Below are 71,059 nucleotides of genomic sequence, written 5' to 3'. Positions count from 1 at the left end.
TGGTCTAAGGTTTGGCAATTAAAATTCAATGCGAAGAAATGCAAAGTGATGCACTTATGGAGTAGAAACCCAAGAGAGACTTATGTGTTAGGCGGGGAGAGTCTGATAGGTACTGAGGGGGAGAGGGATCTTGGGGTGATAGTATCTGAGGATCTGAAGGCGACGAAACAGTGTGACAAGGCAGTGGCCGTAGCAAGAAGGTTGCTAGGCTGTATAGAGAGAGGTGTGACCAGCAGAAGAATGGAAGTGTTGATGCCCCTGTATAAGTCATCGGTGAGGCCGCACCTGGAGTATTGTGTTCAGTTTTGGAGGCCATATCTTGCGAAGGATGTTAAAAAAATGGAAGCAGTGCAAAGAAAAGCTACGAGAATGGTACGGGATTTGCGTTCCAAGACGTATGAAGAGAGACTGGCTGACCTGAACATGTATACCCTGGAGGAAAGGAGGAACAGGGGTGATATGATACAGATGTTCAAATATTTGAAAGGTATTAATCTGCAAACAAATCTTTTCCGGAGATGGGAAAGCGGTAGAACGAGAGGACATGAAATGAGGTTGAAGGGGGGCAGACTCAGGAAAGATGTCAGGAAGTATTTTTTCACAGAGAGGGTGGTGGATGCTTGGAATGCCCTCCCGTGGGAGGTGGTGGAAATGAAAACGGTAACGGAATTCAAATATGCATGGATATGCATAAAGGAATCCTGTGCAGAAGGAATGGATCCTCAGAAGCTTAGCCGAAATTGGGTGGCGGAGCAGGTGGGTGAAAGAGGGGTTGGTGGTTGGGAGGCGAGGATAGCGGAGGGCAGACTTATACGGTCTGTCCAGAGCCAGTGATGGGAGGCGGGGCTGGTGGTTGGGAGGCGGGAAGTACTGCTGGGCAGACTTGTACGGTCTGTGCCCTGAATAAGGCAGGTACAAATCAAGGTAAGGTATACACATATGAGTTTGTCTTGTTGGGCAGACTGGATGGACTGTGCAGGTCTTTTTCTGCCGTCACCTACTATGTTACTATGTTACTATGAGCCCTAGTTGAATGTGCCCGAACGTGAAGAGGGGAAGACTTTCCCATCAACAGGTAAGCTGACGCAATTGCCTCCCTAAGCCACCGAGCAACCGTAGCCTTAGATGCCATGTTCCCTTTCTTCTGTCCTGCAAAAAGCACAAACAGATGGTCTGACTTCCAAAAAGAATTAGTCGCCTCCAAATAACAGAGTATCGCTCTCTTAACATCTAGACACCGTAGAGCTTGAAAGTTGTGAGGATAATCTTCTTGCTTGAAAGATGGCAAAACCACTTCTTGGTTAACATGAAAACGCGTGACTAACTTTGGAACAAATGATGCCACCGTCCTCAATGACACACCCGCCTCTGAAAAATGGAGAAATGGATCCCTGCACGAAAGGGCCTGAAGCTCCGACACCCGTCTAGTGGAAGCCATTGCCACCAAAAATACAGTCTTCAACGTAATGTCCTTCAAGGAAGCTTTTTTCAAGGGTTCGAAAGGAGGCCGTTGGAATGCCCTGAGGACAGGGTTCAAATTCCACTCCGGAACCATCTGAACTCGAGGAGGTCTGAAATGTCCTACCACTCGAAGAAATTGTACCACATCCGAATGCAAAGCTAAGGAGTGTCTACCCAAACGACCCCTAAAACACGCCAAGGACGCTACCTGAACGTTTAAAGTGTTTAACAATAGCGCCTTATCCAAACAGAGAGTGGGGTTAAATGGGCAGTATTCACAATGGAGAAGGGTAGTTAGTGGGGTTCCTCTGGGGTCTGTGCTAGGACCGCTGCTTTTTAATATGTTTATAAATGATTTAGAGATGGGAGTAACTAGCGAGGTAATTAAATTTGCTGATGACACAAAGTTATTCAAAGTTGTTAAATCACGACAGGATTGTGAAAAATGACAAGAGGACCTTACGAGACTGGGCGGCTAAATGGCAGATGATGTTTAATGTGAGCAAGTGCAAGGTGATGCATGTGGGAAAAAAGAACCCGAATTATAGCTACGTCATGCAAGGTTCCACGTTAGGAGTTACAGACCAAGAAAGGGATCTGGGTGTCGTCGTTGATAATACACTGAAACCTTCTGCTCAGTGTGCTGCTGCGGCTAGGAAAGCGAATAGAATGTTGGGTATTATTAGGAAAGGTATGGAAAACAGGTGGTCGCGGCCTGCCCCCATCCGCATGGCAGTGAGTGACAATCCTTCGGTCCCTGCGGCGCTGACTTCCACGAGCACTCAATCTGCTCTGTTGCTCTGAGGGCGGCGAGTGTAGCAGTCCAGCTGCTCCAGCTTGCTCCGATCCGCACGACCCAGCTTCTCCCTGCTTGCCTGCCCCGGTCCATCTACCCCAGCTTGCTCCAGCCTGCCTGATCCTGCTTCTCCCTGGCTGCTCCAGTCCAGCCTGCTCCAGCCTGCCAGATCCTGCCTCTCCCTGCCTGCTCCAGTCCACCAGCTACAGCTTGATCCAGTTTACATGATCCAACATCCTCCTGCTTGCCCCGGTCCATCTACCCCAGCTTGCTCCAGCTTGCCTGATCCTGCTTCTCCCTGGCTGCTCCAGTCCAGCTTGCTCCAGCCTGCCAGATCCTGCTTCTCCCTGGCTGCTCCAGTCCATCGGCTCCAGCTTGTCCCATCGGCTCCAGCTTGTTCCAGTTCAACTGATCCAGCCTCTTCCTACTTATTCATCTTCTCCAGCCTGCCTGATCCTGCTTCTCCCTGGCTGCTCCAGTCCATCGGCTCCAGCTTGTTCCATCGGCTCCAGCTTGTTCCAGTTTATCTGATCCAGCTACTTCCTGCCTGTTCATCTACTCCAGCCTGCCCGATCCTGCTTCTCCCTGGCTGCCAGTCCATCGGCTCCAGCTTGTCCCATCGGCTCCAGCTTGTTCCAGTTCAACTGATCCAGCTACTTCCTGCCTGTTCATCTACTCCAGCCTGCCCGATCCTGCTTCTCCCTGACTGCTCCAGTCCATCGGCTCCAGCTTGGCCCATCGGCTACAGCTTGTTCCAGTTCAACTGATCCAGCCTCTTCCTGCCTATTCATCTTCTCCAGCCTGCCTGATCCTGCTTCTCCCTGGCTGCTCCAGTCCTTCGGCTCCAGCTTGCTCCATCGGCTCCAGCTTGTTCCAGTTCATCTGATCCAGCTACTTCTTGCCTGTTCATCTACTCCAGCCTGCCCGATCCTGCTTCTCCCTGGCTGCTCCAGTCCATCGGCTCCAGCTTGTTCCAGTCCGTCTATTCCAGCTTCCCCCAGCCTCTCCCAGTCCGTCTGCTCCAACTTGTTCCAGTCCCCCTGACCCAGCTTCTCCCTGCTCCCTCCAATCCATCTGCTCCAGCCTACTTGTTCCAGTCCATCAGCTCCAGCGTGTTCCAGCCTGCCTGTCCCAGCTGCTCTAGCATGTTCCAGTCCAGCTGCTCCAACGTGTTCCAGTCTGCCAGACCCTGCATCCCCCTGCTCGCTACAGTCCATATGCTCCAGCCTGCTTGTTCCAGTCCATCTGCTCCACCATGTTTCAACTCGCCTGATCCAGCCCCTAGCCAATCAACCTGTCTGCTAGCCAATCACCTGTTCCTGCCTGCCTGCTAGCCTATCAACCTGCCTGCTCAGCCATTGACTTACCTACCTGCCTGCCAGCTTTTCAGCCATAGACTTACCTAATCGCCAACCCAAAACCTTGCTTCAAGCCCTATCTATCTGCTTAATACTTCAGTCATTACATACTCACCCATTAACACCTGTTAACTGTTAACTGCTCAACACCTCAGTCACTATATAGTCACCTGCTACACCTCAGTCACTACCTATGGCCCCTGTCCATGTTCTCTTCCTTGCCCTGTCCCTTCCTAATCTTCTTTCCCCCCCACTCCCACTGTCTATCATTAGAACTACCCGCTGCCCTCCCACCCTGCCCGCAACCACAATACCCTATTCACCTCTATCCCTCACCTCACCATCCCTCTTGTCCCCCTCCTCCTTCCTGGCTCTCAACCTTCGGCACTTCCTTCCTGCCATTAACCCATCCCCTTTCCTCCTAAGTACACCCCGTCTTCGTCGCCTTCGTCGCCCGACCTCCCCCACCCTCCTCCGCACTCTCTTGCTCCTCCTCCTGCTATCCGCAGGAGACATTAACCCTAATCCGGGTCCCCCCCACCTGTCCCCATCCTATCCTTGTGAACGGTCCCGGGATGTTTCCAATCTCGTCTCTATTCCCCTCCTTCCCCCCTCCTCCCTCCCCTTCTCATGCGCCTTGTGGAATGCCCACTCAGTCTGCAACAAACTGCCTCTCACCCACGATCTCTTTATCTCTCGCTCCCTTCAACTGCTCGCCCTCACCGAAACCTGGATCTCCCCGGAAGACACTGCCTCAGTTGCAGCCCTCTGCCATGGAGGCTATCTCTTCTCCCACACGCCCCGCCCAATCGGCCGTGGCGGAGGCGTTGGGCTACTACTACTACTACTACTACTACTTAACATTTCTAGAGCGCTACTAGGGTTACGCAGCGCTGTACAATTTAACAAAGAGAGACAGTCCCTGCTCAAAGAGCTTACAATCTAATAGACAAGTGAACGGTCGGTCCGATCGGGGCAGTCAAATTGGGGCAGTCTGGATTCACTGAACGGTAAGGGTTAGGTGCCGAACGCAGCATTGAAGAGGTGGGCTTTAAGCAAAGACTTGAAGATGGGCACCCTCCTGTAGTTTCCAACCCCTCCACCTACCGCAATCTCACTGCTTCCCATCCTTCGAAGTCCATTCCATCCAGCTATTCTACCCGCTACCACTCAGAGTGGCAGTCATTTACCGCCCCCCAGATAAATCCTTCCCTTCCTTCCTTACCGACTTTGATGCTTGGCTCTCTGTCTTTCTTGACCCCTCATCTCCGTCCCTCATTCTCGGAGACTTTAACGTACATGCTGATGACCTATCCGACCCCCATACTTCTAAGTTCCTCACCCTAACATCCTCCTTCAACCTCCAGCTGTGCTCCACCACCCCTACTCACCGTGACGGACATTGTCTTGACCTCGTCCTCTCCTCCTCCGGCTCACCCTCCAATTTCCACGTCTCAGCTCTTCCTCTCTCCGACCATCACCTGATCACATTCACACTTCTTCACTCCCCCCCCCCTCCACCCCGTCCAACTTTAACCACCACCTCCAGGAACCTCCAGGCTATTGACCCCTCCACCCTATCATCTACTATCTCTAATCTCCTCCCCTCCATCACGTCCCTCGTAACTGTCGACACAGCGGTCTCCGCTTACAATACCGCTCTCTCCTCTGCTTTGGACACCCTCGCGCCATCCATCTCCCGTCCCACAAAGCGCACCAATCCCCAGCCCTGGCTGACTCCTTGCATCCGTTACCTTCGCTCCTGCACCCGATCCGCTGAGCGCCTCTGGAGGAAATCTCGTACCCTTTCAGACTTCCTCCACTACAAATTCATGCTATCCTCCCTCCACTCCTCCCTATTCCGTGCAAAACAGGACTACTACACCCAATTGACCAATTCTCTCAGCTCCAACCCTCGTCGTCTCTTCACCACCCTTAACTCCCTCCTAAAAGTGCCCCCCGCTCCTACTCCCCCTTCTCTCTCTCCTCAATCACTGGCCAACTACTTCCGCGACAAAGTGCAAAAGATCAACCTTGAGTTCACGACCAAACCTCCACCTCCCCTTCACCCTTTAACCCTCTCCCTCAACCAACCTACCCAGGTCTCCTTCTCCTCCTTTCCTGAGATCACCGAGGATGAAACTTCCTGCCTTCTTTCCTCCTCGAAATGCACCACCTGTTCCTCTGATCCCATCCCCACCAACCTACTCAACACTATCTCCCATACTGTCACCCCCGCCATCTGTCGCATCCTCAACCTCTCTCTCTCCACGGCAACTGTCCCTGACACCTTCAAACACGCTGTTGTCACACCTCTCCTAAAAAAAACCTTCACTTGACCCTACCTGCCCCTCTAACTACCGCCCCATCTCTCTTTTACCCTTCCTTTCCAAATTACTTGAGCGCGCCGTTCACAGCCGCTGCCTTGACTTTCTCTCCTCTCATGACATCCTCGATCCACTTCAATCCGGTTTTCGCCCTCTGCACTCAACAGAAACAGCACTCTCTAAAGTTTGCAATGACCTGCTCCTGGCCAAATCCAGAGGTCATTACTCCATCCTCATCCTCCTCGATCTTTCCGCCGCGTTTGACACTGTCAACCATGATTTACTTCTTGCCACGCTATCCTCTTTTGGATTCCAAGGCCCTGTCCTCTCCTGGTTCTCCTCTTATCTCTCCCACCGCACCTTCAGGGTACACTCCCATGGATCTTCCTCTACTCCCATCCCACTATCTGTTGGAGTTCCCCAGGGATCTGTCCTTGGACCCCTTCTCTTCTCAATCTACACCTCTTCCCTGGGCTCGCTGATCTCGTCTCATGGTTTCCAGTATCATCTTTATGCTGATGACACTCAGCTATACCTCTCCACACCTGACATCACCGCGGTGACCCAGGCCAAGGTATCGGCCTGTTTATCCGACATCGCGGCATGGATGTCCAACCGCCACCTGAAGCTGAACATGTCCAAGACCGAGCTCCTCGTCTTTCCTCCCAAACCCACTTCTCCTCTTCCTCCACTCTCTATCTCTGTTGATAACACCCTCATCCTCCCCGTCCCATCTGCCCGCAACCTCGGAGTCATCTTCGACTCCTCCCTCTCCTTCTCTGCGCATATCCAACAGACTGCCAAGACCTGTCGCTTCTTCCTCTTCAACATCAGCAAAATTCGCCCTTTCCTCTCTGAGCACACCACCAGAACTCTCGTCCACGCTCTCATTACCTCTCGCCTTGATTACTGCAACTTACTCCTCACCGGCCTCCCACTCAGCCATCTATTCCCCCTTCAATCAGTTCAGTACGCTGCTGCACGTCTTATATTCCGCCAAAACCGATATACTCATATCACCCCTCTCCTCAAATCACTTCATTGGCTTCCAATCAGATATCGCATACAATTAAAGCTCCTCCTCCTCACCTACAAGTGCACTCAGTCTGCGGCTCCTCACTACCTCTCCACCCTCATCTCCCCCTATGTTCCCGCCCGTAACCTCCGCTCACAGGACAAAGCCCTTTTCTCAGTACCCTTCTCCACCACTGCCAACTCCAGGCTCCGCTCATTCTGCCTTGCTTCACCCTATGCCTGGAACAATCTTCCTTTACCCATACGCCATGCCCCCTCCCTACCCATCTTCAAATCTCTGCTTAAAACTCACCTCTTCTATGCTGCCTTCGGCGCCTAACCGCTCTAGATAGACAGAATGCCCCAATCTATCCCCTCTATTAGATTAACTGCTCACTCGTCCTCTAGATTGTTCACTTGTCTTTAGATTGTTCTCTTGTCTTTTAGATTGTAAGCTCTTTGAGCAGGGACCGTCCTTCTATGTTTAAATTGTACAGCGCTGCGTAACCCTAGTAGCGCTTTAGAAATGCTAGTTAGTAGTAGTAGTAGTAGATGTTATAATGCCGTTGTATTGCTCCATGGTGCGGCTGCACCTTGAGTATTGTGTTCAATTCTGGTCGCCGCATCTCAAGAAAGATATAGTAGAATTGGAAAAGGTGCAGAGAAGGACGACTAAAATGATAGCGGGGATGGGATGACTTCCCTATGAAGAAAGATTAAGGAGGCTAGGGCTATTCAGCTTGGAGAAGAGACGGCTGAGGGGAGACATGATAAAGGTGTATAAAATAATGAGGGGAGTGGAACAGGTGGATGTGAAGCATCTGTTCACGCTTTCCAAAAATACTAGGACTAGGGGGCATGCAATGAAACTACAGTGTAGTAAATTTAAAACAAATCGGAGAAAATTTTTCTTCACCCAACGTATAATTAAACTCTGGAATTCGTTGCTGGAGAAACTGGTGAGGGCAGTTAGCTTAGCAGAGTTTAAAAAGGGGTTGGACGGTTTCCTAAAGGACAAGTCCATAAACCGCTACTAAATGGACTTGGGAAAAATCCACAATTCCAGGAATAACATGTATAGAATGTTTGTACTTTTGGGAAGCTTGCCAGGTGCCCTTGGCCTGGATTGGCCGCTGTCGTGGACAGGATGCTGGGCTCGATGGACCCTTGGTCTTTTCCCAGTATGGCATTACTTATGTACTTATGTGGCAGAGCTGGTGGTTGGGAGGTGGGGCTAGTGCTGGGCAGACTTATACAGTCTGTGCCGGGGCTGGTGGTTGGGCGGCGGGGATAGTGCTGGGCAGACTTATACGGTCTGTGCCAGAGCTGGTGGAGGGAGGCGGGACTGGTAGTTGGGAGGCGGGGATAGTGCTGGGCAGACTTATAGGGTCTGTGCCAGAGCTGGTGGTTGGGAGGCGGGGATAGGGCTGGCCAGACTTATACGGTCTGTGCACTGAAGAGGACAGTACAAATAAAAAAGTAGCACATATGAATTTATCTTCTTGGGCAGACTGGATGGACCGTGCAGGTCTTTTTCTGCCGTCATCTACTATGTATGTTTACTATGTACTTATTCCCTCCTGCAAGAATGCCAGAATGGATCCGAGAGGAGCTGATTGTGGAGTAATGCCTGCCAAAGAACACCAAGCAACAAACTTCCTCCAAAATCTAGCATACGCCGCCGAAGTAGACCGTTTGCGTGCCTGCAACATTGTCCAAATAACTGCCCCTGGATAACCGTTATGCCTCAGCCACGACCTTTCAATAGCCAGGCCATAAGCCCAAAGGGGGCGTGATCTTTCATGACTACCGGACCCTGATGAAGAAGATCCGTCAATGGAGACAGATGAAACGGCTCGTCGATTAGGAGGCGAATCAAGTCCGCATACCAAGGACGCCTGGGCCAATCCGGCGCAACTAGTATCACCGGACCCGGATGCCGAGAGATTCTGCTTACTATTCGACCAACCATCGGCCACAGAGGGAAGACATACAGAAGTTCTACCGGCCATGGCTGAAGAAGAGCATCTATGCCTTTGGACCTGAACTCCCTGCCTCTGCTGAAGAAGCGAGGCACCTTGGCATTGGAGAAGCGAGCCATCAGATCCAACACCGGAACGCCTGCTGAGAGAGTTCCCACTCCCCGGCATCCAAGATATTCCGACTGAGGAAGTCGGCCTGAACATTTAGCACCCCTGCTATGTGAGCGGCTGACAAGAGGACCAGATGCGTCTCTGCCCAACGACAAAGAACGGACGCCTCTTCCGCCAGTGGAGCACTGCGAGTTCCCCCCTGTCGATTGACATACACCACCGCCGTTGCATTGTCGGAGAGAGCCTACAAATAGGTGGGAAAATGTGGGATACAAATGTAATAAATAAATAAAAAACTCGAACTGGCTGATCTCTCAATAGAGCTTCGAATGCTAGGAGAGCCAACCGGATCGCAGGAAGCTCCAGAAGATTGATCTGCAACTTGGACTCCGCAGGAGTTCAACTGCCCTGAGCTGAGTGCCCGAGACAATGAGCTCCTCAACCCGACAGACTTGCATCCGTCGTTACTACGCGCCAATCTGGCGTAGCCAGAGGCATGCCTCGCATCAAATTCTCCAACCTGAACCACCAACGGAGAGCAAAACGAGCTCGAGATGTCCAGGGAATTTGAATCGTATAATCCTCAGAAAGCGGAGACCACTGGCTGAGCAGATGCCATTGCAGAGGACGCATGTGACTCCGGGCCCAAGGTACGACCTCGATTGTCACCGCCATTGACCCCAGCACCTGAACATAATCCCACATTGATAGAGCCGGCGTCTGCATGATGGAAGAAATTTGCTTCAGCAGCTTCAACCGTCGCTGATCTGGCAGAAAAACTCGACCCAGACGGGTATCTAATCGCACCCCCAGGTACTCCAGAGTTTGAGTTGGAACGAGATGACTCTTTTGAACATTTATCACCCAACCCAGAGACTGTAAAAGATCCATCACCGCCTGAGTCGCCTGTACGCCTTGAGCATGAGACTGAGCGCGAATCAGCCAATCGTCGAGATAAAGATGAACTTGCCATCCTCTGGCCTGGAGAAAGGCCGTCACCACTACCATCACCTTGGAAAAGGTGTGTGGCGCCATGGCCAGACCAAAGGGCATGGCCTTGAATTGGAAATGGTGCCCTAACACTGCAAAACGCAGGAATTTTTGGTGTGGGGGCCAGATGGGAATGTGCAAGTAGGTTTCCTTTAGATCAAGTGACGCCAAGAATTCTCCTGGCTGAACAGCCACCAGCACTGACCGAAGCGTTTCCATCTGGAAGTGTCGCACTTTCAAGGCCTTGTTGACCACCTTGAGATTTAACACTGGTCGAAAGGTCCCTTCTTTCTTTTCCACTACAAAGTAAATAGAGTAGTGACCTCGACCTATGTCGTCCGCAGGCACGGGAACCACTGCCTCCAGACGCAGCAATTCTGCCAAGGTGTCTCTTTATCACAGACTTGCAAGGAGACTCGAGAAAACTGTCTCCTAAAGGACGAGCAAATTCCAGTTTGTAGCCATCTCGAATAATGTCCAGCACCCATTCGTCCGTAGTGACCCTGGCCCATTCCTCCCCGAACTGAGACAGCCGTCCCCCTATCGGCGGAGAGGACTGGACCAGGGCCCCATCATTGTGCACCTCTGGCTCCTTCCTGATTTTGGGAAGCTGGGGGGGGGGGGGAGTCTGCGCTCCGGATGAAAGGACTGCTGTGGCTTCTGAGTAAAGCGTGCCTTTTGAAAACCTCCGACCCTCCCGGGTCTATATCGCTTTGCATCTCTAAAGCGCGGACGAAATGATTTTGCCTGGGATTTAGACTTGTCCTCCGGCAAGTGACCTTTAGAGTCTCCAAGATCTTTAACAATCTGAGCCAACTCCTGACCAAACAAGAGTTTCCCCTTAAAGGGCAACCGGGCCAATCTTGACTTAGAAGGCAGATTAGCAGCCCAATGCTTTAACCAGATCCAGCTTCGAGCTGAAACCGCTAACGAAACTCCTTTAGCGGAAGAATATCGTATAACAGATCCGCCAAATAAGCCAACCCGGACTCCAAGAGCGGAAGAACATCAATCAACTCATCATCCAAAGCCGCCTTCTGCACCCAAGACAGAGTGGAGGAGTGGCCTAGTGGTTAGGGTGGTGGACTTTGGTCCTGGGGAACTGAGTTCAATTCCCACTTCAGGCACAGGCAGCTCCTTGTGACTCTGTCAAAGACAGTGAAGGGATCTCTGGTTTCTCCTCTGCATCCCAAATATCAACTAATTGAAAGTCAGGGGGTTCCATCCGGACCAGGTCAAATGGGTAGTCTCAGTCTTTTTTTTTTTTTCTGGGAATGGACCCTTATCACCTCTGACTAGTGGGACTTGGATGTGGTTCACAAAAAAGCCTTGGAATTTGCTGTCTCGATTTCATGTGTCTTTATGGTCTCCTCCTGTAGTTCTCCTCTCAAGAATCACAGAATACCTTGCCTTGCCTAATCTAGTTGGATGCCATGGAGGAGGTTCTACCAGCACAGTGGGGCCAGGGCCGCTGTGGTGTCCAAGAAAAGGGGGGTATATTAGGTCCATTTTGGACTTCAAAGGTGTGCTTTGTGAGCTGGTCACCCTTCCAGGCTCTGGCCAGGGCTGACGCTGCTTAGGTTCCTTTACACACAGTCATGGTTGGGCTCTACACTTCTCAGTAATTCACCAGGACTCTGCCTCAAACACAGGGGAGTTCTCTGCCTCCTCTTCACCTTCCACCACTCAGGCAGGTATAAGGTGGTTAATTAGCTTCTCCACCCCTTTAGGCTCTTCCCCCTAATTCCAGGCAGGACCCAGCCCATAACCACCTACACCTGTTTCCAGCCCAGGACTCTCCTTGGTCCTAGCAACCTCCACCTGGACATTCCCCTACTGGCTCCCTCTAGTGGCTCATCCTGGACATTTTCCCCCATTTCTATGGGAACAGTGCCGTCTAGTGGCCTACCCAGGATAGGACAGCCTCTTATCCTTCACATACCCCCACCCTTAAGCTAATTGCTGCTCTACCTCAGCAACCCTTTAAGTCTTTTCCACTGAGGAGCAGCAATTCTTCAAAGAGGGCATACTCTTTTCCATGCTCATCACTGGGCTTCACCACCCCATCTAGGCTCCTCATCCCCCTCTTAGCACTTCACATGGCTCGGGCCTTCCCCTTTCACTAGGCCCTGAGGGGCTCTCACTGCAGCAGACCCTATCTGACCCTCATCCCCTGCAGCCCCCTCCTACCTCCTGGGTGCCCACCTTTACCATGATCCCTCCGAGGGAGGGGTCACCTAGCTCGCCTAGGTCCCTTATCTTCCTCATAGCACCTCACATGGCTTGGCCCTTCACCCCGTTCCCGGGGACCTGAGGTGCCTAACTGCAGCAGGTCCTATCTGACCCTCATCCCCTGCAGACACCTCCTACCTCCTGGGGCATCCGACCTCACCTCCGAGAAAGGGGTCACCTGACGACTCCTTCGGGCGCTCTGCAGCAGGTCCTATCTGATCCTCATCCCCTGCAAGTCCCCAAAACCTGGTTCTCAATGTCCATCTTTGTTAGATCTTTTCCATCGGCAATCGACTCAGGCAAGTGCTCCCGAAGCCCTGGCCTGCTCCTCTCCGGCTTGAACTGTTTCCAGCCCAGGACTCTCCTTGGTCCTAGCAACCTCCACCTGGGCATTCCCCTACTGGTGCCTCGTTTACTAAACAGGAACTGGGTTTGTGAGCCCTTGGGCCACTGCCGAGGAGCGGCAGTGGCAGGCAAAACCACCCCACACCAGAAGCAAGGCAGAACAGATGTACCGGCAAATCCAGGCTAGGTCTCTAGGCAGTCAGCCAGCAAGCAGAAGACAGGTCCAGGCAAAGGTTCAAAAGGCAGGCAGCAAGCAAAGCAAAGTCCAGGTCCAGGTCCAGGCAAAGGGTCAAAAGGCAGGCGGCAAGCAAAGCAAAGTCCAGGTCCAGGCAAAGGGTCAAAAAGCAGGCGGCAAGCAAAGCAAAGTCCATGATCAGGCAAGGTTCAAAAGGCAGGAAACCAGCAAAAGCAGAATCAGGTCCAGACAAAGTCTCTCAGGCAGAAGTGCACAAGCACCCACATACCAGGGCCTAAGGCAGTGATGGCGAACCTATGGCACGCGTGCCAGAGAGGGCACGCAGAGCCCTCTCCCTTGGCACGCGCGCCATCGCCATCGCTGGTCCGCCCACTCTCCCTCCCTTTGGCCTCCCTCCTGCCCTCCCTCCAACCCAACAAGCATCAGGCCGCCCGCCCGTCCTCCCTCCCTCCCTCCCAGCACCAGGAACCCCCTCCTCCTAAAATTTAAAAAGCGTACCGTCCTGTTTCCACCGTTAAATAAAATTTATTATATACCATCTACAATGAAAAAAACGGACTTAGAGAAGTCAATAGACCTGCAAAACATCACAGATATTTTGGAACAATCAATTGAAGATGTAACAGAAAGAGGGACATTAATTGTTTCATTCGTATTTCAGCAGGACTTAAATGCAATAATGCGTTTATATTTTAAATCTACTGACCGTTTGTTTGCTGGTCAAAAAATTTGGCTTTATCCGGACGTGACTAAGTCTACTCAAGAAAGACGAAAAATATTTCTTTCTATGAGACCAAAAGTTTTGGAATTGGGGGCTTCATTCCTCCTGGCTTACCCTTGTAAATGTATTATTAGACTAAATCAGATAAAATATGTCTATTATTTGCCTAACCAACTTCAGACCTTCCTAGACAGCAAGAAATCTGTAGAGTAATAAAGAAGAAAGGAATACGGAACCATAATTAAAATTATAATGATTTATGTATATATTATGTCTAAACTTCACTATATTCCTACCCCCCCTTTTCTTTCATATTGAGGTCTAAGGAAGTCATGTTATATAAAAAGAATATTTTCTTGATTTTCTGATTTAAAAGCTTATTGTTTAATGGCTGTATTATACTTTGCAGTATTGATAATACCTGTATAAGTATTAAAAACTTAATAAAATTATATATACATAAAAAGCGTACCGTCCTCGGAGTCGGGGTTAAGGCTGCATGCGTTGGCAGCGAAGCGCGTGTTCTTTGCTCGGCGCGCCTTCAGCCTTCCCTGTCTCTCAAGCTCTGGTCCCATGGGCGGGACCAGAGCTTGAGAGACAGGGAAGGCCGAAGGCGCGTCGAGCGAAGAACACGCGCTTCACTGCCGCTGCCGACGCACGCCACCCTAACCCCGACTCTGAGGACGGTACGCTTTTTAAATTTTAGGAGGAGGGGGCTCCTGGTGCTGGGAGGGAGGGAGGGAGGACGGGCGGGCGGCCTGATGCTTGTTGGGTTGGAGGGAGGGCGAGAGGCCGGCCTGGTGCTGTCTATGTGCTGCTGGGTGGGAGGGAGGCCTGCTGCTGCGTGCTGGGAGGGAGGGAGACCTGATGGTGGGTGCTGGGTGGGAGGGAGGCCTGGTGTTGGGTGCTGGGTGGGAGGGAAGCCTGATGGTGGGTGCTGGGTGGGAGGGAAGCCTGATGGTGGGTGCTGGGTGGGAGGGAGGCCTGATGTTGGGTGCTGGGTGGGAAGGAGGCCTGGTGTTGGGTGCTGGGTGGGAGGGAGGGCAGGGGGGAGAGGAGGGTGGCTAGACATTTGTGGCTGGAGGGGACAGGAGGGTTGCTGGACATGGATGGAGGGCAAGAAAGGAAGAAGAAAGGAGGAAAGTAAAGAAATAAATGGAAAGGAAGCCGTGGAAACGGAGTTAAGAGAACAGATAGAGAGCAGCAGAATCAGCGACTAGAACCAATATGGATAGAAAAACAAAATCACCAGACAACAAAGGTAGGAAAAATCATTTTATTTTCATTTTAGTGTTTGGAATATATCAAATTTGAGAATTTACATCTCCTGTCTTATTTTGCACTGGGTATACTGGAGCTGTAACAGGTTACAGAAATGATTTATAATGGAAGAAAATCATATTATTTTTTTCTCCTATACTAGTATAATATTTTCAATGATGTCTGTTTATATGTGCCATGGCTGGTGTAAGGGGTGTGGCTATCATAGGGGTGGAGTCATATGTGGTGACCCCGCCCATAATGAGTACCGGCACTTTGCGATAAATAATTCGATTTTGGGTTGCTGTTTGGGCACTCGGTCTCTGAAAGGTTCGCCATCACTGGCCTAAGGCGATGCAAAGGCAAGGGCTGAGAGTAACAAAATGGCTAATAAGCCCAGCAGCACCTGGAACTCAGCTGCTGCAATCACCAGGCAGCTATGGGTGCTGTGCAGGCTCAAACAACACAAGCAAACCTGGCAGCCTGGAAGATCCAGACCAGACTCAGCAGAAATCTGGAACGGGTGATGGTCCACAGCAGCCACCCGTTCTTGCCACCAGAGGGCGAGAAAAGCACAGACGTAACAACTGGCTCCCTGTAGTGGCTCATCCTGGACATTTTCCCCCATTTCTATGGGAACAGCGCCATCTAGTGGCCTACCCAGGATAGGACAGCCCCTTATTCTTCACAGCATGCGGTGTAGATAATAAACAGAGTTATGCATCCTGGAGTAGAGTCAAAGGGCAAAGGCCGTAAATCGTGAGGCCCAGGAACTTATGACCTGATATGATATCCTTATGGTCAAACAGGCCTGGGAAAGGAGGAAGCATAAACAAACATGAGAATGTGGTTTAGCAGGTGAGGGAAACCAGATAGTTTTGAAAAAGACCAGATGATCCTGAGTAAGATAACTGGCTCAAGCCTTGTAAATCATTGTTAAATACAAGTGTATAAAAATAGCTGTTTCAGTTCAGTATGTTGCAGGGGCGTATCTGGACTCCGGCGGTAGGGGGGGCCAGAGCCAGAGAGAGGGGGCACATTTTAGCGCCCCCCCCCCCCCCCGCCGCCGCCGCCGCCGCCGCCGCCGCCACCGCCACCGCCGAGCCCCCACCGCCACCAATGACTTAGTCTCTCCACCCCCCTCCCGCCGCCAACCCTCCCCCGCTGCCGTTCTTACTTTTGCTGGCGGGGGACCCCAACCCCCGCCAGCCGAGGTCTGCTTCCATCTGTCGCTGCCTTCAAAACTTCTTCTTCAGCCGGCGGGGGACCCCAAACCCCCGCCAGCCGCCCCGCGCTGTTTAAAATTCATCTTCGGCCTCCGTGGCCGTGCTGCTGGGATAGGCGGCGCTGTTGAAATCCACTTCGGAGTCTGACGTCGTTGTACGTGCTGCGACGTCAGACTCCGAAGTGGATTTCAACAGCGCCGCCTATCCCAGCAGCACGGCCACGGAGGCCGAAGATGAATTTTAAACAGCGCGGGGCGGCTGGCGGGGGTTTGGGGTCCCCCGCCGGCTGAAGAAGAAGTTTTGAAGGCAGCGGCAGGTGGAAGCAGACCTCGGCTGGCGGGGGTTGGGGTCCCCCGCCAGCAAAAGTAAGAACGGCAGCGGGGGAGGGTTGATGGCGGTAGGGGGGTCCAGGGCAAAATCTGCGGGGGCCCAGGCCCCTGAGGCCCCACGCAGATACGCCCCTGGTATGTTGGAGAGCATATGTATGCAGTAGTTCTATCCTCCCATGAGAAAATATTAAATTGTATCAATACTTGGTAAGTAAATAAATTGCTTTTCTCATAAACGGCAGTCTTAGTCTTTTATCTCTACAAATTATGGGTAACTGGTATATATAGATTTGGAGAGGTGGTAAAAAGACCTAAACATTTACACTGAGATTAATTCAGCGGCCTTGCAGGTGCTTCGGTTTTCTATGGAGACCCTCCAATCACTTCTGGCCTACTTTGGCCCTAAACTCATTTTGTGTTCAGGTTGTTTTTGGGGGCCCTCCTGCTTGGCTTCTAAGGCTGATGTCATTTGGTTTTTGTGGAGGGTGAAACAGCTTTGACTTCCACGTTGTCCAGTTTTTACCAAGTGGGAGTGGTACCTTGCCTCGGTGTTGCAAGCATTGGCAGGGGCACCTTTGGAGCCTCTCCGAGTGGATTCCTTGAAAGTTCTATTGCTTAAGACAGTCTTTCTCATTTCCATATCTGAACTGCAGGCTCACTCTTGTTAAGATCTTTATTTGCCCTTCTCGGATGATTCTGTCTGTTTGCGTGTGGTTCCTTCCTTCCTTCTGAAGGTGGTCTCTCAATTTTATTTGAATCAGGTGGTATCGTTGCTGCCTTTTCATTGGGATTCCATGCTGGGGGTGGATTGTTCACTCCATAAATTTATTTTGTTTCATGGGCTGTGCAAGCGGGAAGTGGCATCTAAGGCCTTCATTGTTTGGTTGATCAAGGCAACCACTGAAGCCACTGACATTCTGATGAATAATGTAGCCCAGCAGGTCTGCGGGCCCAGGATACCTTCTAGGCAGAGGCTTGCATGATCTCTTCAGAGGATGTTTTCTGGGTGACAATTTGGTCCTCCCTACACTTTTGTGACGCACTACCAACTGTACAAATGGGTCAAAAGCAACAGTGCCTTTGGCAGGATGGTGGTTCAAGGAGTGTTGTCATCTATCCGCATGTATAAGCTTTGGTCCATCCCACTGGTGCAGTCTGGTCTAGCTAGATGAAAGGAAGGTGAAATTTATTGACACCCACTTGATCAGTCCACTTCCTGGAGGACTGGGGGGGGGGGGGGGGAGGGTACCCTGTGGACTCGGTGGTCCTGGTCGTGTGTCCTTGTGAAGTATAAAGATAATGTATTTTCTATTACATTAATTTGTTTTGTGAGTTTAGGCTTGGTTACAGATATACTGACTATCTCCCGGTTATACCTACTTATACTAATGATGTCACTAGAACTTGTCTGTTCTTTGTCTACCTCCATCTGCTGGTCGAGGGATGAATTGTCCATAAAATGCCAGGCAATCGCCAACATCTTTCTTCATCTCTCCACCTGGGTGTTATGGAAAGGGACTTAATATACTGCCTGTGTTTTTTTTTTGCAACTACATTCAAAGCGGTTTACATAGTATATACAGGTACTTATTTGTACCTGGGGCAATGGAGGGTTAAGTGTCACAAGGAGCTGCAGTGGGAATAGAAACCCAGGATCCCCCGCTGCACTAACCACTAGGCTATTCCTCCACTAGCAACATTCCATGTAGAATCTCAAATAGGAAATGGGACTTGACATACCACCTTTCTGTGGTTTACATAGTATATACAGGTACTTATTTGTACCTGGGGCAATGGAGGGTTAAGTGACTTGCCCAGAGTCACAAGGAGCTGCCATGGGAATTGAACCCAATTCCCCAGGATCAAAGTCCGCTGCACTAACCACTAGGCTACTCCTCCACTAGCAACATTCCGTGTAGAATCTCAAATAGGAAATGGGACTTGACATACCGCCTTTCTGTGTTTTTTGCAACTGCATTCAGGTTTACATAGTGCATACAGGTACTTATTTGTACCTGGGGCAGTGGAGGGTTAAGTGACTTGCTCAGAGTCACGAGCTGCCATGGGAATTGAACCCAGTTCCCCAGGATCAAGGTCTCCTTCACCGCCAAGAACTTGTAAAGTGTAATATCTGTGAAGCTTTAATATCCTAGAACCTCGGCACATCAGCACACACCCGAAGTCTCTTTATTTTCTGAAATTTCCTTTATTGAATAAATATAGATAGATTAGTCATAGTCAGACGTTCAGAAGTATTGCCCCAAGGTAAGAGACTAGTAATTCTGACAGTTGTATCACTGGTTGGCGATAGAAATCTGAAGAGAAAAGTAGCTTTATGGCAGAAGTGGGAGAATAGTTAAGCAGATACAAGCAGTTCAGAGCTGGGTGGCTGGAATGTGCAATATCTTATGAGAAAGGCAGAGCCTTAAAAGGTGGAGGATAAAGGATTTTTTTTCATTTATATCCCATATTATCCCAAGCAAACTAGGGTCCAATGGGGCTTACATTTGAAAATACAGCGAGACAGAATAATAGAATTTAGTTATAGCATGGGAGCAAATAGATGGATATGTCTGAAGCATTTAACAAAGAAGAGATTATCATATATACTCAGCCGGGCATTTAAAGTCTGTTCTTTATACTGATTTCTGAACACACGGCACCATTAGACAGTTATTCAAATAGCACATGCATACACCAGAACAGGCATTGCAAAAGTAAACAACTTCTACAGTGTACATCCAAAAGGTAATACTTATTTTCTCATTTCCAAAATTCCTGACAGTACAGATCAGCAGGACCCAAAGAAGTTCAAAACAAGTAAAGTGAGAAGCAATCCAGTTTAAATCTAATTGTTCAACCACCCTTAGGATTTACCTTTGGGTTTAAAAATCAAAATTATGTGCATGTAAGAAATAAATGAATTAAAACAAAGTTTACAGGAAAATGCCCTTAATATGTTGGTATCAATAATGAAAACAGTGATAGAATATTCACGTAGCAAGCAGCCTGAGTCAACAGCTTTATTTCCCATTGAACATAATTAACTTTGTATGAACTTGGCTGCTACTACTGTGCTGAACTGGACAATGGCACAGTTAGACTGACTCTGGACAGCATGTCTGTACGTATCTGTGAACTAGTAGTAATAATAATTTAACAAAGCAAGTGCATTCCACAAAACAAAAAGGAGCAAGTTCCCCACATGCCATCTTTTTCTTTTGATGTAGGCACAGGAAAAGAGGATGTTAAATGCTCCCAGTTTCAACCTAATTAATGTTTTTCTAAATTGGAATACCTGATTCTCATAACATGGAGGTGAAAACATCTCTGCACGAATCTAGCTCCTCCCTGACACAATGATTTAAAATGTAGAACAAATTAGACTCTAACCGATGAAACCAACACTTCCTCTGTGTGCATCCGTATGCAGCACGAGCTGGCATGTTTGAAGATATAAGTTAAGATTAGATTAAAATGCTACCAACAGTAACGGATGACAACGGAGACGCAGCAGCTCATAGGTTTGTTTGCTTTGTTTTGAGTGTACTAGATGACGGCGGCACGGGGAAGAGGAAACAGAGCTCGACCCAAGCGGCTTCAACTTTTTGACCTCATCGGTGGGCAGGGCTCAGGTGATTCTGGCGGCGCGTGACTTGTGACGTAAGGGGCGGGGGGCGGGTCTCGCTGCGTTTACCCTGTAACGGAAAGTGGTTGCTGGCTGAGGCTGCTGAGGTCTGGCCAAGGCGGTTGGTGGTTCCGGCTCTGGTCTGCGGTCCCGGAAGTGGCGGCAGAGGGACCGGAAGTAGGGCCGGTATGGCTGAGCGGGACCTGAACCCGTTCGTGGAGCCTGAGGGCATGGACAACCCGTTCCAGGTAAGAGAGAGAGCACTTCGCCTCCTCGAGTCCGGAGTAAAACACCAATACACCCCCCCAAATCAGAACCCTAGTACCCCCCCCCCTAATCAGGTCCAGCTCACCTTCTCCTGCAAATCAGGATCACAGTCCTATTATTCCTTCTTCTCCTCTCCCCCCCCCCCCCCCCAGACATCCCCAAATCTGGATCATAAACCTATTACTCCCCCTCCAGAATCAAGGTTATATCTCCACTACACCCTATCTCTGCCAAATCAGGGTTATAATTCTGTTTTTCCCCCTCCCCCAAATAGAATCAGGACCATAAGATTTACCACCCACCCCCCTTTTTGGATCCAGGGTTATTTATTGATTTCAAATTTATATATTGTGTATCATAATAGTCTAGATAGTTACAATAAAAGCTTATAACAGATATATATAAATACACACAAATTGACAAAAACATTAAGAATCTTCAAACTCTTCCTAAAGGTTTGTCATTCTCCAGTCATAAATAAATGTAAAATTCCACATACATGATCTGAAAATTGAAAATGCCTGACTGCTAAGGAACAAATTTTTTTTTTTTGTTACATTTGTACCCCGCGCTTTCCCACTCATGGCAGGCTCAATGCGGCTTACATGGGGCAATGGAGGGTTAAGTGACTTGCCCAGAGTCCCACTAGCAACATTCCATGTAGAAGTCGGCCCTTGCAGATCACCAATGTGGCCGCGCAGGCTTCTGCTTCTGTGAGTCTGACGTCCTGCAGGATGTCAGACTCACAGAAACAGAAGCCTGCGCAGCCTTCTACATGGAATGTTGCTAGTGGAATAGCAACATTCCGTGTAGAATCTTCAATAGTAGCAACATTCCATGTAGAATCTCCAATAGTAGCAACATTCCATGTAGAATCTCCAATAGTATCTATTTTATTTTTGTTACATTTGTACCCTGCACTTCCCACTCATGGCAGGCGCAATGCGGCTTACATGGGGCAATGGAGGGTTAAGTGACTTGCCCAGAGTCAGAAGGAGCTGCCTGTGCCTGAAGTGGGAATCAAACTCAGTTCCTCAGTTCCCCAGGTCCAAAGTCCACCACCCTAACCACTAGGCCACTCCTCCACTCCATGCTGTATGCAATGAAAGGACTGTCAGCATTTCCTCAGACTGAGATTGTGAATTTATTTTGATAAGGGTATTACTAAAGATAGCATCATCTCCAATTAAATCCATTTATACAGCATCTCTAGTGCCTAAAAGTACATGGGCTGCTTTTGATAGAGATACCAATACTGGCTTAATGTGTTCTTTCATCACAAATTAACTGTGCAGCCAGTATCAGTTACTCTCTTGTTTCGCTATTCACTACCCTTCTCTCCCTTAGTGTTAATTCCCTTTGATATTTACAATGGGAACCTGGGCTTCCTGTTCTGTTTATTCTCCCCTTCATTTATTATAAACCACTTATTCTTTGATCTGCAATATTGTCATATAAATGTCATATACATATCTTGAAGAAGAATAGTCTCTGGCAGACTTAAAAGACCATATGAGTTGCCCTGCTGGGTCATACCAAAGGGTCCATCTAGCCCTGTATCCTTTTTCCAGCAGTAGCTAGTCTAGGTTACAAATACCTGGTTAATTATTTTGTTAGTTATTTATAATTGTTATTTAGGAAATGCATGTAATTAACGCTATATGGTTTGACACAGTATACAAAATTAGTTATGTTAAAATGACACTTACAAAACCAGAACATAGTAAGAATCTTGAAAGGTAACTTTAAAACAATACAGGAATGTAAGACCTTTGAAGTCAGAATGATAAAATATTTTGACACCCACCAGACAGGACTTAACAAATATCTGGGTTTTCTAGCCCGTTATAAACCATAAAAATGTACTGCTTTGTTTTGTCACCCTCCTGTCTCCATGCATATCTCCCCTCTCCCATATCCACCCCCATCCTGTTAGACTGTCACTGAAATGCTTTGATGTTTCACTTATATATACTGTCATCTACCAACATTTGCTTATTTCCGATCTGACGAAGAAGGGCAACCTTCGAAAGCTAATCAAGAAATGTATTAAGTTATGTCCAATAAAAAAGGTATCATCTTATTTTCTTTTCCATGTTTTATTTCTATTGATTACCTTTAAAAGTGGACTAACATGGCTACCACACCTCTCTACTCAAAATATAATTAAAATATAACCCATTACTGTAGGCCAAACTAGGCATAATTAGCTGGTCTAAAAATCTAACAAATGTTGCCCAGATTTTGAATGTCTTAGAAGTCTTAAATGCATAAAATACTTTTTTTTTTCTATTTTTAAACTACAGATTTTACTTGTAGCTTTAAAGTTAAGTTGGCATACAGTATTAAACCTTAAATGTTGCCCCCAAAGTCATTAATCACATCTACCTGAAATTATTAAGCCCTGCCGTTCTGAAATCTGAGAAGCACTCGGCTGTCATTGCTGCAGTAGCTGAAAAGTCATATTTACAAGGTAAAGAAGCATAAAATTGTTCACCTAGCATAAATCCTAAAATCCAGCCTCACTCTTTCCAGCTCAACTCACAGAGCTTGCAAACATAAACATAAAACAATGTTACAGAATTCCATGCGAAATATTTATACCGGTGCCCATTTGGTACCCTAAACTATTGCAAAACAAATCCTTTTAAACTATGTGCAGGTAACTGGTGTAAACAAACATTGTGTAGCACCTTGTCAAAGGCGGCTGATCTATCAAAAAAAAGAAAACCAAAAAAGTTCTACAGTGACGTAAGATTCTAAGCTCACAATCCAGTCATAATCATTATGACATTCAGCCCAAATCTGTTTTACTGGGGATACAATATTTCCTTCTGAGCCAAGTCATCTTTCAGTTGCTGATGGATGACAACTTCAATTGCTTTTATCACAAAAGTTGAACAGGAAATTGGGCAATGAGATACCACCTCTGTTGCACCCTTCCCCCACCCTCCAATGTCTTGAATGGGGTGGGTAACAAATCCTACACTGGACTGGTTGCATTAGATAATTGATTTAACATTCATTTTAGTAGAGACCTACTAATGGGCGTAAAAGCCGAGAAGGCTCGCTGAAATAGTCCTTATACTTTGGTATTGAATCTAAAGGAAATGCACATTCCTGACAAGATATATATGCAGTTTTAATAAACAAAATAATTGCAACAACATGAAACGCAGCTCTGGGTCAATTTACGGATGCTTCAGCTTTTGGTTTCTCTCTCCAGCTGCTGCCTATGAACTTCACTCACCACCTGTGATTTAAGATTTTGCAGTCGCCTTTGTGAGTGTTTCACCACAATCAGTTCTGGAGCCACAGTACCTTATTCCATCCCGCAGTCACCTGATTTGAATCCGAGCTTACTTCCAACACATATGTACCCTCTGACCACAGTGACCTAAATTTATCAGAATCTACATGAAGAAGATTTCCCCTCCTTAACCTCTTTTCTAAACTGATCAGTAGCCACCTTATTTTCAACAGTTTGCACCTGGAAAGAAATCATAGGGTGGCTACCAAGTCTGAGCATTTCCTCACACCTTTTCCCCTAGGTCAGGGCTTGAACCATTAAGAACATAAGCATTGCCATACTGGGACAGACCAAAGGTCCATCAAGCCCAGTATCCTGTTTCCACAGTGGCCAGTCCAGGTCATAAGTACCGGCAAGATCCCAAAACAGTAAAACAGATTTTATGCTGCTTATCCTAGAAATAAGCTGGATTTTCCCAAGCCCAGCTTAATATTAGTGTCAAAGAGCTGTATGCAGGGATCCTTGTATCTCTGGAGCTGGACTCAGTCATTAAAGGCACAAGAAAAGAAAAACAGTAAGAGAATAAATATGGCTATTTTAGCAGAACTGCAGTGGTCGGACACTGAGCTGCCCTATCTCACCCTTAGCACCTGTCCAGGTAAGTGATATTCTTAAAGACCAACCTGTTCGAAAAGGCATATCCCACTGACCCAACTTAAGTACTTGAACCCAGCAACATAAAGATACCTAAACTTGTAATGAAAACTATGAACTTCACATAACTTCCCTCTCTATGATTCCCTAATGTGTTTGTACATACCTATTTCATTGAAAATTAACCTCACTCTGTATTTGTTTCTTCACTGTAGGTAGCTTTAACCTTACGGTATTATGTAAGCCAAATTGAGGCTGCAAATAGGTGGGATAATGTGGGGTACAAATGTAACAAATAAATATTGGTTTATGGACTTTTAGGAAATTATCCAAACCTTTTTTTAAACCATGCTAAACTAATTGCTTTTACCACATTCTCTGGCAACAAATTCCAGAGTTTAATTACATGTTGAGTGAAGAAATATCTTCTCCAGTGTGTTTTAAATTTACTACTTACTAACTGTACCGGGACTGGTGTTATTTAACGTATTTATAATTGATCTGGAAAACAGAACGACTAGTGAAGGTGATTATATTTGCCATGACACAAAACTTTTCAAAGTTGTCAATACATGCGGATTGTGAATGATTGCAGGAAGATCTTAGGAAACTGGAAGACTGGGCAACCAAATGACAGATGAAATTTAATGTAGACAAATTGGAAGTCATGCACTTTGGGAAGAATAATCTGAATCGTCTGATGCTAGGGTCCACTTTAGGAGTCAACACTCAAGAAAAAAATCTAGGTATCATTGTAGACGTTATGCTGAAATGTTCTGTCCAGTGTGCGGTGACAGCCAAAAAGCAAGCAAACTGTCCCCTCAGCCGTCTCTTCTTCAAGCTGAAGAACTTTAGCTTTTCCTCATAGGGAAGTCGTACCGTCCCCTTTATCGTTTTCGTCGCACTTCTCTGTACCTTTTCTTATTCCACTGTATCTTTTTTTGAGATGCGGTAACCAGAATTGCACACAGTATTCGAGATCTGGTCACACCATGGAGCGATACAAAGGCATTATAACATCCTCATTTTTGTTTTCCATTCCTTTCCTAATAATACCTAACATTCTATTTGCTTTCTTAGCCGCAGCAGCACACTGAGCAGAAGGTTTCAAAGTATCATCAACAACGACACCTAGATCCCTTTCCTCGTCGATGACTCTGAACTTGGAACCTTGTATCACGTAGCTATAGTTCAGGTTCCTCTTTCCCACATGCGTCACTTTGTACTTGCTCACATTAAACGTCTGCCATTTGGATGCCCAGTCTCTTAAGGTCCTCTTGCAATTACCTCCTCCCCCCCCCCAACTCTGACAGTCAGAATCCTAACCTTATTGCCCCTACTTAGAAATTACTTTCAGCCCTGTTCTCGTCCCTACTGGTTCAAGACTTCTCTATTTCTGGGGTAATATTTTATAGTTCTTCGAGCTTGATTTCCAACTTTGCATACATAAAGAACATTGCCTGGTACTAGAAATTCATGGGGTTGGGGAGGGGGGGGGTAGAAGGCAGTTCTTATAATGCATGCTCCCTTTAGAGGTGGAATAGAGCCAGGTCCCATTCCCACTGGGCAATTGACATGTTGGGGTCATGTTAATCCTTCTTTCTCCCGTAGGATCCTTCAGTGATGGAACATAAGCAGAGTTCGCAGTACGCCACACTGGATGTTTACAATCCTTTTGATAGTCAAGGGGTAAGGAGAGAAATGCAGGTGACTTAGCTGTTTGGCAGGTCTGTGTGGTGGTACATTTGTGCCTAAATAGCACGTGGTGTTCATTCTCTCCATAGCGACCTCCACCTCCTTACCAACCACCAGCTAACGTGCCCCAACCACCTACTGAAACTGTGCACCCCCCCAAGAAACCCAGTGCCAACGAACCCAAGAACTACGGCTCCTATGGAAGTCAGGTACCCGCCGGAGCGCCACTTGATTCACACACTGCATACATTTTGGATGAGATGAGCGAGGTTGGCGGTACTACGAGATGCCTTTCTGTCTCAACGCATGCTGTTTTAGAGGGCAGCTGTAGCTGGGAAGGAGGTCGTCGGAGAGATTTCAGGAGACATGAGAAATGTATATGGGAGGGGATGTGAGGAAGAGCTGCAAGATTGTTTCACAGATTGGGAAGATCCAGCTGAGAGGTGCAGGCACAGAGGATGTTGTGGGAAGAGACAAGTTCTGCCCCTTCTCTGCTGAACAAAGGTGGGGGGGGGGGATGTTATCTCCTCTGCCAGGTCCTCTGCTAAACCACCCGGCCATGCCCTGGGATACCTTGCTGGGAATTTGCAGAGGGTGCAGTAGTAGTAGTTGGGGGGGGGGGGGGGGCAGGGGCTGTTAGCCAGATGAATTTTATCGGAAAAGCAGCCCTTCCAGAGCTGCTGTTGAATACCTCTCATTTAGCTAATGCAGGGGAGGAGGGTTGATAAAACCGCAAAAGGCATGTACTGAGTGCTGTTTTTTGCTCCGCTTGTGTTGAGATAGGAGGCTACGGCTGCCGCCACGGCAGATTTATTACGGAAGCAGGAAGAGCTCAACAGGAAAGCAGCGGAGCTGGACCGAAGGGAGCGAGAGCTCCAGAGCGCTACACTGGGAAACGCTGCAGGTATGACCTGTGCCTAAAATAGGATCATGTGACTAGGTTATCAGAAATGAGCGTGGATTCTTGTAGGTGAGAAGGAGCCAGCAGTGTGCTCATACTCTGAAGTTGCTGGTGAGTGAGGGTAGCAGGAAGGGCACAAGAATAGTGATAAATGGGGTCTGGTGTCTGGGTACAATCTAGGCATCAGTGCCTGGGCGTTGGGGGAAAAATTGGGGCCTGTGGTTACTTCTACGCGTGTCCTGTCTGGACCCTGCTTTATAAATGCTGTACTTATAAAGGGGAAGGCAAAAGCCACATCTAGCGGCTGATTTTGCTGTTGAGCATAGAGGTGGAAGTGCTGGAGGCTGCCACCGAGCTGCAGTGGGGTGGACATCCCCGATGGTGTAGGTAACATTGAGGAAGGACTAGCAAAGCTAGAGGAATGATCTAGATTTAATGTTGAAAACTGCAGGGTCCTGCATTTGGGCTGCCAAAATCCGAGGGGACGGTACAGTTTAGGGGGTGAAGAACTTTTGTGCATGAAAGAGGAGCAGGACTTGGGTGTTATCCTATGTGACGATCTGAAGGTGGCCAAACAGATAGAAAAGGCGATGGCGAATGCAAGAAAGATGCTTAGGTGCCTAGGGAGAGGAATGGGCAGTAGGAAAAAGGAGGTAATGATGCCCCTGTACAAGACTCTGGTGAGACCTTATTTAGAATATTGTGTACAATTCTGGAGACACCTTCAAAAAGAGGTAAACAGGATGGAGTCAGTCCAGAGGGCAGCTACTAAAATGGTCAGTGGTCTGTGTCACAAAGCATATGAGAATCCAAAATCAAAAAACAGGGAATACACGAAATATATGAAAAAGAAAGTATCCTAAAGAATGTATCATGACAGTGTAAAGGATGCAACAAATAACACAAAATCATATAGCTGTGCGAAAGAAATGGTGACTCTCCGTTATTTAAGCCATGATGCCCATGCATCTAAAGCAACGAGAACTCTGAGGCCTCTATTTGAGGCTCTTACATTTAGTGCTCAGATACATCCTTGAGTCCACCATTAATGTATATGTGAAAGTGTAATTCAATATAAGCAAAACATCCCATGCTCAAAAAGAAATGTCCCCAAAGTACAAAAAATCACAATGATCCAATAAAATTTCAGTCACTCTAAAATAGTACGTGGGATGGTTTACTTATATTGAATTACACTGTCATGATACATTCTTTGGGATACTTCCTTTTTCACAAAGCATATGAGGACAGTCTTAAAGATCTCAATATGTATACTTTGGAAGAGGGGAGCTATGACATAGACATTTAAATATCTATGCGGCATAAATGCATAGAAGGCGAGTCTCTCGAAGAGGGGACATACGATGAAGGTGAAAGGGGACAGAAGTATCCTGAGGAAATACTTGTTCACAGAAAGGGTGGTGAATTCATGGAATGACCTCCCAGTGGAACTGATGGAGATGAAACCAGTCTCTGAATTCAAGTACATAGGATCTCTAAGGGAGCGATAGTGAGGGTTAACAGCATGGATAGGCCATATGCTCTATATCTGCCTACATTTTTCTGTGTTTTAGATCACACAGCTAGGATGTGGTGTGTGTTTGGGGGGGGGGGGGGGGGTACCACCTATGTTTTTCTAGGAGAAACCCTGGGATCATGGTTGCAGATTTCTTTTGTAACCCCCTCCCCCTCCTTTGTACCCTTGCAGTGCGGCAGAATAACTGGCCTCCGTTGCCGTCCTTCTGTCCTGTTCAGCCCTGCTTTTACCAGGACATTTCGGTGGAGATCCCACAAGAATTCCAGAAAACGGTTTTCACAATGTACTATCTGTGGACATGTGAGTGCGGGGGCTGTGGGCAGAGGGGTTGGGGTGGAAGGGTGTCTGCTTTCTTTGTATGGTGACAGCCTTGATCCCTTTGCATAGGCGATACAAAATCTGCAGTAAAGGCATTATACAAGAGCGGTCAGGGCTTTGGAAATGTGTATTTGATTACTAAAACTTGAGTACAAAGCTCATCAAACTTCCATGTAACATCCTGCATCTGGGTGCAAAAATCCGTTGGCACATATCAGTCAGAAGTTCCGAGATACTACTACTACTCATCATTTCCATAGCGCTACTAGACGTATGCAGCACTGTACACTTGAACATGAAGAGACAGTCCCTGCTTGACAGAGCTTACAATCTAATTAGGACAGACAAACAGGACAAATAAGGGAATTAATAACGTGGGAAAGATAAAACATACAAGGGTAACTTGTACAAGTGACTAGGAGTTAGGAGTTAAAAGCAGCATTATCAAAAGGGTGGGCTTTTGGCCTAGATTTGACGGTGGCCGGAGATGGAGCTTGACGTACCAGCTGAGGAAGTCTATTCCAGGCATATGGTGCGGCAAGATAAAAGGAATGGAGTCTGGAGTTAGCGGTGGAGGAGAAGGGTGCAGATAAGAGAGATTTACCCAGTGAATGGAGTTCCCTGGGAGGAATGTAGGGAGAGATGAGAGTGGAGATGTACTGAGGAGCTGCAGAGTGAATGCACTTATAGGTCAATTAGAGGAGTTTGAACTGTATGCGGAAATGGATAGGAAGCCAGTGAAGTGACCTGAGGAGAGAGCTAATATGAGCATAACGACCCTGGCGGAATATTAGTCGTTAGCAGAATTTTGAACAGATTGAAGAGGAGAGAGATGGCTAAGTGGGAAACCTGTGAGAAGCAAGTTGCAATAGTCTAAGCGAGAGGTGATAAGATGGTGATTCCTGGGTCTGTGTTGTTGGCCCATCGTGGAGGACATGGAATGAGCAAGTTAGTTTAACAAAGCCGTGAGGAAAGCTCGTACCATCCTTATACTCGTCTCCAGAGAGAGCTGTTCATGGGCTTTACGGAGTACAGGAGGAAGTATGTCTTTACTGAGAGAGTGATGATGCTTGAAATAACCACCAGGGGAGGGGCATTGGAATGTGCTTAGAACAGCCGCACTGACCAGTAATGGGAGCACATTGAAGGCAGGATCCCTCTCTCCTCCAAACCCACGCACGCTTCACTCCCTCGGAAACGGAGGGGGAAAAAATAAAGTATGTAAGAGATCAGAGTAAAGGGGCTGTTACCAAAACCAACTAGGTCCGTGCCAGGAGAATGGTGGTGGTCTGATAGTGTCCTGGAAGGTTAAGAAAGCCTAAGTGGAGAGGGGGGCAAGCTGGGGGGTGAGATGTATGCTCAACTAACGAGAGAGACCTGGATGAGGGGAGAAAGCCTGCCTTGGATCTGGTTTCCAGCATTGATGTGGATAATGGGATTGGGGGGACAGCCTACTGGGGTCTGGTTTCCAGCGCTGAGGGGGTGGGGGGCACAGCCTGTATCTGTGTGATCAAGAATGCCTGGTTGGACTGGTTGCATTAAGATGTGCTAAGCAGTCCCTGGTTCTTCTCTTTCAGTCAGTGCAGCCACCCTCTTCCTGAACTTCCTGGCGTCTCTGGCCTTGTTCTGTGTGGACAGTACAATGGGCTCTGGCTTCGGCCTCTCCATCCTCTGGGCACTCCTCTTCACCCCTTGCTCCTTTGTCTGTTGGTACAGGCCACTGTACAAAGCTGTTAGGTAGGTACCATACTAGACGGGAAAGGGGGGTGGGGGGAGGAGAGAAATCCGTTACATGCTCCTGTGCCTTTAAATTGCCTCCCCTGCTCCCCTCTTTGGGGCTGCTCAGTTGAGTGATGTCACCACCCCAGTGGGCCTCCTTCCAGGACTAATTGCCCACAGACTCTCAGGGGTCCTGCAATATTGATTAGAGCAGTGAAAAAGGAACCTTCTTCTGAGCATTTAACACTGCAACTCCTCCATGCTCCAGCCAGGAAAACTGCAGTGGCATGACATCCGCCCTGGGGGTGGGGATGGGGGAGCTGCTCCCATGGTTCCGAAGCAATCTCGCTGTGACTGTGCTGGATAAAGTCTCAGAGCCCTGTGCAAGGCTGGACCCTTGATGGGGGATTGATTGTATTGATAACTTGTTTCACAGTATTCCCCCCCCCCTCCCCCTGTTAAATCTGAGACATCTGCCTCTTACGTGACTCCCCACATTCATCTGTCTTTTTTTTCTCTCTCTGTTTCTCTCTCTTTAACACAGGAGTGACAGTTCCTTCAATTTCTTTGTATTCTTTTTTATCTTCTTCGTTCAGGACATAGTTTTTGTGCTTCAGGCCATTGGGATCCCAGGCTGGGGCTTCAGGTGAGTTGCCTGTGGGTCGTTACACTCGCTGACCTCTGTTCTCATCCCCTTCTTGTGCACGTGCCTGAAGGCTGTCTCTCTGCAGAGAACCAGCGTGATGTCACCTTGCTCATGTTCCCTGCTGTTGTCAGAGGGGTGCGAGGGGCCACAGTTGCTCATTTCTCACCCCTTCCTGTGTTACTGATTTGAGAGGGTCACGCCCCCTACCCCGAGACCCCAGACGGGGAGGGAACAGGTGATGCTTGGACACAGGATTCCCTTTAAACTGAATAAATATTCTATTTTCTCTTCCAGCGGCTGGATAATAAGCCTCAGCGCCCTCAAGCACAACTTGGCTGTAGCTATTATAATGATGATTGTGGCTCTGTTTTTCACAGCCACTGCAGTCCTAGGGGTTGTCATGCTGAAGAGAGTGAGTATTTCTCAGCAGTGGGGGTGACACCTCACTCATTCAGGCTGGAAACCCAGGTCTAGGGGACTGAAGCTAATGACATGCAAGTCACTGCCAGCCCTGTCCAGTAGCAGGATATTCTCTGTGCGTGCATGTGTATGAGCGAAGTTTGCCCTACCATGTCTTCTGTCCCTCGTGTGTGTGTGCGCATGTCAGTCCTCGTGGCCCTCTTGTGGCTCTGAACCATGTCTTCTGTCCCTCGTGTGTGTCCGCGCATGTCGGTCCTCGTGGCCCTCTTGTGGCTCTGAACCATGTCTTCTGTCCCTCGTGTGTGTCCGCGCATGTCGGTCCTCGTGGCCCTCTTGTGGCTCTGAACCATGTCTTCTGTCCCTTGTGTGTGTCTGCGCATGTCAGTCCACGTGGCCCTCTTGTGGCTCTGAACCATGTCTTCTGTCCCTCGTGTGTGTGTGTGTGCGCGTTGATCCTCGTGGCCCTCTTGTGGCTCTGAACCATGTCTTCTGTCCCTCGTGTGCGTGCGTGTCGGTCCTCGTGGCCCTCTTGTGGCTCTGAATCATGTCTTCTGTCCCTCATGCGTGTGCGTGCGTGTCAGTCCTCGTGGCCCTCTTGTGGCTCTGAACCATATCTTCTGTCCCTCATGTGTGCGTGCCTGCGTGTTGATCCTCGTGGCCCTCTTGTGGCTCTGAACCAAGTCTTCTGTCCGTGTGTGTATGTGTGTGCGTGCATGTGTGTTGATCTTCATGGCTCTGAACCATGTCTTCTGTCCCTTGTGTGTGTTGATCCTCGTGGCTGTCTTGTGGCTCTGAACCATGTCTTCTGTCCCTCGTGTGCGTGCGTGTCGGTCCTCGTGGCCCTCTTGTGGCTCTGAACCATGTCTTCTGTCCCTCGTGTGTGTCCACGCGTGTCGGTCCTCGTGGCCCTCTTGTGGCTCTGAACCATGTCTTCTGTCCCTCGTGTGCGTGTTGATCCTCGTGGCCCTCTTGTGACTCTGAACCATGTCTTCTGTCCGTGTGTGTGTGCGCATGTGTATTGATCCTCGTGGCTCTGAACCATGTCTTCTGTCCCTCGTGTGTGTCCGCGCATGTCGATCCTCGTGGCCCTCTTGTGGCTCTGAATCATGTCTTCTGTCCCTCATGCGTGTGCGTGCATGTCAGTCCTCGTGGCCCTCTTGTGGCTCTGAACCAAGTCTTCTGTCCGTGTGTGTGTCTGCGCGCGCATGTGTGTTGATCCTCGTGGCTCTGAACCATGTCTTCTGTCCCTCGTGTGTGTTGATCCTCGGGGCTCTCTTGTGGCTCTGAACCATGTCTTCTGTCCCTCGTGTGTGTGTGTCGGTCCTCATGGCCCTGTTGTGGCTCTGAACCATGTCTTCTGTCCCGTGTGTGCATGTGTGTCGGTCCTCGTGGCCCTCTTGTGGCTCTGAATCATGTCTTCTGTCCCTCATGCGTGTGTGTGCGTGTCAGTCCTTGTGGCCCTCTTGTGGCTCTGAACCATATCTTCTGTCCCTCGTGTGTGCGTGCCTGCTTGTGGGTCCTCGTGGCTGTGAACCAGGAGCCTGTCTGATGCTTCTTTTGCCTTCCTCTGCTTTCAGATCCATTCTATGTACCGCCGGACTGGTGCCAGCTTCCAGAAAGCGCAGGAGGAGTTTACCACAGGAGTGTTCTCCAGTCAGGCCGTGCGGAACGCGGCAGCGGGAGCCGCCCGCAGTACGCTGCAACCATAGCGAGGAAGTGACTGTGGGGCATGTTTCATATTTATATGCATAATGAATAATGATCTTACGATTGCCTTCATGCAAGCTGTCTCCTCATCTCTCCCCCCCCCCCCCCCCCCCCCCACCCCTTGTGTTTATTTTCTTTCTTCTCTGGAGAGAGAAAATGGTGCGCTCAGATGAAATAATGCTGTATTAACCAAAGGGAGATCAGCTTCCAGCTTCACTAACTGTGTATCCGAGCGGGAGGGCGCAGGAGCTCTGATAGCGCTGCCAGCTGAAGGACCCTATGGATGACCTGTATCGGTGCAGATTTGATATACAGTTGCTCCGTGTGTTTTTTTTGGGGGGAGAAACAGTTGCTGAATCAAAGAGAAGAAATTGAACTTATGCAGAGCTTGAGTTAGGGGGAGCTTCATCTGCTGTTGATTCAGAAGTGGACTGGAAGGAGGGAGAGGGGCGGGTGTATTGTACTCATCACTGTGTGATATGACCACAATGCTCCTGAGAACTGGACTCATTCGTACCAGAAGGATCTGCTGCTTGGTTCCCCCTAGGGGTTGTGGGCAGGAGCCACATTGTGGCTTCCGTTATGGGCTACTTGGGCCTCAGGGGGGGGTGGCCTGCTCGATGTTAAGGTCAGGACCGTCCTTGCTGTTTGTCTGGTGGTTTATACCAGAGTTCCTGCTTTGTCCTGTCTTCACGTTCTCTCTGGGCCATGGATTGTGCTGTGCCCTCCAGCAGGGAAAAGTGATCCCTTGTCCACATTTTGTGTCTCTGCATAGTCTGTGGTGGGAGAGAGGGTGCTTCCTCTGCCTCTCCTGTCCTAGTTAACAACGACCAGCTTTTCACCTCCAGTGGGGCAAGGCCTCTGCTATGCCCAGACCTTGAATCCTTTGGGGTTATCACTCTTTTTATCTGTATATCCGTCACCCGACAGCATCTGCCTCGTCACATGAGTAAATAAATTCAGTTTGTTAACTGGAGAAGTCAAAATTAGACCAATTCCTTACTTTCCCGGTGCCTGTCAAAGAGGTTTGTCTGAGATTGGCAGGGGGAAGTCAGGGTCTTGTATTCGAACAGGCTCTGCTAACCTGTAGCTCACCTTCCTTGCCCTCTGTCCCTGTGGGAGTGTACTGGATTAGTTGAACCAAGTCCTTGGGCCCATTTTTACTATTTTCTGGAATGGAGTAACATGCGTCAGCTTCCTTTGAAAGCTAAGTTATCCACTAACCTAGTAAACTCACAGAGGCAAAAAGAAACCACAGAGGTGGCAAGATCGAAGACCTCAGCTGTGCAGACCTGGCTTCCAGACAGTATGGTAGCAAAGAATGTATTAAATCCACTTCACAGCCAGTGTGGCCATGTTTCATTTGCTGCTGTTGTTGGAATTAGAGATCTCAAACGAGCTAACGATCCATTTGTGTGCCTGTTCCACTGAACGGTTGGAGTGCAGGCAGTAGCTGATACGAGGCCACATTGGGTTTTATGTCGATAGCTCTGTCTGCATCCAGTTTGGAACTCCAGGTTTCCCCTAACCCCTTTCTTTCAGCGTTACATCTGCCCTGGACAGTAACCCTGTAGGTTCCTTAGTTACATTTAATCCACAGTGTGGCTCTGCCAGTGTCCTTTGGTGCCTCCGGCACTCCTCTGCCAGTTTGACATCCTATATCCACTAACAGCAGCGTGTGGCATGGACAGACACCTCTCTGGGCTCCCACCCACCCCCTTTTCTTTTTAAATTCAAGGCAAAATGTGAATTCACAAAGTGACTACCAAACTTGTCTTTATTATTTTTTTTCCCCCTTGTCTAAGCTTAGAGTTGCTGTCTGGTATCAGGATTTGGGGACTGATAAAATTCCTTTGAAATCGTGGGAACTAGGAGCCTGTACACCCTTGTTGGGGGGGGGGGGGTGTTAGACGTGCAGCTGGAGTGAGTCCCTACAGCTCCAGGGGTGGCAAGGAGTGGATAATCCAGCACAGTGGTGTTTGGGGTGGGGGGGGGGGATAATACTTGCTGTTCCTGGTAGTTATTGAGAGAGAAAATGTTTTTAATCAGTCAGCAATGTACCGCTACACCCCCCCACCCCACCCCACCCGATACATCTAATATGGAAATGTGAGCTTTGGATTTTTTCTCACTGCTACCACTCCAATCCCTGTAATTAACTGCTAACTGGATATGGCTTTTCAGGGGGCTTGTTTTATTATCATCATTTTTGCTTTGAAGAATAAAGGTGGTTTGACTTGGTGTCTTTTGTTTAGCTCTGAGTTGCAGTCACTCCTGCCTAGCTGAAGCTTTGTGGGTTCTTGTGCTATTTTCTGTCCCTTGCAGCTTTTTAATGACGAGAGTTGCTTCCATGCGACTTGGTTCCCTGGTGGTGGGTTTCGCTGCTGCTTGTGGGATCCAGTTCCTTCTTATTGGCAACTTTGAAATGCCAAGAGCAGGAAGCCATTGGCCAGTTTCTGATCACTACAGGGTCAAAACATCAGCTCTGGCTGCCTTGTACAGCTGGGTGGCATTTTATGACACCCTGTTAATGAAAAAATACAATAACAACTCTTATTTGATAATTGCATTACAAAGTTAAAAGATGAATGAAGGAGGTAATAACTTCCCAGCAACTTGCTCTGCCATTTGTAAGCTAAAACAAACTAGATTCCCAGAAAACTAGTGCTAATCCCGGGGTGGAGTAACATGCCCCTGTCATCCCAACCCCCAACCCCCCTTCCAGGGCTGTGACTGCTGCAGGCAAAACGCTGAGGAGAGTGATTGCTGCTTGTAAGCGCCTGAAGCATCCTTACCTTCGATGGGATTAAAAATAGTTCAGGGCTTTTTTTTTTTTTTTTGGGTGATGTTATTGTGCTGACTGAAATGAGCCTGTGGTTGAATGCTCCTTCCAGTATCTTGAAACAGAAAGCTTCCATTAAGGCAGTTAAGAACCAGCGCAATGCCCTGGGGTCCTCAATGAGAGACAAGTTGAGGGTAGAGGAGGCAGTGGCTGGGAATACTGAGGGGAAGGAATTAGAATCTGCAAACGCTCCCATCCTACCTTACTTTAATCATAAGGGAGGAGGGAGAGCAAAAAGATATCCTGAAAAAAAAAAAGGTTAAAATATACTAAATTACTCCGTTTCTGATACTATGCAGAAGATTTCTAAGGCAAGCTTGGCAGGCCAAGCAAAATAACTAAGCAAGAAGCATCTCATGCTTGGAGCTGTGAAACTCTGAGCTGAACAGCAAAAGGTTCATGCATTGGTTAAAGAGTGGTCGATTTGGGCTGAAGGAGCAAATCGTTCGATGAGAACATGCCATTAATATCTGCTTTTAAGGGGGGAAGCTGGAAGAGGTCTTCTCCCTTGCCTTTCTGTAAGCACTCCTTGTAAGCCACCTGCTCAGACTCCAAGTCCCATGGTGCAGTATGGTGTGATGTCATGGAGGAGGTGTGCTGGGGATGGGCCTCAGTGCTGCTGCTGTGCTGCCTCAGCACCATCCTGGAGCTGCAGGGAGGGGAGGGCAGGTGCCAGAAGAGCTAGGGAAGCACATCTTGCAACATTTGGCAACGGTCCTGCGCTCTGCATTCCAGGGCTGGGCTTGCAAAAGTCAAGCAAGTTGCTGGTTTTCAGCTCCCTCCAATTTCTAGTCCTCTTCCTATGCATGGCAGCTGGAGCCCTGCAGGCAGTTAAAATCCAGGGGCAAAACCTTCCAAAAATGGATCAGCCCTGGACCTCTGAGTCACTTCCAGCTGTGGGACCCTGGGTGGCAGAGAGTTGCAGGATGGAGTTGGAGATCAGAAGATAAGGACAAGAGGACATTTCTCCCCTTCGCCTCCATTTAGCCCCAGTCTCTTCTGCATGCATGGAGTGCGGTGTAAGATGAGCCCTGGGCGTCTGCTAGTCTCCATCTCTTTGTTTTGCCTAGTACGTTTTGCCACCATCCCAGGGACCGAACCTGATGAAATGCTTTTGAGGTACTATATATAGAAGAACGAATCTCCCCTCCTCCCACATGCCTCAGTGGATCAAGTGACCGAGGAATCACTGTGGATCGATGCAGCCACTGTGCACTTGGCTGGATTTGGTGATTTTTTTTTTTGTTTGTTTGTTTGAAATCTGGCTCTATGGTATGAAAAGTGTCAGGGCTCCAAAAGGACTGTGGGCAGAGATTCTGACTCGATGTGGTCCAGGTACATCCGCAGAAGTCTTCCACCCGCGTTCTGGTCTTTCTTAAAGGCTTGTCCTCAGAGCTGTAGCTCTGCTGCTTTTTTCTTGTTTACCCGAGGATTGAGAAACCCATCTTCAGGTTGCATCTCTTGTAAATCTGGTACTAATAGATTGGGCAGGGGGGTCCCCTTTGAAAAAGAGAGGTTTATCAAAGGTGCCTTTTGTAAGATTCAATGCTGTGTTATTGAGGAGTCAAGCTTCCTAGACTTCTCTGCATCTAAATGTACTGTTTGCTTTCAATTAAATAACAGTTTCTGATTTTTAGTCCTCTATGAATTCAGCTCAGAGTAGAGGCCCCTCAACTCTCCTCACACTTTAGCCTTCATTGCAGGGCCTTGAGTTACAGCAAGGACCCTGCAAGCACAGGAATTGCACCCAGGTCCCACCTGAAAGACTCTGCTTCCACACCCACAATGCTGCTAATAACTGGCAGAGAAGTTCTCTGTGGCTTGAGACTGGTTGTCTACTTCTCATGAGGGTGATTGCTGGCACCTATCTTTGGACCTTCCTTTGCTCTTGCTGGGAAGCCATGCCTTCACCATCGGATTCCAGTCTTTCCCTAACTGCCAGGGCATCCCGCAGCCTCTCCCATCTCAGGATACAGAGAGCCTGGTCGCAGATCCTTCTGGCGTTGGGCTTTGTCCAGGTCACCCTGGGAATCCTGATTGTCACTTTCAGCCTGGTGGCAGCAACCATCACGCCATCCCTTAAGATCAAGCATTCGTGTCCCTCTTGGGCTGGCTTTTCGGTAAGTGATTTATGTATTATGATTTATTTGCTGTCTTTCTGAAGAAATTCACTCAAAGTGGTGTACAGTAAGAATAAATCAAACATGAGCAATAGGCAATTACAGCAGTAAAAATATTCAAATAACAATATGAAGTCTGTCATAGTTACTACTTGCAATGTCAACACAATATGTAATAGAACATTTTACTAGACAGCCCAGGCTATAAACAAAGATGGAACATAGAGATAGGTAAGAGAATAAGAGGAGTTAGAAAGTAAGGTAACTAAAGAAAGGTGCATATGAGGTCAGAGAGAGGGTTAAATATTACCTGACTGATTGATGAAATGGGATTGGACCGTTTAAATACCCTATACACTAAGTAGATATTCCCATTTTTCACTCTGATGAAGGTTGTGTTAATTGCTTAGACCTTATGCTACTAATTTATGGCATTAATTCTGGATTATGCTCATTACAAACTTGTGAGAATAGAGGTTCTCTCTTCTGATCAGCAACGTAATGATCTGGTTCAAAACATAAATGGATTTTTTTTCCTTGACTATAAGACTCTTTCCAGACCCATAATTGAACATACATCTGCCCAAAAGAACATTGAAACGTAATAACACTAAAAACTAAAGCCATGGAGCTGTAAATGCCAATTTCCTTTCACTCTTGCTCAGCCTAGCTGCCATATTTATACACAGGGTGAAGAAATCCAGTCCTATATACAGCTGCATTCAAGTCTCCTTTTTTGCAGTCTGTCCCAGAGGCTGTGGTTGCCCCTGGTAGGTATTGAGCGAGACCTCAGATCAAACATGCAAGAAACATAGGAAAATACAAAGGTTTATTTGAGCTGCTTGAATGGGATAGTCCCCTTCCCCTTCCATATCCCTAGGATTCCCGGGAGTTCTGTATTGCTTCAAAGGCACTCTGGCTTAAAGAGTGGCAATCAGTGCTGCAGATTGTTTTTCCCCAGCACCTTGCTGCAGAAGATGTATGAGAAGGACCTCCTACCTTTTCACTAGTACTACTACTACTACTTAACGTTTCTAGAGCGCTACAAGGGTTACGCAGCGCTGTACAGTTTAACAAAGAAGGACAGTCCCTGCTCGAAGGAGCTTACAATCTAAAGGACGAAATGTCAAGTTGGGGCAACCAAATGGCAGATGGATTTTAATGTGACCATGTGCAAAGTGATGCATGTGGGAAAGAGGAACCTGAAATAGCTTTGTAATGCAAGGTTCCACATTAGGAATTGCCGACCAGGAAAGGGATCAAGGTGGCTTTATTGATGATACGTTGAAACCCTCTGTTCAGTGTGCAGTGGTGGATAAGAAAACAAATAGAATGTTAGATATTATTAAAAATGGAATGGAAAACAAAAATGAGGACGCTATAATGCCTTTGTATCGCTTCATGGTGCAACCACCTCGAATATTGTGTTCAATTCTGGTCACCACATCTCAAAAAAGATATAGTGGAATTAGAAAAGGTACAGAGAAGGGTGACGGAAATGATAAAGGGGGTGGGACAACTTCTCTATGAGGAAAGGCTAAAGCAGCTAGGACTCTTCAACTTGGAGAAAAGACGGCTGAGGGAATTTCATTTGGTTTATTTACAAAATTTTATATACCGCCTGGCCTTAGTGGATCACAGCAGTTTACAATAAAATATAAACATGTTTACTAAATATAAATAGAAAAGTACTCCATAATTCATAAAGGAAAGACAACCATTCACACCAAGAATACATTCTTTCTTTCTTCCTAAAACAAAAAGAATTACAATTACTTACAATCAATCCATCCATATCTTTAACATTATCACAGACTCATCTGTATATTTTTCTTTCATCTCCCTGGGAGATCTCAAACACTGTAGTAAAAAAAATTGAGTTTTCTATAAAATCTTAAATTTCTTTAAAATTCTTCTCTTGATGAATCAGATTATTCCACAACAACAAAAAAAAAAAACCACCCACCAGACTGAGTTGACTCGCAACACCATTGTAAAATCTTGCAAGGACCTTAATGTCTGTGCTGGAGTATTTGGCATAGCTTGTTGGCCTACACAAATAAGGCGAATGCTCATAATAAGCTTAAGGTCAAGATCTTAAAAGAAATGTGATAAACTGGTAATCAATGATACTTAATAAACAAAGGAGTTACATGGCTATATTTTCTAAATTCTCAAAGCTGTATTCTACATCACTTGTAAATGTTTAACAGTAGCATTAGAAATTCCAGTGTAAACCATATTACCATAATCCAGTCGTGAAATAAGTAAAGTATGAATCAATATAAGCATGGCTGCTTCATCAAAATAATGTCTGTCAGCACATAATTTGGCTCAATACAAAGAAGCCCTTTTTGACTAACGATGAAACTTGTTCCTGAAACGATAAGTTGTAATCCAAAATAATCCTCAAATTGCGAAAACTATCTACAACAATATTGGAGACAAATTAGGGTATTCTACCTGACCAGAAATCCAACAGACCACCATCTTATATAAGGCAAGAAACTATCTCAGACTACACCTCCCAAATTGCAAAAAAGTGATCTACAAAACCGTCCACTCTGCAGACTTCACTTACCTAGGAACCAAATGGTGGAGCTCCTTACCATCCAAAATAAGAAATATCCAGGAATATACTAGATTCCGCAAAATCCTCAAATCGTTCCTATTCAAACAAACCCTCACAAAGAACCACCATATCTCAAACAACTAATTATTACCTGAATTGATTATTACTTTATTTACCATTAACTTTCTCTTTGCTTCACATTCAATTTCTCATTCATAATAGATTTTCTAAATGTTAAACATCCATAGCTATCCCAGTACGTTTATGATACTGTATTGTAAAATTGGATTCTTACAACAAATTATTTTCTTACTCACTCTTTCTTTATGTATCCTATACTGTTTATTATAAGCCACAATGAACTCGAAGGGATAATGTGGGATATAAATGGTCACAAATAAATAAGATGGTCCTTAAGCCAACCAGAGAGAGCATCTAAGCAACCTTGTAAAGATGTTAAATTTGGTGAATGAGCAGAAACTTTTGATACCAAAAGAATATTGCCATAACAGTAAATACTAATACCAAAACTATGAATAAGTGTAAAAGGGAGGACTCGGAAAAATATTGAAGATTAGGGGCGATAAAGATGAACCTTGAGAAACACTACATTATGTTTCGAAATGATCTGATGACCTGTCTTACAAAAAGGACATGAACCAATTCAAACAGAGGGGTCCTTTTACTAAGGTGCCCTGAAAAATGGCCTGCTATAGTGTAGGCATGTGTTTTGGGCACACGCAGATCCATTTTTCAGCACACCTGCAAAAATTGCCTTTTTAAAATTCTTGCCAAAAATGGACGTGCGGCAAAATCAAAATTGACGCACGTCCATTTTGGGTCTGAGACCTTACTGCCAGCCATTGACCTAGCGGTAAAGACTCACACGGTAACCGGGCGGTAATGACCTACACGTGTCAAATGCCACTTGGCGCATGTCCGATAATAGATGCACGCCAAAAATGAAATTACCGCAAGAGCCACGTGGTAGCTGGGCAGTAACTCCATTTTGGTGTGGGGCACACGTAGACGCTTAAGCGGGTTAGTAAAAGGGTCCCGCAGTCCCTAAGACTAATACTACGTAAACAGTCACAAAGTAACTTATGACCCACTGAATCAAATGCTGATGCTAGGTCTAAAGAGACAGCCAAAGCTACATAACCTTCATGCACAAAAAACTGCAATTGACTCAAAGGAGCTGTCATAATAACTTCTGTGCTGCGTCCTGGTGAGGATGCAAAACATTTTCCCCTTCAGTAGATCTATGATAAGATAGAGGTCTATGAAATACTGAGTGGAGTGGAACGGGTAGAGGTAAAATCACTTGCTTACTCTTTCCAAAAATAGTAGGACTAGGTAGCACATAATGAAGCTACTAAGTAGTACATTTAAAACAAATTGGAGAAAATATTTCTTCACAACGCATAATTAAACTTTGGAATTCATTGCCAGAGAATATGTTAAAAGCAGTTAGCTTAGCAGGGTTTAAAAAAATGATTTGGATAATGTATAAAAGAAAAGTCCATAGTCCATTATTAAGATGGACTTGGAGGAAAATGCACTGCTTATTTCTAGGATTAGCAGCATAAAATCTGTTTTACTCTTTTGAGATCTTGCCAGGAACTTGTGACCTAGATTGGTCACTATTGGAAACAAGATACTGGGCTTGATGAGCCTTTGGTCTGGCCCAGTATGGCAACACTTATGTTCTTATGTCTCTCAGGTGGCCCCTGTACCCGTGCAATGCACTCTCAGACTCCCAGCTCAAAGCCACTTAATCGCTTCTTTGCTTTCCTGCCAGCTGCTGCCTTTTCTTCTTTGGCAAGAGGCAGGTCCATTAGCAGAAGGGCTGTGTTCAAATGTCTCTAGGGTGGACCCCCTCCTTGTTACAGTGTGCTGCATTCTGGATCAGTAAAGCAGGCCATAGGGTGCAGGGTCTGTGTGAGAGGAGGCAAGGGACAAGGTGTTTAAACGTGGAGAGCTATTGAGGGGTGGGGGTAGAGAATCTGAACTACAGTCATACAAAGTCTTTCCGTGGGTATAAATCTTGTCCTTTGCAGCGAGTATTGTCAGAATGAAACTACCCTGATACTCTCTTCCCTTCTGGGGTTGCATTTGTTTTTTTGCTGGGTCTCCTCTGGACCAGGCAATGCAGATCTGTAGAGGAACATGTACACTGAAATATCAGACGGTTAAGTGCATATCTGCTTATCGGATAAACAGAGCAGAGAGTCTAGGCCAGTCCTGGGTTTTTGATAACCCCAGCCTGGTGCATTATGGGGTCTGCAGTTCTGATTTCAGTCAGGGACTACACATCCCACAGCTGGCCTTATGGAATTTAAAGGGGGTTTGGACAGATTCCGGAGGGAAAAGTCCATTGAACATTATTAATTTTTTTTTTGGGAGGGGGGAGGTTGCCGGGTTCTTGAAGCCTGGATTGGCCGCTGTTGGAGACAGGATGCTGGGCTTGCTTGATGGACCCTTGGTCTTTTCCCAGTATGGCTGTGCTTATGTACTTATGTACTTAAGTTCAAGAGTAGGACTGGCCAAAAAGTCTGGAGCCAGGTAACTTGGCAGCCCTAGATAGAGCAGGGGAAGAGAAGCAGCTCTGTCTATGAGCCCCAACTTCTTGAGATATGTTCATTTATGGGAAGGCAACATGTCCCGTTTAAACACTGGACCTTCAGATTCCACCCAGAGATGCTCCCCATTCCAGGCAGAGGACCCAAAAAGCTGGCAGAACTCTGGAGTTTTGAAGCATATGATGGAAGAAACAGTGGTGCAGGTGCGAAGTATTTCGATTTGTTGGCAACTGGGCAAAATGATCGATTTTATACTAAAACATATAGATCAGAGGTTTTCAACTCAGTCCTCGGGGCACACCCAGCCAGTCATGGTTTTCAGAATATCAATGGGGATATCCTGAAAACCATGACTGGCTGGGTGTGTCCTGAGGACTGGGTTGAAAACCTCTGATCTAGAAGTGATGGTTCATGGGAATGAGTCAGCATGGATTCAGCAAAGACGAGTCTTAACATAAGGGTATTTATATACCGATTCAGCCACTAGTTTAGAACGGTTTACAGATCTCAAAAAGAGGAAAAATACAGAAATTACATTAAAACGTATGCTAAAAATCAAATAAAAAAATTAGATGTTCAAGAATTTCTTTAAAAGACGGGACTTTAGTAACTTCCAGAAGCATAAATAATTTGTTCCAGTCCGAGAATTCCATAGAGCTGTATAGCAGCAAAACTCAAGAGTTTCTTGCATGAGGATTTTAATCTCAAGGATTTAGATGCCAGAAACTATATTTGATTTACTTGAGATGTTTGACTGGAACTGCAAGCTGTTTTCAGATGCAATAAAGTAGCCATGTATAGCGTACTCTGACCTTATAAAGTTTTAAGTACCAGGCATAAAGCTTTTGATTAAATTCTAGCAGCCACAGGCAGCCAGTGTAAAGACCTCAGAGCACCATGTTTTGTAAAAGCTGTATTTTAAATAAGTAGAATGAATTACAAGAGTCTATGCGAAAGACTAGCAAAAGCATGGACCAGTTTCTGCAAATCATCCAAGGAAAAATACAAATGAATCTGGTGTTAAAGTCGCAGTTGCAAAAATAGTGACGGTAAACTTTTTGACCTGTCGGTCATCCTTCAAAGTTGAATCCAGCCAGACACTTGGGACCCCATTTACTAATCCACGTGCACCTTAGTAAAGACCCTCCGACTGCGAATTGAAGACAGGAGGTGAATGTTATAAAAGTCAGCTATGTTGGAAGTATAAAGGCAGGTGTCCTACCCACCCATAGTAGGGTGGTCTTTAAGAAGATGTAACGACATCCAGTTTGAGATTATTTGAAAGCACAGACCCATGCATGTGGTTAGATCATCCAATGTACCCGTTAGAGGGAAGATACCATACTGGTATTATGTATGTTATACTTTACCCTACATTTTGCATATCCGATATGTATTATTTTCTTCTAATTTTCTTGATAGCTTATGTACCTTAATTATAACAATACTCTGTTCCGTTAATGGCAATTGTCATTGTGGCATAATGTAAGCCACATTGAGCCTGCAAAGAGGTGGGAAAATGTGGGATACAAATGCACCAAAATAAATAAGATTATTTGCACATCATCCATGTAAACAAAATAAGAGCCTTAAAGATTTGAGTTCTCGCCCAAGAAAGCTGAAAACTATAAACAGGGTAGGGGAAAGAGGGAAGCACTAGGGCACCCTACAGCCAGGTGACCACGAGGATGATATTTTCCCATTTTTCAAAAAGGCTGAAAACCACTCAAATAACACTAAAATTCCAAATTGAATCCAACTCCCCCAATAATACATTGTGATTGACTAAATCAAACACTGATTTAAGATCTAACTGCATTAAGATAGCTACTTGACCTTTGTCAATTACAGTTCTTAATTCAGATATCAAGGACAACAGGCTTGTTTCTGTGCTATACTCTTTCCGAAATCCGGATTGCCTAATGCCTAGTAACTGATGCTTTTCTAGATATTCTGGAACAGAGGTTACAATGTCCTCTTGTCAAGAATGGAATACTCGCTGTAGGGTGGTAGGTGCCTTACCAACTTCTAACATTTTTTGAACGTGTGAACAAACAAGTGAGCTTGTTCACGTAGTGTATTTACATTTGAGGAAAACATTTGATAAAGTCCTTCTTGAGAGACTCCATAGGAGATTAAAGAGTCATGCAACAGGTGGCCCATGTCCTCTTTGGGACTGAAAACTGGCTAAAAAACAGACAACAGAGAGTAGGACTTCAATGCTCAACTGTCCACATGGAAAAGGGTCTGTACTGGGACCTGCATTGTTTAACACATTAATAAATGGAAGTGGTGAGGGAGGATTGTGAAGATTTGCAGAGTGATGCACACAGGGAAACATTATCCCAGCTACAGTATAGAGGGCTGGGTTCTGAGTTAGGAGTCATCACCCAGGAAAAGGCTCTTGGACTCATTGTGGATAATGTGTAGAAATATTCAGTCTGCCGCAGGTGGTGTTAGGGATTAAGAACATAAGAGTAGCCATACTGGGTTAGACCAGTGGTCCATCTAGCCCAGTATCCTGCTTCCAGCACTGGTCAATCCAGGTCACAGTAGACTATGGACTTTTCCTCCAGAAACTTGTCCAAACCTGTTTTAAACCTAGATACACTAAAGATCACGTGACGCCATGACCAGGAGCGGTTGTTGAAATCGCCGCTCCGGCCAGCTTACCCACTCAACCCTCAAAATCTAGGGCAACGGACCAGTTGCGAACTGACAAACACCTTATTCCGCAAGGGGAAGAGAAAGTAATTAAATCGACGCTACTCACGGAAAAATCCATGGCGGCGAAAAGCGTCCGCCGAGACAAAGATAAGACACGGGCCGGCGAGGACAAAATGGCGGCGCCGGCGAGTCCGGCTGCGACGGCCTTGAGCTCCGTGTGGGTAGCGGAGGTGGCGGCGGAGGTGACGGCCGCCATGGAGCCTTTGCTGGATCGACGTTTGGGGCCAATTGACAGTAAAATAACGTTGGTCCAGGAGAACTTGGGACAGCTAACTAAAGAACTAGCGGAGTACCAGCAACGTCATGGGGCTCTCGAAGACAGAGTGCACAAAATGGAGGAGGAAAATACAAAGCTTAAAACCATGGTGGAAAGCTATGAGGGAAAGCTTGAAGACCTCGAGAATAGATCAAGGAGGAATAACTTAAGATTGGTGGGCCTGCCTGAGGCACTGGAGACTGTAAACCTGCGGGGATTTTTGGAAAAATGGTTGCCAGAACAACTACAACTCCCAGAAGCCTTGGGAATTCTCCAGGTAGAGAGAGCGCATCGAGTGGGACCCAAGCCTGTGGAAACCGCGCGCCCGAGGGTGGTGATCTGCCGCATATTAAACTTTGCGCACAAAGAGGCAATACTGCAAGCATTAAGGAAGGATCAGGAGCTGCAATATGAGAATAAAAAGATTTTATGCTTTCAGGATTATTCGGCTGCGGTGGCGATGCAGAGAAGGAAGTTCTCACCTATTTGCACAAAACTTTTTGAAAAGAAAATTCGATTTGCACTGCAGTATCCAGCTAAATTAAGAGTTACTTATCAAGCGGTTACACAGGTTTATACAACGACTGAACAAGCACAAGCTTTTTTGAATTCTGTGGAACACCGCTGACTGAGAGGTCAAATGGAAGATTGACAGATATCTCATGTTGGATTACAAAAGTTAATTGGAGTTGGAAGATGTTAAGACCTAATTTGTTGGGGAGAGTTGATGGTGTGTCGGGTTTGCGGACACAGGAGGCAGCCCAGGAGAATTTACTAGACAACCAGAAATCCTGGGGTATGTGCTGCAGAATGGACTGGGCGGAAGCCTGGGCTTAAAGAAAGAATACTACAGAAAATCGAGACATAATCATTACATGGAAGAATTGAGGCGAGGTCTGTCAAAGTGGCTTGGATTAATATCAGAGTGATGTTATAAAAGACCATCCTGAGGATATTCTTGCAGAGGCTGCGGGGGATTCTCCTTCCAGGCCAGAGGGACAGCCTGAGAACTCTGGAGCAAGGTTTTGAGTTGTTTGTTAAATGCTGTTTTTCTTTGGACTAACTGGAAAGGTTACACAACCTTAACTTAGAATCATACTGAGGAGAGGAAGACCTAGAGGGAAGCATTGTGTTAATTGGCTTACGAGAGGGAGGGGGGTAGGGGGTGTTATACGTGATGGTCTCTTTTGGAGGCAGGGGATTAGAAGAGGGGAAGTTGGGGGTTACGGGGATAGTTGGGGCTTATAAAGGGGAGGAGGGGGGGCTTGGGGGAAGGGGGGGGAATGAGACCTGGAAGAGACGGCGACTGGGGTTTGAAAAGGAACTAAGATGGCTAAAGATAGCACATGAGGAGGGGTGGAGGCTGGGACATCCCTCTTCTATGAACAAATGGTATATATCTTGTGATCAGATTTCTTATGTGACCCAGGTCCTTTAAAAATAGTTACATGGAATGTGGGAGGGATTTCGTCCCCAATTAAACGCTCAAAAATTTTGCAACATTTACAAAGACATAAAGTTGATATAGCCTTTCTTCAAGAAACTCACCTATCGGATGGGGAACATGCTAAATTGCGAACTTGGTGGGTGGGGGAGTGTGTATCTGTAGCGGCACAAGGGAAAAAAGGGGGGGTTGCCATCCTGTTTCGAAAAGGAATAGTGGATAAGGTGGAAGTGAAATTTAAAGACCCAGGGGGTAGATTTCTGCTGTGCGAGACTCAGGTGCAACGCCAAATTATGATGTTTGGTAATATATATGCCCCGAACCAATATGATAGGAAGTTCTATAAGATGATTATTTCACGTCTATTACTGAGCAAATCTTTGCCCATGATAATAGGGGGAGATTTTAATATGGTGATGGATCCCTTGAGCGATAGTACTGGGGCTAGGAGGAATGAGTTTAGACAGGAGTCTAGAGGGCTGCCTAATTTTTGCCGACAGGTGGGGCTAGTGGACGTCTGGAGGGTTCTCAATCCACAGGGGAGAGATTACACACACCTCTCAAGGGCGCACGGCACACAAGCTCGAATCGATTATCTGTTGATTTCAGAACGGATGTTTAATTCAGTGACAACATCTGAAATAGGAGCAGATGTGATATCGGATCATGCCTGGGTGGAAATGAGCTGGGCACCTCGGGAGGAGAGGGGAGGGGTACAGAGATGGGTGTTTCCTACAGAGCTATATCGAGATAAGGGTTTCAAGGCCTCTATACATCAGAGTTGGCAGGACTATAAAGTACATAATGCAATGCACGTTGAAGACCCGGTTTTATACTGGGAGGCGGCTAAGGCAGTATTTCGAGGAGAAATCATTAGTTATGTGGCTCACAAACGTAAAGCCAGGGATAGAGAGATATTGAGGTTGAGTCAATTAATATGCCAAGCTCGGAGAAGATACGGGCAACAGGCCTCCAATGAGAATAGACAACACTTGTTGCTCTTGCAGACTAAATTAAATGAAATGCTTCATTACAAAGCAGTCCAATCGCAAATTTATTACAAATACCAATTATACAAGCATGGGAATAAGTGTGGTCGTTTGATGGCGCGCCTGATTGCAGCTAAACAGGGTAAGGCTAGGATTTTGACTATGAGGAAGAGGCAAGGGGAACGAGTCCACACAGATAAGGAAATTAGTGAGAGCTTCTATCAATATTACAAAAAATTATATGAGGCCCCGCCGGATGATGGTCTGTCGGGAGACTCATATTTAGATCAGATGGGATTACCAACATTATCACCTCAGGAGGCAAAGCAACTTAATGCTTTTATCACTCCAGATGAGGTGTTTCTGGCGATTAATCAAAGCGCACTGTTTAAGGCGCCGGGCGCAGATGGTTACCGAGCGGAATTTTACAAGATCATGGGAGAAGAAATCACTGAGCCTTTAGCTGCAATGTTTAACAAATTAATCGAGCAGGAAAGGATGCCTCCGGATTTAAATACAGCCTGTATTATAGTACTTCCCAAGAAAGGGAGGGATCCAGAACTAGTTGAATCATATAGGCCCATTTCACTGCTAAATTATGAAGTGAAACTGATGGCTAAGATACTAGCGAACAGATTAGCAAGAATCTTGCCGAATCTCATACACGAATCTCAGGTGGGGTTTGTAGGGGGACGGAAAATCACCAAGAATGTTTGCAAGGTGCTGGCCTCATTAGAAGCTAGATGTCGGGGGAAGGAAAACTCTTTATTAATAAGCTTTGATGCTGAAAAAGCTTTTGATAAAGTAAAATGGAATTTCCTATATGCTGTTCTTCAGAGATATGGCTTCACGGATAGATTTCTATCAGGGATTAAAGCACTGTACTCCGCGCCAAAGGCGAGAATATCGGTGAATGGGATTGAGACACAAGAATTCGAAATAGGCCGGGGAACACGTCAGGGCTGTCCTCTGTCCCCGTTATTATTTGTGCTATCACTAGATCCACTGCTGCGTGAAATTGAGGAGCAGGAAGCGGTGGCAGGGGTAAGGATAGGAAGGGAGGTCTTTAAGGTAGCGGCCTTCGCAGATGACATCTTGGTTCATTTAACTGACCCCCAAGAATCCCTGAATGCTCTATTAGAGATCTTCTCCGAGTATGGAGATTATGCGGGACTCAGTTTGAATCTAGAAAAATCGGAGGCCTTGGCTTCCTCGGAGGACGTGTGGAGGCGGTGGAGAGGCGAGTTTCCTCTGAGGAAAGCGCAAACCTCTTTTCGGTATCTCGGAATCCTGATGCCCATGGATATTTCGCGGTTATATGATCTGAATATTACTCGGTTGCTGGAGGAGACACAGCAGGTGCTACAAGGATGGATGGATTTGCCGTTGTCAGTGTTAGGGAGAATAAACATGATTAAAATGGTGTTGTTTCCCAAATGGCTTTATGTGATGCAGACCATCCCAATTTGGCTCCGACGGAAAGACATAAAGAGTTTTTACAAATTAGCATCAAAGTTCTGCTGGAGAGGCAAGAAGCCAAGGGTTCGCTTCTCACGGTTAGTGGGGAGTTGGAGCCGAGGAGGAATGGGTATGCCCAATTTGGAATTATACAATAAAGCATGTCATTTGCGATACCTGGGAGATTGGTGTTTAGATACGCAACATTATACTCCTACGACGCTGGAGGCAGCGCTCTGGAAACCTTATCATCTATTTTCGCTTTTACACCACAAAACGCGAGACTTACCGCAGGGATTCAATAAAAGTGTGCTGCTGCGCTCACTTCGAGAGGTGTGGGGAATGATTATACGCCAACTAGGAGGGGACCCCACAATAACAGATTTAATAACCATACGTGGGAACAATGCATTTTTGCCAGGATTGTCAAGCCAATATTTTGTTGAATGGGCTAGACGGGGAATTTCCAAATTGGAACATCTGGTGGGTGAAGATGGGCAGCCTCTTACAGACGAGGAGTTAGCTGGAAGGGTAGGCGACTCATGGGGGAATAAATTTGCTATACGCCAAGTACGGCATTATATCATTTCTTTACCAGCAGACCCTCTGAGAACTCGGCTGGGGGTGAGGATACGGGAGTTTTTTCACTCTTTTGGTGAGGGAGGAATCACGATATCCTCACTTCATAAAACAATATCAGGATGGCTGCCCCCTAGGGACTATAGACAGTTGAAGAGTGCTTGGGAAAAGGAATTGGGGGTTGTGGTGACATCATGGGACATTACTAAATCAATAGCACGAATACCCCTGTTAATATCAGATGCTCGATTGAGAGAATGTGCCTATCGTTGTATCCATAGGGGATATGTAACTACAGCTCAGTTAGCACATATGGGAGGGAACCGTAGCCCGGAATGTCTTAAATGTGGAAGACATCCTGGCACGATGCTGCATATGTTTTGGAGCTGCCCAATTTTGAAAAGGTTCTGGGCCCGAGTTCGAGGATTTTGGGAGGAGCGGTTAGGGTTGAGGATCTTAGGGACAGTTCAGCAGTTGATTTTAGATATTCCAGGGTCCTTTAGAGGGCGAAATCGCTTTGAAACATTAATGCTCCGCAAGATGAGCTTATTGGCAAGGAAATGCATTTTACAGAATTGGACGGTCAAAGACCCTCCGGCATACTGGCACTGGAGAAATCAGCTACATCAATTGGTGTCATGGGAGGCGGGAGAATCTCGGTTCTCGCAGAAAAAGAGAGTCACATTTTTGGCTATATGGGGCCCTTATTTGCACAGTCTAAGCCATAAAGGCCGCAGTTTACTCCTAAATACAGGGTGAACTCAAAAGGCTGATACTGAATGATTATCCAGGTCTGGGGTAAAAAGGGGGGGGGGGGGGGGGGAAGGGAGGGAAAGGGAGAGGGTGGGGGGAGGATTGGTACAATTGATGAGGTAAAAAGTTGACAAAATGTACAAATGCTGTATGTTAGTTAATAATTGTTATACAGTTAGATTGAAGCACAGCTTGTATGACAATGTTGGTGTTGATTAATGTCAATAAAAAACGTTTGAACATAAAACCTAGATACACTAACCACCATTACCACATTCTCCAGCAGCGAGTTCCAGAGCTTAACTATTCTTTGAGTGAAAAAATATTTCCTCCTATTTGTTTTAAAAGTATTTCCATGTAATTTCATTGAGTGTCCCTTGGTCTTTGTACTTTTTGAAAGAGTGAAAAATCAATTCACTTCTACCTCTTCTATACCACTCAGGATTTTATAGACATCAGTCGTATCACACCTTAGTCGTCTCTTTTCCAAGTGGAAGAGCCCTAACCTCTTTAGCCTTTCCTCATACGGGAAGAGTTCCTTCCCCTTTATCATGTTGGTCGCTCTTCTTTGAACCTTCTCTAATTCCTCTATATCTATATGGCGACCAGAACTGAACGCAATACTCAAGGTGAGGTTACACCATGGAATGATACACAGTATCCAAAAAGGATGGAGAACAATCCTGACAACTTATCAGTACCTTTGGTTAGGTCCCTGATGTGTCAAGAATCATATAATCATGTTTCTTTTCCTCTCTGTTTCCAGTTAGCTCTCTCGGGTCTAGTTGGGATTGTGTCCTGGAGACGGCCGTTTACCCTGGTGGTAAGTGTCACAGAATTCCAGGGAGGTTGGCAGACATAACTAGGGGCCACTGTCTTGTCTATTGACCTTCTGCCCCTCTGTCTTTTAGATCACCTTCTTCACCCTTCTCTCTGCGCTCTCCGTTATGCTCAGCTTGGCCGGCTCCATCCTGTCCTGTCAGAACGCTCAGCTGGTGAAATCTTTTGAGGCTTGCCAAAGAGTACAGAGCTATTCCCAGTCCAAGCGATTGTATACAAATAGTTACCTGCAGGTCTGTCACCCTGATGGACATTTACCATGCTGACCTAATCTGTGTGTGTATATATAGTTCATTTATACAGAGGAAGAACACTGCACACGCACACTGGCGGGTTCATAACAGAGCTCCAGGGTAGTACAGAGAGGCTGAGCCACTTTTGGGCTTCCTCCCATTGCCTTCTGGGACATGTAGTTCCTGATTCTTAAGAAATTGGATCTACAAGTCTCAGCAATTGCATGGCCTGGCTTCCATCTCGATGATCCTTACAAGAGAGAGAAGTGGCTTCGTCAAGGTCACACACTGAGGAGAATGGATCTGTGGTTTGCTGGTTCACAGCTCGGTAAAAATGCACTGGGGCACCAGCGGGCCCCATTCCAACATGTTATTTGGGTTCTCTCTAGTGCTGAAAGCACGTGTTTGCCAGAAAAAGACCGAGTAGAAATTTTGGGAACAGATAAGCTACACACACTTATGGGATAAAGTGACACTGGCAAAGGAGGTTGTGGGGTAGCTGATCCACGGGATTTAAGTTGGTGTCTGCGGGTTTCAGGTGGGGACAGAATTCCTCGCTGAACTGCATGATGCAGAGACACCAAGTTACCCAGTTCCAGGATGGAGATTTTGGAATAGTCCCAAAGCAGTGTGGGATTTGTAGTGCCGGATCCTGCCTATTGAAATCAGTGCTGCAAGTCCCTAAATGCACCAGAGTGGGGTGGTCAGAAATCCAGGACTGTCCCAAAATTTCCTGCTGGGAACTTGGCATGTCTGCATAGTGATGAGTTGTTTTTCTCCCTCACTGCCCCCGGATGGCCACACGGGGGCGCTCTGGACAGTGCTGGAATGGATCCCTAAAGGGCAATCATGCTACGGGGGGGGGGGGGGGGGGGGGGGGGGGATGTTAGTCTGAGTGCAGTAGCAAAAACCACACCAAAGCCGGTAGCATGTTGATGAAGTCAGGCGTATTGAGGACAAGAGTTTACTTTATGGTTTATTAAAAATATGTTATACCGCTATAGCGATTTACAAAGTTCATAAAAATACAGAAGGTGGAAGATGGAAAAAAACCCTACATTTTGGATAGGAAAGTTCGCATATACTGCTGGACATCTGCATGTGTTGATGGGAAACCTGGTGCCTCAATAAATGTGTTGGTCTGTTAGGTGCCACCAGCCTCATTTTCACTTTTAATCAGAAGAGTGAGGCTCTGTGGGCTTTGCAAAGCGACTGCAGAAACCTGTTGAGGGCAGCATCTGGAAACGCTGTAAGTGGGGAGGGCACCAAGCCTACCTTGGGTAAATCTACTGTAGGCACTCCCCATAGCCCACCGTACCAGGGAACCCCCCCCCCCAGCAGTATACGCGTTGTGGCTGTGCACTGCACTGTGTTTTAGTACAATTTTGTGCATTCTTCTGACTTTTGCTTCATCCTGGTTTTGTCTTCGAGGAGCGGGATTGGTGTGTTTGCTGCCAGGCCCTGTCAGAGCAGCCCCTTCCATCATCCTGCGGCAATAAGGATGAGATCCTGACGATGTACCCAAACCCAGACTGCCGAGGCATTCGTACCATCCTGAAGGTAATGCAGGAGGGGAAGGTCAGTGGGTTCGCAGAGAGCTGGGGTAACAGGGTCAGAGAGGGATGTGGGGAGGGAAAGGTGACAGCTGGGATGATGGGGCTGTGGAGGCTCCAGAGGGGTGTTGTGAGTGGGGAGGGGGCGATGTCACTGAGCTGGAATGATGGGGCTGTGGGGGCTCCAGAAGGGTGTTGTGAACAGGGGCGTAGCTGCTATGGGGCCACGGGGGCCAGGGCCCCTGTACATTTGGCCCTGGACCCCCCTGCCAATGACCCTCTCAACCCCCTCCCCTCCCGCTGCCAACCTGCCTTCAACCTGCCATCGCCGTCTAGTACCTTTGCTGGCGGGGGACCCCAACCCCCGCCAGCTGAAGTCCTTCTTGCTTCGTTTGGTTTCTGAGTCTGTCTGACGTCCTGCACGTACACAACGTGCAGGACGTCAGATTCACAGAAACAGAACGAAGCCTTGTGGGGCTTCATTCTGTTTCTGTGAGTACGTCAGACAGACTCAGAAACCAAACGAAGCAAGAAGACTTCGGCTGGTGGAGGTTGGGGTCCCCCACCAGCAAAGGTAGGCGACGTCACGGCGACGGCGGGCGGGCCACAGTTGTTGGAGGTGGTTCTGGTGGCGGCGGGGTGCTAAAATGTGCCCCCTCACCTCGGCTCTGGACCCCCCTAATGGCGAAGTCCAGAAACGCCCCTGTGAATAACGTACTAAGGTCAGAGGGGGCTTTGGCAGTGATTGATGAACAGGAGCACCATAGTCACGGAATTACTGGAGGTGTTGGTGAGCAGAGATGCCAAAGTTAGTGGGTGGGTGTGGGGGGAGGCTGAGACGGTGACCAGAGGCATTGAGGTTAGAGGAGGTTGTTAGCGAGCAGGACCACTAGGGTCAGGGCCAGAAGTCCAGGAACGATGCCTGTGGATGCTCCTTGGCGCTGATGCCATCTGCTCTCTGTGTGTCCTAGGATCTTCTCTTCAGTGTCTGTGGTCTCACCATTCTCTCCACCATCATCTGCGTCCTGTCCGCTGTCATCTGCTGTATTCATATCTTTTCCCAAGACGTTATCCATGTTGTAAGTGGGTCTCTGTCCCTCCTCCTCCCATTCTCCCTGCCCTAAGGCTGAACTATCGGACCACTGCCCCATGCTGAGGACATGGCAGCTGTTCTTTCTGAGGATTACTGAGGAAGGGCAGGCTGAAGCAGTCCTGGGTCTGCTCTGTTGGAGATAGAGTGGGATGTGTGGCACTTTTGGAGGGGATGAGAAGCTTGTTGGGATATTCTGACACCTAAAGATGATGGGGGTAACCAGCAGACATGTTTGGAGCAGATGTGACGATAGTTCTCCTTCAAGGATACCCTGTTCACGCTCACACCTCAGCCAGTGTCCCCATTTGCTTCTGTGTGGTCCAAAGGTCACTTCAAGGTCACGGCCACATCAGGAATGGCCTCGTCAGCCGGCTGTCACCTTTTCACGCTTTCTTCGCTTGCCTCCTTCAGCTGATTCCTCAGAGGTCCACCTCTGTCAACCTGGAGTGCCTGTCCCCTCAAGATGTCTTCCTGCAGAACCCGGTGGAGAGCGAGGAGTTTGTGCCCCCGGTACCACCTCCTCCGTATTATCCTCCGGAGTACACCTGCAGCTCGGAGACTGATGCTCAGAGGTGAGGAGATAACCCTGATGCCAGAGACTCAGGACTAGATGTGCACTGGGGCAGCTTTTCATTCTCCCTAGAGGGTGGTCACCAGGGTCAGCCCGAGGCTAAATGACATCCTAAAATAATCCTCCAGCTGAGGCCCTCCCCACGCCTGCTCTCAGGCCCAGCTTGTAGCCCCTTCTGTTCCTACCCCAGCCCCTTCTCTTCCCCTCCCCAGTACCAGCAGTTCCCTCAGCCTCCAGTTTCCACTCCAAGCCCCCTCTCTTCTCCCCTCAGCCTCCAGTTTCCACTCCCAGCCCCCTCTCTTCTCCCATCAGCCTCCAGTTTCCACTCCCAGCCCTTTCTCTTTCCCCTCAGCCTCTGGTTTCCACTCCTAGCCCCTTCTCTTCTCCCTCATTCTCCGGTTTCCACTTCCAGCCCCTTCTCTTCCCCCTCAGTTCCAGCAACATCCATCAGGTGCAGTTACCAGGCAGTCTGTGCTTTTGCACTCATAGCCCACCCCCCTCACCAGGGTCCTCTCTACTGCAGCGGCTCCTTAGCTCTGGATCAGACTGTTGCATGCCTTCCCATCTATCTTTGCTTCTCTGGTGTCTCTGTTGGGAGTCTGGGACCAAGATGCCAGTGTCAAATCTGCTTGCTGCGCTCCTGTGCTGTCTTTGCTATGCTGTGCCCAAGCTGACTGCCAACAACTGTCTTTTCTCTACAGTCAGAGTCATTTTCTGTCACACAGAGTCCTACACCATCCCCTCTCTGTTAGGAGCACAGTGGCTGCATGCAGTGTCATATTATCCTGTGTGTGTGTGTGTGTGTGTGGTGGGGCGGGGGGGCTGGAGATGAGGGTTCAGGAGAGGCAATGCTGCCTGGAGGTGGGTGGCTATCTTGCAGTCTGCTGGCAGCAGCTCTGTGTACCATGATCAGGGTGGGAGGGTAGTCACTCTGACTGGTTCTGACTCCTGAAAGTCAGTGGCTGCTGCTGCCCCTGGAATTCTGCTCCTCTCAGGTGGAATGCATAGTTTGCATAATGCTAGAACAGGCCCTGGGGGGCTACCAGGGCATCAGCCACAGACTGAACTAGTCCTGACACTACCCCCAGTACATCTCTAGGGATTTGCGCTCCTGCTTGCCTTAGAGAAATTGGAATTTATTTTATTTTTGTTACATTTGTACCCCGCGCTTTCCCACTCATGGCAGGCTCAATGCGGCTTACATGGGGCAATGGAGGGTTAAGTGACTTGCCCAGAGTCACAAGGAGCTGCCTGTGCCTGAAGTGGGAATCAAACTCAGTTCTTCAGTTCCCCAGGACCAAAGTCCACCACCCTAACCACTAGGCCACTCCTCCAGATACACTGGATACACTGAGGGAAAGACCAGCCATGGACTCAATGTGACCCTTATCACACGAAGTGAGCACAAACACAGTGAAGGTGACTAAAAACCAATAGCCAGACAATGTGGATATATCAAACGATTATCATCATCCAAGACTCGACGCGAGCCATGTTTCGGTCTAGTAGGCCTGTATCAGGAGTCTAAAAGCAACATACAGCAACATGAATAGACTGTCATGTCCCTTTTGTTTAATTTATCCAATCTTAAATGATACATAAAAATAATAAAAGAACATAATTAACCGGTTCATCAAGCAAATGCAGTTATATTACCCTTATCACCAGGGGCATAGTCAGACATCCAATTTTGGGTGGGCCTGGGCCCAGGATGGGTGGGCAGAAGAACTCTGCCTTGTCCCACAAGGGATTTGGTCTCTCCCTCTCTGGCCTGCATAGCATATGATCTCTGAAACATCCTCCCTCCCCCGCAGCTACTAATACACACTGCTCATGTTGGCCCCACAGCAAGTATCAGTTGCTGTTCGCTGCAGGCGAAGATCTGCTATTTACAAGGTATGCAGGCGGGACAGTTGTTGGGACTTTTCGGCTGGTGGGGCTTGGGAATCCCTGCCAGCCTCATCATAGGTGTGCTGCTATTGGGTGAGTGTGAGGTCAAAGTGGGTGGGGCTGGGCCCACCCTTGCCTACGCCACTGCTTATCACATGAACCATCTGGTAACTTCACATTGTCATGGGGAAAACTAATGCCCTACACAAAGACAAAGAATGTCTTCTTGTGAAAGCCTACCCAGCAGACCCGAACTAATTCATGAACAATGCATCACATCTTTCAATCGAAGAAATGAACAATACCCCTTCCACATAATCCTATTACTTCAAACTGTACGAATTTTACCACTCCAGTTATATTTAAATGTACTTCTACCCTTATCCTACTCTGTATTGCTCACTAGAAGCTGTAGTCCCATCACCGGAGACTTATCAGCCTCGTTGGGATTACTTCTCTTTACATGCTACTATATATTCGTCCCAAAGTTGTATTCTCTTTACCTGAACCTTATCAGCTTCCTTGCACCTGCTGTTACTCTATTTTCCACTCTGTATATACTCCCGGAGTTGGTACTCTCCTCTCCGGAACCTGTAAGCCACATTGAGCCTACTGCTATGCGAGAAAATGTGGGAAACAAATGTAATAACTAAAATAAAAAAATAAATAGCGCCTGATACTAGTACATCCTATGCCTTCCAGTGGTACATATATGAGCATGAACCAGATTGAGGCCTGGTACTCCAAGCCTGCCCCCAGTAAATGCCACATGGTCAGAGCCCCGGAGTTGGCAACGGGGAAGGCCTTCAGGATGATCCCTAGACGTTGCCCTGAGATCTGGGAGCAGAAAAGGGTGCTGGTAGTAAAAAACTAAAACTTTAGGTTTTTGGTAAAATTATCTAAAGAAACACTGGCTGATGCTTCAAACCTTTCCCTCCACAGCATCACTTATAATGGATCCATGGACAGCCCCATTCCTCTGTATCCCACAGACTTCCCACCATCTTATGAAACAGTCATGGGACTCCAGGGAGACAGCCAGGTAAGGGATGGAGCTGGAGGCATTAATCAGGGGAAGGAGGAGGAGGAAAGACTAGACCCAGTAGGGGGGAAAGAGATAGGAAGAAATACTGGACCTGGGGGGGGAGAGAGAGAGAGAGATCCAGACCAAAAGGGGAGGAAGAGAAATGCTAGATGTGGGGTGGGGGAGTGGAGGGAAGAGAGAGACTGCACCAGAGGAGAAGAGATGTCAGACCTTTGAGGGACAGAGAGAGAAATGCTGGATCACAGGGGAGGGGGTCAGGGTGAGAGAGAGAGATGCTGGACCAAGAGGGGGGCAGCAGGGGGTAGAGGAGAGATGCTGGGATGGGGGTGGGGGGAGGGCGAGATGCTGGCCTTGAGGTGGGGGGTGCAGGAGGAAGGGAAGAGAGAGAGGAGAAGTTAGACATGGAGAGGGATGGGGACACAAAGAAGAGATGCAGAGCATGGAGGGAGCATAAAGACAGGGACACAGAGGGGAGATGCTGGACAGGACAGATAGGGACACAGAGGGAGGATGGATGGTGGATATGGAAAAGAAATATCAAAAGGACAGGAGACCCTGATAAGAGAGAAGGGGGGGGGGGGGGACGGCGGAAACAGAGAAAAGCAGAAAAGAGACACTGGGACCAAAGCAATGCCCAAACAACAAATGTAGAAAAAATATATTTTTTTTCTGAATTTATTAATTATAATAGTATGTCAGTTTTGGAAAATGGGCATCTCTAATATTTTGCATTTCAGTTTCTATTTTTATTACTAGGACAGGTTTTCTATATAGGTCTGGAATGTGTTTTGGTTTTTTTGCAGGATTTGTTTACTGGAGCTCTGCAGGGGTTTCCCCCCTTTTCCCCTCCCTCCCCCCATCCCCACTAGCTTAGTTATAGGGGGCCCATTCAGTCTTAGCTATGCCACCAATGTGAATTCTCCCAGAATGAAGGTGATGGAGGATTGCAGAACTGTGAGTTCCAATCCAAGGCTTCCACTGAGCCACCATGTACCCTGGGGGAGGAGAAGCCTAGGGTGCAAATCCCTCTTCTCCCACTGATGCCCCTTGTGACCTTTGGCAAATTATATCAGCCCACTGCCCAAGGATCCCTGCATTACTATTTTAATGCACATGATTAGAAAATAATGGGACTTGTCTTAAAGTTTATTAATGTATCTGTAAATCTAACCCTCAGATTTTAAGCTCACAGGGTTAGGGAAATACTACTACTATTTAGCATTTCTATAGCGCTACAAGGCGTACGCAGCGCTGCACAAACATAGAAGAAAGACAGTCCCTGCTCAAATAACTTACAATCTAATAGACAAGAAATAAAGTAAGCAAATCAATTAATGTGTACAGGAAGGAGGAGAGGAGGGTAGGTGGAGGCGAGTGGTTACGAGTCAAAAGCAATCTTTATCTTTATCTGATTGTAGAGTAACTCGCCTTGAAGAGACCCAAAGCATGCACCTCACCTTAAATAACTTTAACAGGGGTACGAACAGTATCATTCAGGTCTGAAGAAAATCTTATATTGTAAAGGATTTCATTCATTACAATAGAAAAGAAGCACATTTTCTTCAGATCTGCTTTGCCACATTGGGTCTTGCAGATCATCTGCCCTGTTCTCCAGCACTTCACTCCTCCTGCCTCTGCTTCATGCAGCTCACTGAGATTAGCTTCCGAGGGGCCTGCATGCCATCCCTACATCTATTTGGGTAATATTTGCTGTAAGAATGTGGACTGTCATTATTCTGGTTCCTTTCAGGCAACATTGTTCGACCCTCAGGTTACTGAAGTGTCTCACACGGGTGCCCGCAACAGGATCAACTCAGCTGCACTAAGTGCTGAAGGTAAGAGGGATCTCTGAGCCCACAGAAAGCGAGAGAGATGCTAAATATGGAGAGGAGTGGAGGAGTGGCCTAGTGGTTAGCGCACCGGTCTTGCAATCCAGAGGTGGCTGGTTTAAATCCCACTGCTGCTCCTTGTGATCTTGGGCAAGTCACTTAACCCTCCTTTGCCTCAGGTACAAACTTAGATTGTGAGCCCTCCTGGGACCAGTGGTGTAGCCACAGGTGGGCCTGGGTGGGCTTGGGCCCACCCACTTAGGGCTCAGGCCCACCCAACAGTAGCACATGTTTAGCAATAGCTGATGGGGATTTCCAGCTGTACCAGCTGAAGACTTCCCCTTGATGGTAATGAAAATGGTGTGCTCCATGATACTGACACCTGCGAATGCTCTGTTTTCAGCGCATGCCTGCTGAAGACTGCCAAGGTGGAGAGAAGCATTTTCCCACCAGCTTAGATATTTTTTTTTGGGGGGGGGGGAGGGGAGAACACTTGGTGCCCACCCACTTCTTGCCTAGGCCCACCCAAAATCTGCTGTCTGGCTACGCCCCTGCCTGGGACAGATAAATATCCAGAATACCTGAATGTAACTCACCTTGAGCTACTACTGAAAAGATGTGAGCAAAATCTAAATAAATAGATTTTATTTATTTATTTAATGCTATGCATGTGCGATGATATGGACAGTGGATTTCTGGTGGTGTGAGACATGTATGCTGTCCTGCTTGTGACCAGTGACTTGATATTTGCCCAGTGCAGCATCCATGGACACTGGATCTCCGAGGATGTGATTCTTGTGTATTGTAGTGTCTATTCTGGCTCTTCAGTGTCCTGATACTTTGTGAATTGCAGTGTCTGTGGACTATTGAGCTCTGGTGATGTTTTTTTTTGTGTATTGCAGTGTCTATTATGGCTGTTCAGTGTCCTGATATTTTCTAGTAGAGGAGTGTGGTAACCGTGTTAGTCCACTCTTAAGGTTATCAATAGAAATCAAACAAAATAAAACATGGAAAATAAAATAAGATGATACCTTTTTTTACTGGACATAACTTAATACATTTCTTGATTAGCTTTCGAAGGTTGCCCTTCTTCGTCAGATCGGAAATAAGCAAATGTGCTAGCTGACAGTGTATATAAGTGAAAACATTCAAGCATTACTATGATAGTCTGACAGGGTGGGAGGATGGGGGTGGGTCGGAGGTATGCATGGGGACATCAAAGCATATCATTGATATTCTAACAGGATGGGTGTGGATAGGTGAGGGGTGGGGTGATCAACAGAGACATACAGCTTTATGGTTTATAATGGGCCAGGAACCCCAGATCCTTGTTAAGTCCTTTCTGTTGGGTGTTAAAATATTCAATCATTCTGACTTCAAAGGTCTTACGTTCTTGTATGGTTTTAAAGTTACCTTTCAGTATTCTCATTGTGAAATCACTGGTACAGTGTCCTGGTTCTGTGAAGTGCTGTCCCACCGGGTGGGGGGCCCTACTGGCTGTATTGTTCATGTGATGTCTATGTAAATTGAATCTTGTCTTAAGCATCTGGCCTGTTTCTCCAATATAGCATCTTTCGTTACATTTTTTACACTGAATGATATATACCACATTGGAAGATGAGCAAGTGAAAGATCCCTTTATGTTGAATATCTTTCCTTTGTGGATAACTGTGGGGTCCTGTGAAATATTTTGGCATAGTTTGCAACTGGATAAATTACAGGGACGTGTGCCCTTCTGTTCCTTTTCAGTCTGTGATGAAAGTTTACTTCTGATTAGCTTGTGTTTTAAGTTGGGTGGCTGTCGGAAGGCCAGTACTGGTGGGGATGGGAATATCTCTTTCAGTAGTTCATCCTCCTGGAGTATAGGTTGTAGATCTCTTATGATTTTCCTCAGTTTTTCCAGCTCTGGATTGTATGTCACTACAAGGGGGATTCTGTCTGTGGGTTTTTTCTGATATTTTCTAAATTGCAGTGTACATGGACAGTGAATCTCTGTTGATTATTGTGTATTGCAGTGTCCTGATACGTTGTATATTGCAGTGTCCATGGACAATGGATTTCTCATGATCTGATTCTTATGTACTGTATTACAGTGTCTATGGACAGTGGATCTCTTGTGATCTGATTCTTGTGTATTACAGTGTTTATTAGTGACACTTCAGTGTCTGTGTATGGTGGATCTCTCGTGATCTGATGCTTGTGTTTTACAGTGTCTATTAGTGACGCTTCAGTGTCTGTGTACGGTGGATCTCTCGTGATCTGATGCTTGTGTTTTACAGTGTCTATTAGTGACGCTTCAGTGACCGTGGATGGTGGATCTCTCGTGATCTGATTCTTGTGTATTACAGTATCTATTAGTGACTCTTCAGTGTCCGTGGACGGTGGATCTCTCGTGATCTGATTCTTGTGTATTTCAGTATCTATTAGTGACTCTTCAGTGTCCGTGGACAGTGGATCTCTCGTGATCTGATTCTTGTGTATTACAGTGTTTATTAATGGCTCCACAGTGTCCTGATACTTTGTATATAGATAGTGGATCTCTGGTGATGTGTTTCTTGTGTATTACAGTGTCTATTTTGGCTCTTCAGTGTCCTGATACGTTGTATATTGCAGTGTCTGTGGATAGTGGATCTCTCATGATCTGATTCTTGTGCATTCCAATGTCTATTAGTGACTCTTCAGTGTCTATGGATAGTGGATCTCTTGTGATCTGATTCTTGTGTTTTACAGTGTTTATTAGTGACGCTTCAGTGTCTGTGTACGGTGGATCTCCTGTGATCTGATTCTTGTGTATTACAGTGTTTATTAGTGACGCTTCAGTGTCTGTGTACGGTGGATCTCTCGTGATCTGATTCTTGTGTATTACAGTGTTTATTAGTGACGCTTCAGTGTCTGTGTACGGTGGATCTCTCGTGATCTGATTCTTGTATTTTACAGTGTCTATTAGTGACGCTTCAGTGACCGTGGATGGTGGATCTCTCGTGATCTGATTTTTGTGTTTTATAGTGTCTATTAGTGACGCTTCAGTGTCCGTGGACGGTGGATCTCTCGTGATCTGATTCTTGTGTATTTCAGTATCTATTAGTGACTCTTCAGTGTCCGTGGACAGTGGATCTCTCGTGATCTGATTCTTGTGCATTCCAGTGTCTATTAGTGACTCTTCAGTGTCTGTGGATAGTGGATCTCTTGTGATCTGATTCTTGTGTTTTACAGTGTTTATTAGTGACACTTCAGTGTCCGTGGATAGTGGATCTCTCATGATCTGATTCTTGTGCATTCCAGTGTCTATTAGTGACTCTTCAGTGTCTATGGATAGTGGATCTCTTGTGATCTGATTCTTGTGTTTTACAGTGTTTATTAGTGACACTTCAGTGACCGTGGATGGTGGATCTCTTGTGATCTGATTTTTGTGTTTTACAGTGTCTATTAGTGACGCTTCAGTGTCCGTGGACGGTGGATCTCTCGTGATCTGATTCTTGTGTATTTCAGTGTTTATTAATGGCTCCACAGTGTCCTGATACTTTGTATATAGATAGTGGATCTCTGGTGATGTGTTTCTTGTGTATTACAGTGTCTATTTTGGCTCTTCAGTGTCCTAATACGTTGTATATTGCAGTGTCCGTGGACAGTGGATCTCTCATGATCTGATTCTTGTGCATTCCAGTGTCTATTAGTGACTCTTCAGTGTCCGTGGACCTCTCGTCATCTGATTCTTGTATATTACAGTGTTTATTAGTGGCTCCACAGTGTCCTTATACTTTGTATATAGACAGTGGATCTCTGGTGATGTGTTTCTTGTGTATTGAAATGTCTATTAGTGGCTCTTCAGTGTCCGTAGACAGTTGATCTCTGGTGATGTGATTTTTCTGTATTGCAATGTCTATTAATGGTTGTTCAGTGTCTGTAGACAGTGGATATCTAGTGATGTGATTCTTATGTGTTGCAGTGTATATTAGTGGCTCTTCAGTGTCCATGGACTGTGGATCTCTGATGTGATTTTTGTGTATTGCAGTGTCTGTTAGTGGTTCTTCAGTGTCCCTGATACTTTTTGTGTTGCAGTTTCCATGGACAGTGGATCTCTGGTGATGTCGGAGATTATCGATATGCCCAATGATAGCAGCCCCTCTGAGGACTCCTGTCTCCTGGAATTACAGGGTTCAATGAAATCCCTGGATTACGTGCTCTTCCGCTCCATTCAGCGGAGTCGAGCAGACTACTGCCTGAGTGTGGACTGTGTGCAGTGTGGCCATCACTTGCAAAGCCCCACCCTGGGCCTTCAAGGACCCTTTGAAGAGTGCCCACGCCCCAGGATTAGAAGTGAAAGATCATATTCCTGCTCGACTCCTAGTGCTTGCTATGAAAGTCTTCCTGAGACTGGTGGCGCCATGACCTACAGCTGCAACAGACTAGAAGCCATTGGTCAATCTTTGGGACCCTGCCTTCCAGAGGTTCGTGTGAAAGGAAAAATATCCATACACGGACAAGGGACATTGAGTTCTTCACATCAGGCCTCAGAGCGCTCCCAGAGAAGGTGCAGTGAAAGCTCACGTCTACAGACCCCTGGCAGCGGGCGCTCTGTTCAACCACTGCCCAGGTCACACAGCGACCCAGCTATTTCCCTTTCCACTGGTACTGGTGAGTAAAATTGTCACTCCAGTCAGATTTCTGATATTAAGGAGACAGTGGGGCAGGTAGGAAAGAAGTGAGAGGACTAGAAATAGTGGGCTGGGGCAAAGAGGGGACTAGCAGGGTTAAGAGTCAGATAGAGGGGCATTTTTGAAAGGGACGTCCATGTTTCAATTTGGATGCCCTCGCAAAACGTCCCGATCCAGGGACGGGGAAGCCCGTATTTTCGAAACAAGATGGACGTCCATCTTTCGTTTTGATAATACGGTCAGGGGGACGTCCAAATCCTGAAATTTGGTTGTCCTTAGAGATGGTCGTCCCTAGACATGGACGTTTCTGATTTTCAGCGATTTTCAAAACCAAGGATGTCCATCTCAGAAACGACCAAATGCAAGCCATTTGGTTGTGTGAGGAGCCAGCATTTGTAGTGCACTGGTCCCCCTGACATGCCAGGACACCAACCGGGCACCCTAAGGGGCACTGCAGTGGACTTCATAAATTGCTCCCAGGTACATAGCTCCCTTACCTTGTGTGCTCAGTCCCCCAAAACCCACTACCCACAACTGTACATCACTACCATAGCCCTTACGGTGAAGGGGGGCACCTAGATGTGAATACAGTGGGTTTGTGGTGGGTTTTGGAGGGCTCGCTGTTTCCTCCACAAACGTAACAGGTAGGGGGATGGGCTTGGGTCCGCCTGCCTGAAGTGCACTGCACCCACTAAAACTGCTCCAGGGACCTGCATACTGCTGTGATGGACCTGAGTATGACATCTGACGCTGGCATAGAGTCTGGCAATCAATATTTTGAAAGATATTTTTTGAGGGTGGGAGGGGGTTAGTGACCACTGGGGAAGTAAGGGGAGGTGATCCCCGATTCTCTCCGGTGGTCATCTGGTAATTTTGGGAACCTTTTTGTGCCTTGGTTGTAAGAAAAACACGACCAGGTAAAGTTGTCCAAGTGTTCGTCAGGGATGTCCTTGCTTCTTTCGATTATGGGTCAAGGACGTCCTTGTTTCTTTCGATTATGGGTCAAGGACGTCCAAGTGGTAGGCACGCCCAAGTCCCACCTTCGCTACACCTCCGACACGCCCCCTTGAACTTTGGCCATCCCTGCGATGGAAAGCAGTTGGGGACCTCCAAAATTGGGTTTCGATTGTACCGATTTGCACGACCCTGGGAGAAGGAAGTCCATCTTCCGATTTATCTCAAAATATGGGCGTCCTCTTTTGAAAATGAGCCCAATAGAATAACTTTTGAGGACAGAGAACAAAGGATACAATGGCGTGTGCATGCCAGCTAAGTTAATTCAACATACCATTACTGTGCATAAGTACATAAGTATTGCCAAACTGGGAAAGACCAAAGGTCCATCGAGCCCAGCATCCTGTTTACAACAGTGGCCAATCCAGGTCACAAATACCCGGCAAGATCCCAAAAATGTACAGAACATTTTATACTTCTTATCCCAGAAATAATGGATTTTCCCCAAGTCCATTTAATAATGGTCTACTACTACTACTACTACTATTTAACATTTCTAACGTGCTACTAGGGTTACGCAGCGCTGTACAATTTAACATAGAAGGACAGTCCCTGCTCAAAGAGCTTACAATCTAAAGGACAAATGTACAGTCAGTCAAGTAGGGGCAGTCAAATTGGGGCAGTCTAGATTTCCTGAAAGGTATAAAGGTAAGGTGGCGAAAGCAACATTGAAGAGGTGGGCTTTGAGCAAGGATTTGAAGACGGGTAGGGAGGGGACTTGGTGTAAGGGCTCAGGAAGTTTATTCCAAGCATAGGGTGAGGCGAGGCAGAATGGGCAAAGCCTGGAGTTGGCAGTGGTGGAGAAGGGTGCTGAGAGGAGGGATTTGTCCTGTGAGCAGAGGTCTCGGGCGGGAACGTAAGGGGAAATGAGGGTAGAGAGGTAATGCGGGGCTGCAGACTGAGTGCATTTGTAGGTAAGAAGGAGAAGCTTGAACTGTATGCAGTATTTGATCGGAAGCCAGTGAAGTGACCTGAGGAGAGGGGTGATATGAGTATATCGGTTCAGGCGGAATATAAGACGTGCAGCAGAGTTCTGAACGGATTGAAGGGGGGATAGATGGTTAAGTGGGAGGCCAGTGAGGAGTAGGTTACAGTAGTCAAGGCGAGAGGTAATGAGAGAGTGGATGAGAGTTCGGGTGGTGTACTCAGAGAGGAAGGGGCGAATTTTGCTGATGTTAAAGAGGAAGAAGCGACAGGTCTTGGCTGTCTGCTAGATATACGCGGAGAGGGAGGAGTCGAAGATGACTCTGAGGTTGCGGGCGGATGAGACGGGGATGATGAGGGTGTTATCAACTGAGATCGAGAGCGGTGGAAGAGGAGAAGTGGGTTTTGGTGGAAAGATGATAAGCTTGGTCTTGGCCATGTTCAGTTTCAGGTGGCGGTTGGACATCCAGGCAGCAATGTCGGATAAGCAGGCCGATACCTTGGCCTGGGTCTCCGCGGTGATGTCTGGTGTGGAGAGATACAGCTGGGTGTCATCAGCATAAAGATGATACTGGAAACCATGAGATGAGATCAGTGAGCCCAGAAAAGAGGTGTAGATTGAAAAAAGAAAGGGTCCAAGGACAGATCCCTGGGGAACTCCAACAGAGAGCGGGATGGGGGTGGAGGAAGATCCATGAGAGTGTACTCTGAAGGAGCGGTGGAAGAGATAGGAGGAGAACCAGGAGAGAACAGAGCCCTGGAACCCAAATGAGGACAGTGGATTTTCTTGCTTTTGTTTGATTTTACAAGGTATGGCAGGCCAGTGGACGGAAGTTTATTTTCCTGCATTCTCTAGCATACTTGTCACAGAGTCTGGCATGGGGCTTTAAGGGGTCTGCATGCTCCAATGAGTTAATGTTCCGTCTCCCCTTCCAGCAGATTTCAGGGATCCTCTGTACAGCAAAGCTCTTCAGGATGAAGTATCCACTTCCTCTGGAGATCCAGGTGAGCATTTACAGATCCTTAAGAAACAGTTACACCTGAATGCAGCACCAGTAAATCTGAGCTTCAGAAGCTATCAGGAAGTTCCTTGAGAAAACTCCGATGTTAGATAACAAAGGTTCCAGGACCTGACAGATCTGGAACTTTTTTTTTAGAGAAATGACTATGATTTTTGTATAGGATATGGGGTATCTACTTAGCTTGTACAGATGTTAGCCGTCAGGTCCTGGAACCTCATTCAAAGTATATGATGTGGAGTCTCTATATAACTTGCTATATAACTCTTCTTTCTTTGGTCTGATCTCCCTGGCAGTGTTGTGCTCAGAGGTTTGCCTCCTTCGTGGCTCCCAGTGTGACTCCCCACAGCTGTTTAGAGCTATGTCATTTGGACGCAACAAGCTCCGGGTGACCAAGAGAGTAGTGCAGAAGCTGTCACGAAGTGGTGCCCGCTCCCTGGGGGACCTCAAGGTGTGCCGAAACACCAGAGTCCTGGTGGCCAAGTTTCTGCAGAGGTCCAAACGCAACCTCACCACGGGACTAGAGCAGGCAGGAAAGCAGAAGCAGGTAAGAGACCAGGGCAGGTACCAAACATCCAGTGTTTGGTGTAGAAATAACAGTTTTTCTGACTTGTGTAATCAATCAATAATATTGATTCGCATCTGAACAAAGGACCCACGTGGTCTGGAAATCTGAGACCCTCCATCATCTCTGGCTACTTCTTATGTTGGGCCAATCAATGTATATTAACCCTCAAAAATTGCAGTTTTATCCAGGCCTGAACTGGCTACTATCGCTAGTAATGATTAAATGAACTCTATTTCCTTGGTTAGAAAGTGTATCTATTATATGAAGAAGCAACACAAGTCTGTAAAAGGCTGACCTGAGCAGGCATTATGTGACATCTCTGGAAGTCTGAATGTTTCTGTGGTTGGGGAGGATCTTGGGGAAATGAGAAGCTGTAGTGATAAGGGACCCGTGGGTGCCAGCTGTCAGTTTGGGTTGTGATTCTTATATGCCCCTGTCTCTGAGTGTCTTTATGTTTTGCTTTCTTCTAGTTTTTATTCTCCATTTTATGGTTGTAGGTCCCAGGAGGACCCTGGCAGATAGGCCACCTCCCATCTCGAGAGGGAATCCACCTAAGAAGCTGTGGCGACCTCAGCTCCACCTCGTCCCTGCGGCGCCTCCTGTCTGGTAGGAGATTAGAGCGTACACGACCCCACAGCCTCAGCTTGGTTTACAAGGAGAACATCCTCCGAGGGGAGGTCGAAGCTGCAGTTTTATCCAGCACTTCAGGGGCCTTCCAATAAAGCTCTTTCATCAGGACATCTCCAAGAGGGGAAAGGCCCAGAGAGGGAGAAATTACTTTAAAATTACTGCACTCAGGACAACAGTTGGGGCTATAGCTAGCCATAAACTGACCACCTGAGGATGGACAGAGTGACATGGCCTCCATGGCAAAGAAAGACGGAACATGACAGTACCATTGCTTGCAACTGTGCTGGAAATTTGTGATTCATTTTGGTTAGGTTTGCTAGAATGTGTATCACTTCTGCTCATTTCAAGAAGATAGAACAAGGACTCAGTCACTGATAAGGTGACCTCCCACCCAGGAAACTCTGCAGATACCCCTCCTGAGCTCTACCAAGGCTATCTTGCTCCATCACCTACTCGCTTCTCACACCTTCTTCCTCAAATATTTCCTGGAACTCTCTCATCAAACACACTTCCTAAGACTCTTTCCTCACACTTCCTAGGCCTCCCCTTCCCTCCCACATATCTCCTAAGATTATACGCCCATCACACACACTTCCTAGGACTCCTTTTCTGTCCCACACAGTTCTTAAGATTATTCCCTCATATCGCCTCAGCCTCAATTTCTGCCTCACACACTCTAGAAACTCCCATCACACACACTCTAGGATTCTTTCCTCACACCTCTAGGCCTCCCCTCTATCATACCTCCAAGGATTGTGCGCCTTTAACAAATGACTTCCTAAGAGCCTTCTTCCCTCACTTGTCCTTAGGCTGTTTGCTCATGTTAAGCATTTTGGGGGCAGAAGCCTGTATCCTAACTTGCATGATGAGAGGAACTGTTGTGTATTTTGCAGGAGGTGTTGGCATGGACGGCAGGTTGGAGAGTGAAGGTGATATAAGGTGGGAAGAATTCGATTTTTTACTGTCCGTATAAATCTTTATACAGCATGCTGAGAATATTTTGGCTTCTGGGAGAGGAACATTTCTCCAGTGCAGAATCACTTCAGCGAGGCACATCATGAGAATACAGGGCTTAAATGTTGTTGTTTCCTGTCCTGGTTTCTAATTATGCTGACATTTTCAGGCCCGGCTTTCCCAGTCAGCTCGCTCAAAATCTGCTAAGCAAAACATATTAATAATTGTAATGGAGCTGACAGGGAGAAAAAAAAATACAGCTCTTCTGTCTAAAATTCAGGTGTTTTGTCTCATTTACCAGATAATCCTTAACCGCTCTAAGGGCTCCTTTTACCAAGCTGCAGTAAAAGGGGGCCTGCGGTAGAATCGATGCAGGTTTTTCATGTAGCGGGTACTAAGCTGGATTTATAAAAAATAAGAAATAGCCCTTCGCTAATCACAGGGATTGATGTGTGGCCCTTCCTTCCACGGTAACAGCTCCTTTGCTAATCTAGCAGTAATTGGGCTGCGCAGGCTGGGGCTCCTGTGGTAGCCGAGTGGTACTTGTGAATCAGTACATGGCAAGCTCTTTGTATGATTGGGCTGCTATTGTGCTGCTCTTAACACAGAGGAATCACATTCATACAATGAAAGCATGAATACAGCATAGACAGCTGAAGAGCATATCTTTGTCGGAGCCCGATGCAGGCATCACACTGATACACATAAAGCATGAATACAGCACAGACAGTGGAACAACAGATCCTCATCAGAGCTCGATATAGGGGTCACTCCATACACATAGGGCTGGAATACAGCACAGAGAGCTGAACAATAGATATTCATCAGA

The 71,059-nt window shown here is 47.0% G+C and overlaps 2 protein-coding genes across 6 annotated transcripts; both read left to right on the top strand.

Annotated features, from left to right (window-relative positions):
• Positions 1–20,034: 20,034 nt before the first annotated feature.
• Positions 20,035–35,331, top strand: SCAMP3 (secretory carrier membrane protein 3). The gene is made up of 9 exons (XM_030186356.1): positions 20,035–20,224; positions 25,759–25,836; positions 25,932–26,051; positions 26,626–26,746; positions 28,452–28,580; positions 30,176–30,335; positions 30,862–30,963; positions 31,258–31,375; positions 32,961–35,331. The coding sequence occupies exons 1-9, from the start codon at positions 20,165–20,167 to the stop codon at positions 33,090–33,092; spliced, it is 1,020 nt and encodes a 339-aa protein (XP_030042216.1). The 5' UTR covers positions 20,035–20,164; the 3' UTR covers positions 33,093–35,331.
• Positions 35,332–36,692: 1,361 nt separating this feature from the next.
• On the top strand, positions 36,693–70,466 carry FAM189B (family with sequence similarity 189 member B). Of its 5 annotated transcripts, none has more exons than XM_030186352.1 (12): positions 36,693–38,052; positions 52,179–52,235; positions 52,324–52,485; positions 53,917–54,045; positions 55,010–55,117; positions 55,543–55,703; positions 58,535–58,634; positions 60,388–60,472; positions 64,526–65,101; positions 67,999–68,064; positions 68,375–68,625; positions 69,144–70,466. In XM_030186352.1, the coding sequence occupies exons 1-12, from the start codon at positions 37,777–37,779 to the stop codon at positions 69,366–69,368; spliced, it is 2,196 nt and encodes a 731-aa protein (XP_030042212.1). In that variant the 5' UTR covers positions 36,693–37,776; the 3' UTR covers positions 69,369–70,466. The 5 variants fall into 5 exon arrangements, with proteins under 5 accessions (XP_030042212.1, XP_030042211.1, XP_030042214.1 ...); XM_030186351.1 differs by having other exon boundaries at positions 67,996–68,064; XM_030186354.1 differs by lacking the exon at positions 52,324–52,485 and having other exon boundaries at positions 67,996–68,064.
• Positions 70,467–71,059: the final 593 nt, after the last annotated feature.

The sequence above is a fragment of the Microcaecilia unicolor genome, chromosome 14 (assembly GCF_901765095.1).
Source record: "Microcaecilia unicolor chromosome 14, aMicUni1.1, whole genome shotgun sequence".
NCBI classification, from domain to species: Eukaryota; Metazoa; Chordata; class Amphibia; order Gymnophiona; family Siphonopidae; genus Microcaecilia; species Microcaecilia unicolor.
The sequence above is the reverse complement of the archived record's forward strand: the minus strand, read 5'-3'. Positions and strand labels throughout refer to the sequence as shown.

Excerpts from the sequence above, each read along its gene's own strand:
- FAM189B (XM_030186351.1), top strand. The coding sequence starts at position 37,777 with ATGAGGGTGATTGCTGGCACCTATCTTTGGACCTTCCTTTGCTCTTGC. Across the intron at positions 52,236-52,323 it reads GACGGCCGTTTACCCTGGTG|ATCACCTTCTTCACCCTTCT; the intron begins GTAAGTGTCACA and ends TCTGTCTTTTAG. Across the intron at positions 68,626-69,143 it reads AGGCAGGAAAGCAGAAGCAG|GTCCCAGGAGGACCCTGGCA; the intron begins GTAAGAGACCAG and ends TTATGGTTGTAG.
- SCAMP3 (XM_030186356.1), top strand. The coding sequence starts at position 20,165 with ATGGCTGAGCGGGACCTGAACCCGTTCGTGGAGCCTGAGGGCATGGAC. Across the intron at positions 26,747-28,451 it reads TACACTGGGAAACGCTGCAG|TGCGGCAGAATAACTGGCCT; the intron begins GTATGACCTGTG and ends GTACCCTTGCAG. Across the intron at positions 30,336-30,861 it reads CCACTGTACAAAGCTGTTAG|GAGTGACAGTTCCTTCAATT; the intron begins GTAGGTACCATA and ends TCTTTAACACAG.